Genomic DNA, 72,089 nt, shown 5'->3' with positions numbered 1-72,089 from the left:
ATATAGATTTAGAGGAAGATGACATACCCGAAGAGATTGTTAAAGAAGTTGAGAATTTTGAGAACACACCTAAGTCCAACCTGGATGAGACTGAGATTGTTAGCCTTGGAGATGCAGAAAACGTCAAAGAAACACGAATCATCGTTCATTTGTCACCGTCAGAAAAGGAAAAGTACACAGAATTTCTAAGGGAATATGAGGACATATTCACCTAGTCATATGATGACATGACTGGTTTGAGTACATCTATTGTGGCACACAAATTTCTAACTGATCCGACATGTCCACCGGTAAAGCAAAAACTCAGAAACTTCAAGCCTGATATGAGTTTGAAAATCAAAGAAGAAGTCACTAAGCAGGTCAAAGCCAAGGTTCTCAGGGTAGTAGAATATCCGACGTGTTTAGCCAACATTGTGCCGGTACCAAAGAAGGACGGGAAGGTCAGAGTTTGTGTCGACTACCGGGATCTCAACCGGGCCAGTCCAAAAGACGACTTCCCCTTGCCGAACATACGCATCCTGATCGACAATTGCGCCAAGCATGAGTTATAGTCATTTGTAGATTATTTTTTGGGTTATCATCAGATCTAGATGGATGAAGAAGATGTTGAGAAAACGGCTTTCATTACGCCGTGGGGGATGTACTGTTACAAGATGATGCTGTTAGGATTAAAGAATGTTGGGGCCACCTACATGAGGGTCATGACCACCATTTTCCACGATATGATACACAAGGAGATTGAAGTATATGTAGACGATGTTATCATCACAATGAAGATTTGAGGAAGTTCTTCAATAGACTGAGAAGGTACAAACTAAAATTGAATCCCGTGAAGTGCGCATTTGGGGTTATTGCCAAAAAACTACTTGGGTTCATTGTAAGTCATCGAGGAATAGAATTGGATCTATCAAAGGTCAAAGCTATTCAAGAGTTGCCACCGCCAAAGAACAAGAAGGACGTGATGAGTTTCTTGGCGAGACTTAACTATATCAGTCGGTTCATAGCACGATCTACAGTTATCTATGAGCCAATCTTTAAGATGTTGAAGAAGGATTCCGCTACCAAATGGACCGATGACTGCCAAAAGGCCTTCGATAGAATCAAGGAATACCTGTCAAAACCACCAGTTTTGGTCCCGCCCGAGCAAGGTAGACCTCTATTACTCTACCTCGCAGTATTGAATGGAGAATTCGGTTGTGTTCTGGGGCAACATGATGAAATGGGGAGGAAGGAGCAGACCATCTATTACCTCAGTAAGAAGTTCACCCCGTACAAGGCTAGGTATTCTCTGTTAGAGCGCACATGTTGTGCTTTAACTTGGGTAGCTCAGAAGTTGAGGCACTACTTTTGTTCCTACACTACATATCTCATATCAAGGATGGATCCTTTGAAGTATATCTTTCATAAGCTCATGCCTACAGGCAAGCTAGCCAAGTGTCAAATCCTGTTGAGTGAATTTGACATTGTCTACGTAACTCAGAAAGCGATCAAAGGACAGGCACCTTGCCGAGAATCCCATGGACGGAGAATACGAACCCCTACAAACGTATTTCTTGACAAAGAGGTATCATTCATAGGAGAAGATATTGCAGAATCCAATGAAGGTTGGAGAATATTTTTCGATGGAGCAGCAAATTTCAAAGGAGTCGGCATAGGAGCAGTCCTAGTATCAGAAACCGGCCAGCATTATCCGGTGTCTGCCAAACTCAGGTTTTCTTGCACCAATAACATGGCCGAGTACGAAGCATGCATCTCAGGGCTCAAGATGGTCATTGACATAAACATTCAAGAGTTACTAGTAATTGGGGATTCAGACTTGCTTATACATCAGGTTTGAGAAGAATGGGCAACCAAGAATCCAAGATACTCTCTTAACTGCATCATGTACAGGAGTTGAGAAAGAGGTTCACAAAGACAGAGTTCCAGCATGTTGCCAGAGTCCAGAATGAGTTTGTCGATGCATTGGATACCCTATCATCCATGATACAGCATCCAGACAAGAACTTCATTGATCCAATTTCGGTAAAGATATATGATCAACCAGTTTACTGTGCTCATGTCGAAGAAGAAGCAGATGGAAAGCCTTGGTTTCATGATATCAAAGAATATTTGGCAAAAGGAGAATACCCAGAACTTGCGAACACTACTCAGAAGCGCACACTTCAAAGGTTGTCTAACAATTTCTTTCACAGTGGAGGAATCCTGTATAGGAGGACTCCGAGTTTGGGATTACTAAGGTGTGTTGATGCGAAGGAAGCATCTAAACTACTAGAAGAAATCCATGCTGGGACATGTGGTCCATATATGAACGATTTTGTTTTAGCCAAGAAAATAATCTGGGCTGGTTACTTTTGGATGACTATGGAGACAGACTGCATCCAGTATGTCTGAAAATGCCACCGCTGCCAGATACATGCAGACATGATCAAGGTACCCCCAAATGAGCTTACTGCAACAAGCTCACTATGGTCGTTCGCTGCCTAGGGAATGGATGTTATTGGATCAATTGAGCCTGCTGCCTCCAATGGCCACAGGTTTATCCTAGTAGCAATTGACTATTTCACCAAATGGGTCGAGGCAGCATCATACGGAGCAGTGACTAAGAAAGTCGTGGCAGACTTCTTCCATGACCGTATCGTTTGTCGGTTCGGGATTCCGGAGTCAATCATCACTGATAATGGTTCCAATCTCAACAGTGACCTGATGAAAGCCATGTGTGAAACCTTCAAGATCAAACACAAGAATTCTACAGCCTATAGACCTCAGATGAACGGAGCCGTAGAAGCTGCCAATAAGAATATCAAGAAGATACTAAGGAAAATGATAGAGAAGCATACGCAGTGGCAGGAGAAGCTATTACTTGCTTTATTGGTATATCGTACCACAGTTCGTACATCAACCGGGGCAACCCCCTATATGCTAGTTTACGGTACAGAGGTCGTCATTCCTGCTGAGGTAGAAATTCCCTCTCTAAGTATTATACAGGAAGCTGGGCTCGACAATGCAGAGTGGGTGAAGAGTTGTTACAAGAAGCTGACTCTTATTGATGGAAAGAGAATGAATTCAGTTTGCCATGGTCAACTTTATCAGAACAGAATGTCTAGAGCCGTCAACAAAAGAGTCAAGCCGAGATAGTTCACACCGGGGCAGCTAGTGTTAAAGAAAATTTTTTCGCATCAAGATGAAGCCAAGGGGAAATTCTCTCCCAACTGGCAGGGTCCATATATGGTTCACCAGGTTCTGACAAGAGGAGCCCTCATACTTGCAGAAATGGATGGAGATGTCTGCCGAAGCCAATCAATTCAGATGTAGTCAAGCGTTAATATGTGTAATCTTTATGCTTTCCTCATATGATGTAATTTGAACTTTGCCTAACTTGATTCCCGTTTAAGAGGGGATACGTAGGCAGCCCTATGGTTTCGGTCACAATTCAATAAAAATTTCATTTCCCCCCGCAATTGGAAATTGGAAATTGGGGCAGAATTTTGAGGGTTAGTCATCGCAAGCAGCCGGCAGAAGCATCAACCCGGTAAACTGGGGCAGAATTTTGAGGAGGACCCTCAAAATTCCGTAACAAGAAAGGTCACAATGTCTTGAACCACGTCGCAGTCGTCGAATCATCTAAAGAAAACTATTCTCGATTATGTATTTATGTTATATTTTTTACTAAATCATGCCTGTTTGTTACCAAAATTGCTCTATTTAGAAATGCTACACCAATGATACGTACAATATCACCATATTAGAGTCGAGAAGGTCAAGCAAAGCCAACAGGGATACGAACTAACCTCCCCTATACAAAACTCACAATTTTTCTTTGGATGCAGACATTTGGATTGCGAAAGCATCCGACATTCTGTACATTCACGAGATAAACGGTGTTCAAGAATACAACTCTCAGAATTGTTCACGTTTACCAGCATTTGCTATCCACGCACGCCGGCGATATTCCCTATATTGCAAAGTCCCCAACAGTCACAATATCGCAACATGCTATCAGCTAAGAAACTCTATTACTATTTGCCCTTTTATTGTTATTTCTGCATTGCATAATGCTACCATTATGCCTTCCGAGACTAAGCACTGTCTCCATCTGCATTTCCTACATTGCATAAGGCTACCATTCTGCCTTCCGATATTAATCACTGTCTCTATCCACATTTACTGCATTGCATAAGGCTACCATTCTGCCTTCCAAGACTAAGCACTATCTCCATTTGAATTTCCTACATTTCATAAGGGTACCATTCTGCCTTCTGAGGTTAAGCTCTACCTTCATCTGCACTTGCATGGCTGAAATATCGCCGCTTTATTTTACACTTGCATGGCTGAAAGATCGCCGCTTTATTTTACACTTGCATGCTTGAAAGATCGCCGCTTTATTTTACACTGGCATGGCGGAAAGATCGCCACTTTTTACATTGCATGGGCTGAAAGATCACAAAATACTGCATCTCATGGGATAAAAGACTCGCCAAATTATCCAAAGGCGTCATTGTTTGCAGGCACCATTTTCATAGCCCGAGAACGCCATGTCATGGCCTGAGGATCTCCTTTAATCTTTTGCATATCATTATTCAAAGGTGTCATAGTTCGGAGGCATCATTCTCATAGCCCGAGAGCATCATTTAATGGCCTGCGAATCCTTTAATATATGCTTCATGGCCCATGACATCATGGTCTGAGGACGTCATCCTAACCGCCCAAAGGCAACATTCATGGTCCGACGGGAACTTGCATCATATTTAAATTTACGCACAATATATGCTTGTATTGCTTATTTGCAGGTAAACCGGCGAGCAATGTCTATCTCAGCAGGAGCAATGTCGCTCCAGTTCCCGCAGCCCTATTAGACCTTAACCATTCATCCCTACCTGAATATTACGCCCGTTCTTGAAAAAGTCTCCATCGGCATACTCCGCCGACGGATCCTGAACTACATGTGGCCTGATTCCTATAATACCATAGATATGTAGGCAGCTCAGGATCCAGAGCACGGCCAAGCTCTTCAAATCATTTCGTTTGGTCAAAAATTGGTCATCATATCTTTACCTGACAACTCTTTCATCCTACTCGGGGAAAGAGGGGCAGCTGTTGATACCCAATTTTTTCCTGTATATTTTATATGCAAAACACCTTTCAAAATAGCATGTATATGCATATATAAGTATATCCCAAGGTTACATTATTTTTTCTTAATTTTTCAAAGATTTTAAAATCAATTTACTGCCTTATTTTATCAAGAAAAACCCAATAATTATCACCAAAATGATTATTGGATTCTCATGTTTATATTAAAATATAGCTAAGATATTTTTCACACATTTTTTTACAAATTTATTTGTTTTTTAAGGATAAAATTGCATAATTGTAATATTAGCCATTTTTATGTTTAAATCTGTCTCATGTTTATAAAATAGAATTCTGTATTTTTAAATTGATAATTATACGTTATAAGTCATTTTAGTGCTTTTAATTTGTTTTCACAAATTTGTTTATTATTCTTTTTTATAAATTAAATGGGGGAAAAGGGGTTATTTAACTTATAGCCACATTTGGCCTGATTAAACCCAATACCCAACCCAAATTAAACCAACCCAAGACCCAAGCCCAATCATAAATCTACCCGACCCAACCTGGACTAAATCCTAACCGTTGATCATTTTTTATCAAAGGTCCAGATCTGCCCTTACCAAATTAAACCAAACGACCCCCAAGACCCCTCTCATTCTTCACTCAACCGACTCTCTCTCTATCTATCTATCTATGGTTCTCTCTAGAACCTTCCCCCTTCCCCTCCTCTCCGATGAGTTCCATCCATCTTTCACGGTCACCTCCTGGCCTAAATCAATGGTGATTTCACCACCCACTAGCCTTCTATGGCTCCTCATGCTTGGTTACTAAAGTTTCATGACTTGATCACGAAGAGCTGGGTCCAGACCCTTGTTGATTTAAGATTCACGGCCATCTCCGGCCTTACTCTGGCAAGCCATGTCTATTTTGAGCCTGGCCTTGACTCCTCCTACTTAGATCCAAGCCTTTCTCACCGTTTAGGTTTCTCTGAAACCCTAGCTTTTGAGGTTTTTCTGATATATGTAGATCTATTCCAGATCCATGTTTTCCCTAAGCTTTTAAATGATTTTCTTATATTTCTTTCAAAAGCTATGCTTTCAAAGCCTTTATTTTCCGATCTAGGGTTTTTAGATGTTTCTCTGATTTTTCTTTTTCTTTTGTGTGCTTCTTCTACTGTGTTCCTTGTGTTTCTTCTACTATGTTTCTTCTACTGTGTTATCGTTAAGTTTCTGCTACCATGTTCTTATCAATTTCCTCTACTTTTTTTTAAGTTTCTGCTACTGTGTTCTTAATCAGTTTCTTCTACTATGTTTGTCATTAGCTTCTTCTACTATGTTTCTTTTACTGTGTCTCGCATGTTGTTCTTTTATTATGCTTCTCATGAGTTTCTACTACTTAAAGATCATGCTAAGGGTCTCAGTTCCTTTCTGAGACCTCTGAACCTGTTTCGATTAGTATCTTTTCCTTGATTGTTTTTCCTCTCACCTCTGCACTCGATTGATGGTAAAAACCCTAGAATTTGGGGGTTCATCTGAGCTTTGAGACCATTAGCTATGTGATTTGTTTGTGCTTCATCTCTGAACTTGCCTGATTTCAAAAACCCTAATCTTTTGGACCTATTTGAGTTCCTGGAGTTGTTTCATCTACTGCTCCATTAAGTTTCAAAATCATTGTTTCAATTTTGTTTCTTCATATGATTCTGACTTTTGCTAAACTCTGTAAGACCTTTTACTTGACCCCTTTTCGCATGCTTGATACTTGTGTGCTCTTTATATGTGTTGAACTTCCCTTTAAAAGGGCTTTCAATTTTTGATTAATTTCAGACTTCCTTTGTACAAGTTTGATTGATTTCTTTCCTTGTTTGCTGATTGTCCTGTTACTCGACTTAAGTTAAAAAACTTTTCTCAGCTTTTCTAGCTTGGTTCATTCATGGACCATTGATTACAAAATCTTTGATCCTTGATTTACTGGTTACTAATTGATTTCTCTTACCTTATTTATGTAACTGTATATTTCAAAACTCTGCCTCTAAAATAAACTTCTATGTATTTACCCCTAATTGCCTACTTTGCACAAGATGTTTATTTGATTTCTTTCCTTAAATAGTTTTACCTTTTGAGTCCAAATTCCTTAATTAAAGGAAGTCTTGTGTTGATTGATTCTTAATTGACATCCAGTTCCTTAATTGTTTTCTTACCTTATTTCTGCTTTTTTTTACACTATAAATACACGACTCTTTCATTAGCACACCCATCACTCATAGTCTTTCTGAACTTACACTTACACGCAATAGTATTCTCCCTTATTGTCTGCACTGTGCCTGTTTACAAGACCTACTGCATTCTCTATTTGTTTTTTTGAAACTGGTATGTCCTGATTTAAGCTTTAGCACCACAACAAAGTGTTTATTTACTGCTTTTGTATCTATGTCTACTCACTATTTCTGTACAGTTCAACACTTACTTTAGCATGCTGATTTCTTTCTGCCTGTTCTATTCTGAATCCCAAACCTCTGCCCCCTATGTATTTGAGCTATGGTTTAAGGCATGGCAATATGCAAATTATTATCCATGAATTAAATTTGATCCTTTGGGATTCGATCCTCTAAATAGCGTGTTCTAACAGGCTTATGGGTATGCTGGCATTCTCCATTGCTGGGCATACCCATAGCCTGCCTTTGCCTCTTTCAATTTCCCTATTCCCCCTGAACCCCTTATGTGTACTTATTTGTAGCCCTTTCCTTCTCCTTTCCCCTTTTTAGAATTCTGTTTGTGCACTTGCACACTCTCTTAGTCTTTAAGTTTTGCCCCTCTCTTGTGAGCCTTGCCTTGGGACCCTTTGAGCTCCCTCTGAACTTGGACACTTGAGGGCTGGCCCTACCACACTGCACTTATCCTAATCTGATAATACATTTGGGTGTGAGTATTGCCTGGAGTCCTTTTTGAGGCTCTTAGGGAACTTTGACACACTTGAATGAGAGAAAGGCTTTAGATCTTGATCTTATGGAGTTGGTTTATCTCATATTTCTGACAAGAAGTCTGAATCGGGCTCTCCTTTGGTTGTACTTTTATTTGCATTTTTTTGATGTATTTTACTTTATTCTGGGATGTAATAATTTGTAATAAACTCTTGGGGATGGCAAGTGAAAAGGGTGGGTAACTATGTATGCAAAGGGTAGATACCATGCCTATAGGTCATTCTAAATTCTGCAACTCTCATATAGAAATCATGCTTATAAGTCATTTTGAAATCTATATGCATATAGGAATCATTCTTATAGGAATTATGTCCATAAGTATGGAAATCTGAATTCTGCATATACATATAGAAAATATGCCTATAGGTTCTTCTGAATCTTGTATATCCATTTGCATCTAGAAATCATGTACATAGGTCTTAAACAATCAACTACATATAGATATCATGTTCATGTCTTAAAACAAATTCTGCCAGTTAAATACCATATTTAGAGGTTAAACCCGTCTTCAGCACCTAGATATATGCCTGTAAGGTTTCTGCACTTTTACCATGTCTATACGGCTTCTAACCAACTACGCGTAGAAAGCATGTCTATAGGAATTATTAATCAAATCTGAATCGCTTCATTCACGTCTAGAGCTAAACCAGTAATAACAAGGATCATCATTTGTAGAACTCATGACCTTCGTAAAAAAACTTGCTTTCTTTAATAATCTGACAACCTTTTTAACCAGTACGTATTCAGTTTATTAGTATTGCTTTCTGAATTCAGTAGATACCATGCATATAGGATCCTTGTGCAACACTTAGGGAAGCCTTATGGCGAAGTTATAAACTGAATCTATGCTATTAACTACAACCAGCAGGCAGGCCTGATTCGGGCTTCTTATCTGAATTAAGTAATAAATCAGTCTTCCTCAACTGTTAAGTTCTTAATCAGACCATAAACAGTATGTGAAAGTCATGCTAATTATGTGCTTTCTTTGTTCAAGGAGGTATATCTGAGCCTTTTACTTGTTATGTGCTTTTCCCCAACTTGGTATACATGTTTTTTGTATGTCGCCTTAGAATTTTGCCTTTGAAACTACAAATAAGCCTAATATCCCTCCCCCTTAGGATTAGTAGTCCTAAATGCCTCCGGAACTGATAGGATTGGGATGGGTAATAGCATGCAATAATTAAACGAGACCATTCCGCGCTTTAATACCTTAAATGGGTGGGAAACGGTAGATATGGATATGATGACCATGCGATAACGTCTCGTGTAGCCCCTCACTGAGGAGTGATTACCGTATGTTGTGTGGGGTGATCCATATTATTAATAAACCTAGGACCCCCCCCCCCCCCTTTTTCCCTTTGTTTCTTTGTTTCTTCTAAAGATTTCAAACTATTTCTTTTAAGAAATTCAGCTTCCTTTTAATTCTTTCCAATTTTGTTTGTAACCATTATGTGAAAATCCCCTCTTATTTGAAGTTTTATTTGCCTACATGTTATTTGAACCTAAATTCACAATAATAGTCTGGTCGGGAACCACACTACTGGATCTTGAGGGTTCCTAACACCTTCCCCTTGGGATAATTTCAAGCCCTTACCCAATCTCTGTTACTCAAATCAAACCTTCTTGGTGTCCTAATGCACCTTAATCATTAGGTGGCTACTCTTCAATTCAAACCCAAATTCCCAAAAAGGGAACGAGTTATCCTCCCAAATGTCATAAACCCGATTTTGCGAGAAAAAGGGGGCTCAACAAGGAGGTGTATAAGTGATCATTTATTTTTCCTCAGTATGTTATATTTTTATTGGACTTGATAAGTTGGCTTACCTAGCGGGATGGGTTAGGTGCCATCATGACTAGTTGGATTTCGGGTCGTGACAGATTGGTATCAAAGCTCTAGATTCATAGGTTCTACAAGTCATGAGCAAGTGTTTAGTAGAGTCTTGCGGATCGGTATGATGACGTCCATACCTATCTTCGAGAGGCTACAGGGCATATGTGTGTGTGTGCATGTGAGCGCTCGGTATTAGTTGTGCATTGAAGGCTTGTAATTCCATGAACAAGATTCGAGATATGTAATTTGTGTTTCAGTAATGGGCCAGTCTGGATGACTTGAGGCCAGGTGTAGACCGCAGCATACTCTCGGTAGTTTCAGTTGTAACAACATGTGTATTGAGCTTATATGTCTGGTAGTGTCCTTATGAGTTGAAATATGTGGTTCGATGAGCGGTTGAATGGTGATATGATGAGTACGAGATGACTGCGGGATGTGTTCAGATGGTTTAAAAGTGAAAAAAGGACTTTTGAGTATATGACTCATGTCTCAATTTTGACGTAGAGTCTCGAGTTATGAACAAGATTGAAGGATATTTCATGTTGTGAAACTGTGGGATAAATTAAATTTTCATATCTTGTTGATGAGTCCAAACTCAGAAAGATTAATTGATGGCCTAATAGTTATGGATGTGAAAGGTCATAGAGAGATACCAGTTTGAAGCTAAACCTATGGGTTATCACCTGCGAGGTAAACTACTGATGTGTGATCCTTACAATATTGTGTGGAGAATTTTTTCATTACTACTGGTAGGGTAGTGGTATTGGGATTTGAATTTGAATTAGTCAAGAAAGTTGACCTAACTGTCACGAGAATAAAGGTGAGCTTTGGGGACGATTTGAGAAACCATATCGGTTGTGTTGCATGAGCTTGTGAAGAATTTAGTCAAATCTCACTAAGTGTTATGGCAGTAACTGGATATGTGTATTGTAAATTATTGAATGTTTTGATCTAAGGCTTTGAGCCAAGTGGGGGAGTCCGCTATCGGCAATTTGATTTCATAGTTATATGTTAAATTTAGGTTTTGGTTTGAAACATACTCGTGGGTTAGTTATGACCTGTAGAGGTTGAGATCGGGGAAGACTAGAATAATGAAATTCCTTAATACGGGTCATATTGCGCTTTATGAGTATATTAAAATCATGGGATGATTAAGTTATTAATTGTGAAGAATGTAATGCGCATGGAACATGAATGCGACTAGTGGTGTTAAGGCAGGGTTACTTCTTTGAGTGTTATTGTGCTAATGGGACATGCATCATTTGGCCTATTTGGGTGGTGCAATTTAGATTTAAGAAGAGTAGATGACTCTTGATAGAGTTCTAATGGATTCAAAAATGTATATGTAGCAATTGAAAACTTTTCGGATTCGTATACCACTGGAATTAATTATTTGCATTGGATGGTATTGAAACTTGTGGTAATTCTGTGTGACTCCAAGTTCTATATTCCAGTGTAAGGGAGGTAAGAGAATGATTTTAAATTCACATAAGGTACTTTCAAAGTGGGCGTTTCAGTTGCGATACTTACGGGGGTGTTTAAGAAGAATACAATGGCTTATGGGCATTAGGTCCGTGTGGTTTTATGCTGGGAACTCTAGTAGTGAGCCTTGGGTAACGTTCATGGTGTACGTCAAGTAAGAGTGTCAACTTGAGGGTAATTCGGAAAGGAATCAAAAAAATAGAAGCTTCGTAGTAAGTTGGATCAACACGATAATGAATATGATCAGTTCTTTTCTATAATAATGATGTGGTGATGCTTTACAGATGTTTTGGTGGCAATATTCTTGGGTTTGGTAACCTCTGTTGCTTGGTCGAGTTAGAGGAATTCATTTTTGATATCTTGATTATGTGCAAACAGATTTCAAAATGTTTGAGCCGGATATTTTCTACCAGTGTGAGGAACACATGGTGTATTGTGATTTTCTTTTGGAAGGGAGCAGATGAATATTTCTAACTAATCAGGTAGGTATTCTACTAGTGACTCAGAGTTGATATGAAATGCTCGTACTTTTCGTACGATGGTCTAATAGAGGTGGTGTGTCTTGTGGGATTGAGAATTTCATGTATAAGGTGCCAGTTTAGTTTTGAAGAAAACACACAAATTTTGGACAGCATGGCCAATTTAAGATATTTAGATCAATGTTATTACAACCTGGTATTTCCCGAGAAAAGGTGTACATTTCAGAAGGGACATTGTGTTTTGACTTACAAAAGTCTCATTGGTATTTTAGTACTCACTTGGTTGATAGACTATTGATATACAAATTATTGCTATGTGGCACGGGAGAGTTTTGAAAATATTTATCATGGGATGATCGTGCTTGATGGATGTGTTAGTCATTTCAGTGTTGATGTTGTGATTAGTTATTGTGATTTATGTGATTTATGAATTTGGGGACTAGGAGTTCTCAAAAAGTATACTATATCGAGATTGTGGCATGTTTCAGGTGAGTATTTCATTTAAACTCAGTGGAGGCACTAGTTGCACTAATTGATTGTGATAACTATGCACTATGAGTGCGCATATATGCGAGGCTTGAACCTATGAGCGAAGACCAGGGCAATTATTCATGCTCGAGAATGTGCTTAGGCTATGGTATGCCTAGAGTTGACTTTTAAGCGTGAATTTATAATGGTTCTCATAATTTGTACCTTTGTTGAGAATTATCTGGGCTATACTTGGGGTTACAATGAGGCTAATTTATTGAATAAACTTGGTAGTTACTAATTTTGCATTAACTTGCCGATTTTGAGCTGTGATAATGCAATTGGCTTACGCCTACAGTGCAGCATGTTATTTATGCTAGTTTAGGAGCATGAGAATCTTATTTAATTTGACATATACGTGTGTACTTGTTGGATTACTCATGTATGATATGCTTGGATTGGAGGCCTGTGACTATGCTAGGTGGATTGTGTTATTGGCAACTGGGTTGCTCGTACGGTTGATGTTAATATGAGCTCTAGGAGAGTTGGTTATCGTTATTAGATTCGTGTGTCTTGGTTCTATTATTAATGATAAGCTCATAGCGTTTCGGTTGTGGTGGTGTTTGTTGAACTTGTAAAACAGTTCCCTTCTTCGAGATATTTTCCCTTTTTGGGGGTGCCCGGATGGTGCAATATTGAGTTCTATTGGGGTGGCATGTATGTGGAATAGTCGTGTTTGATAATATAAGGTTATTAGACCTAGAATGTGTACGATCGGATTTGATTATGGTATATTTGGCAGGATAATATCGAATGTCGGCCTAGAAGGTGATTATGGTTTTGATCGAAATGAAAAAGCTCCATGAATTGTTGATCTGATTTAGGTAATTCCGTACATTTCTTTCATTTTTGGCGGTGTATGAAGGTTTTAGAATGAGGTCTTGTTTGATATAAGGTTTATCGTCAGCATCGGATTAATTTGAGCAACTACTATAATCAGAAAGCATTGCTACGAGCATTGAGATATGTGGTATTTGAGTTGGAGTATTTGAGTTATAGTTACGACTTGGTACAACTTGTTCAGAATCATACAGTGTATAGATGTGAGGTTCAGATCTTATAGGAATGTTCGGAGGTTGGGAATTTGGATTCTAAGGCTTATATGGTTGGTTGAATTAAGAAATTTCAGTTATGTGGAGTTATCAGACCTAGATAGGATAGGGTGACGTGGGATCACCCCTGAGTATGTACAATGTAAGGCTACACGTCGGTTTGATGGCATTGGGAACAACTCTTGGCATGTTCGAGGACGAACGTGTGTTTAAGTGGGGGAGGATGTAATTACCCGACCTGTCATTTTTAGTATTTCCATCCCGTTTAGCTATTTGAAGTCTTGAGTAGCGTTGTTTTGTGTATTATGACTTGCGAGAGTGGTCAAGTTTTATTTTCAGATGATTCAAAATTTAATTGAAAGAATAATTCATGTTTTGGAAGCTTAAGTTGAATAAATGGATCGGATGGTAAAATATGAGTAAATGATCCCCGAAATGGATTTTTGATGATTCCAATATCTCTGTATGGTGATTTTGGACTTAGGAGCATTTCAGGAATTCTTTTTGGAAGTCTATAGTTAAATTAGGCTTGAAATGGCGAAAATAGGAAATTTGAGTTTGGAAGTTTGACCTGGGAGTTGACTTTTCGATATAGGGATAGAAATACGATTCTAAAAATTAGAAAAGCTCCATTATATCATTTCTGACTTGTGTGCAAAATTTGAGGTCAATCGGAATTGATTTGATAGGTTTCGGCATCGAATGTAGAAATTGGAATTTGTTAGTTTTGAATAGGCTTGAATTGTGGTGTGATTCATGTTTTATTATTGGTCAATGTAATTTGAGATATCGACTAAGTTTGTGTCATATTATGTTACTTGTTAGTATATTTGGTTGGGGGCCTATGGGGCTCGGATGAGTTTTGGAAGAGTTTTTGGAAGAAATTGGTATTTTGAGCATAAACATGTAATGATCCAAAAGTCCATTTTTAGTCCTAGAGATCGAAATTTGATTTCGAGACTTCCAGAATTTTTATAATGAATTATAGGAGCGATTTGGAAAGTTTGGTCTAATTTCGGCAAGTCACGATTGGGTTTTAAACGTGAAACATGAGTTAATTGTTTAACGAGCGAAATGGGCATCGCACTAAGCAAATGAACTCCAAATTGAGTTTCGATTGAAGGACTAGGTCCGTATTATTATTTGGGACTCATAGGAACAAGAATCGTCGAATTCCGAGTTCGTATGATGGAGTTAGAGCATTTTTAGTGAAATTAAAGACTACTGGTGCAGCAGGATCTGGTGTGCACCTTTAGCAACCACATTTGACACTTTTAGCAACAGGAATTGGGCCTTTAGCGACCAGAATCGTGTTTTTAATGATGTTCTAGTTTTTTAGCCCATTTTGACATTTTGGGCGAAAGAACACGGCCTGAGGCAATTTTTGAGCAAGAAATCATGGGAAATCTTGAGGTAAGCCACTTGTGATCATTTCTACTCCATAATATTGAATTATCATCGTATAATCCGACTAGATTACATGTTTTTGAGGTGTAAATTGAGTGTTTGGACCTAGGTATTTGAAAATAAGATTTGAAGATTTGGAGTTCGAGTTGTTATCAGAATTTTGTAATTTTGGTATGGTTGGACTCATGGTTGAATGGGTTGTCGGATTTTATGAGTTTCGTTGGATTCCGAGATGTGGGCACCACGGGCGATTTTTAGTTAAATTTTAGATTTTTGTGAAAAATTAATATTTTTACATGGAATTAATTTATATAAATCGTATTGACTGAATCACTTTAATTGTGGATAGATTCAAGGCGTTTGGATGCCGATTTACGAGGAAAGGGCATAGTGGAGTAAAGAACTTCACGGTTTGAGATACGTAACTCTTTTAAACTTAGTGCTGAGGGTATAGATGTGACAACCCGGCCAGTCGTCTCATGAGTTACCGCTCTGTTTGCCCCATTTCGACTTCTTTATGCTTCGTAATCCATATTTTGTGGTATCGGGTTGGTCGGATCGAGTTTGGAATGATTTTGGTATGGTTTGAGACACTTAGTCTCTTTTAAGGAAGTTTAAGTTGGAAAAGTCAACCGGATGTTGACTTATGTGTTAGAGGGCTTGGATGTGAGTTCTGATGGATTGGTTAGCTTCGAGAGGTGATTTGAGACTTAGGAGCGTGATCGGAATGTGTTTTGGAGGTCCGGAAAAGATTTAGCTTGAATTGGCGAAGTTTATATTTTGGCGATTTCCGGTTGGTAGGCGAGATTTTGATATAGGGGTCGGAATGCGTTTCCGAGAGTTGAAATAGTTTCGTTGTGTCATTTGGGATGTGTATGCAAAATTTCAAGTCATTCGGATGTGGTTTGGTTGGGTTTTTTATCAAAAGCGGAATTTGGAAGATTTTAGAAACTTAGGCTTGAATCCGATGTGTTTTGGGCGATTTGATGTTGTTTGAGGTGTTTTAATGATTGGAACAAGTTTGAATAAGGTTTTAGGATATGTTGGTGCCTTTTGTTGAGGTCCCGGGGGCCTCGAGTGAGTTTCGGGTAGTCAACCGGATCATTTTGACGTTTGAAAAATTGCAGATTTTGAGTTCCAGCAGTTGCAGACATTTTGGTCTTCCCATTCGCGAGAGGACCCTCGCATTCGCGAAGAGTTTGCTGAGGGAGGTGGAAGTTTAGCCTTCACATTTGCGAGGCAGTAACGCATTCGCGGAGGGCTGCAAGGTTGTGCATCGCGTTCGTGGGCATGTAGTCGCATTCGCATAAAAGGAATTGAAAGGCCAAACTTCAGTGCAAATTAACCCATCGCATTCGCGATGGAAGGACCGCGTTCGCGAAGGTTCATCTGAGAAAAGCATCACATTCACGTGGGTTGTATCGCGTTCGCGTAAGAGGATTATGGTCAACGTTATTTTTGTGCTTCGCGAACGCGAGGCTTTGACCGCGTTCGCGAAGAAGGAAATTAAGGCCTTGGCAGAATGTTTTTAACTCGTCTTGTCCGCGATTTTGGGGCTCATTTCCTCCATAGTTGTCGTTTTTGGAGATTTTTGAAAGAGATTGAAGAGGGGTTCGAGGGGAATCACTTGGAGGTAAGATTCTTGGACTAAAAACTTGATTATTATGTGAATTTCACCTAGGAAATCATGGAATCTAAGCCTAAAATTGAAGAACTAGGGCTTGAAATTGGAGACCAAACATTTAGGATTTGAAGTGTCATTTGTGGATGGATTTTGATGTTCTTGGTATGTATGAACTCGTGGGAAGATAAGGAATCTATTGGTCTAAAAAAATTTGAATTTCGAGAAGTGCGGCCCGGGGGTCGGGTTTTGGTAATTTCGGGATTTTTGTCCTTTATTGATTGTTTCCGCTTGGGCTTCGTTCCCTTAGCATATTTTGACGTCCTCATTCTGATTTTGGATAGATTCAACGTGAGTGGAGGCCGATTCGAGGGGCAAAGATGTCGCGAGCTAGAGATTTAGCCAGCTAGAGGTGAGTAATGATTGTAAATGATGTTCTGAGGGTTTGAAACCCCGGATTGCACATCATAGTGCTATATTGAGGTGAGGCACATGCTTGATGACGAGCGTGGGGTCGTGCACTATTGGGGATTGTGACTTGGTCCTTCCCGATTGATGATTTTACCGCGTATTTGATTGAAAACTATTTGCTATCATCATTATTTGGGCGGAATGCCATATTTGGGCCTAGTGCCAACTATTTGAACCCTTCAGGTATTTTTATTGATATTTCCTCACTGTTTTGACTTTATACTTGAACTTAGTCATGTTATTTTCCCACTGTTTTACTACTCAGCCATGTTTACTCAGTTTTCATCCTTAAAAGACATTTTAAATGATGTTTAGGCTGAGAGACACTATTTTACTATTGCCTGAAGGGCTTGTGAGGATTTTTGACTGAGTAAGGTCGAGGGCCTATGTTGTGAGGAAACACTGATACGGATTTGAGGCCGAAGGCCTGAGATATGTATGCCACGAGGTGGCTTGATTGATATGAGGCCGGGGGCCTAGTTTTATGCCACGAGATGGTTTGTTATTGCACTTGGGCTGTAAGGGGCCGCTCTAGGAGTCTGCAGACCCCCAGTGAGCGTGGGTACCCATTGTGATATGAAATTGAGCCCGAGGGGCTAGTATTGTTCTGAGAAGTTGCCAGAGGGGCGGATTTGTTGATACTGTGCCCGAAGGGCAAACGTCTAATTGTTTACTTTGCCTTAACTGCCTGTCAATTACCTGTTTACTTGTTGAAAAAGGATTGTTACTTACTTTTCACTGGTTTATTGATTTTAAATTGTTTTACTACTTCATTATAGAATGTCTTGTTCCTTACGTGTTTTCGTACTTTTAGTCGTTATTTACATTTGTTACTCATTGAGTTGGAGTACTCACTTTACTCCATGCACCCTGTGTGCAGATTCAGGCATAGCTGGTTCCGCTCCTGAGTGTTGATTCCTCCAGCTTCAGGCGGGCTTTCAGAGATTACGAGGTAGTTGTTGATGTCCGCAGCCCCGTGTCTCTACTCCTTTATCGCTTTTATTTCCTTACAGATAGTTGTACTATTTATGGATTTAGCAGAATTATATTATGACTTATAGATGCTCATGACTAGTGACACCTTGGTTAGGGCTGTGTATGAGTGTTCTTTCGCGTACTTATGTTATTATTGTCATTTTGGAGTTATTTTATCATGTTTAGATTGTTCTTAAATGCTTAACTGCTAATAAATGGAAAATAGGAAGTGTCGGCTGGCCTTGTCTTCGCGAGAGGCGCCATCATGACCGGGTTCGGGTTTTGGGTTGTGACAAGTTGGTATTAGAGCCTAGGTTACATAGGTCTCATGAGTCATAAGCAGGTTTATTAGAGTCTCGGGGATTGGTACGGAGACGTCTGTATTTATCCTCGAGAGGCTGCAGAACCTTTAGGAAAAATTTCACATTCTTAAATTCTTATCGTGCGTCCTTGATTCAGCTTGAAAAGTAACTCTTTGAATCCCTTCCATGTGTTAGTATGCGCGCATGAGCGTCGTTATCGGATATGCATTGATGGCTTATGATTCCCTGATCGAGGGGCAAGATGTGATCTCTGTGCGTTGATGTTGCACAAGTCTAGAGGACTCGAGGTTGGATTTTTGCCTATAGTTTGAGCCCTGAGCTATTGATTTTGTGAGCGCGTGTTTCTAGATCCATATGTTCTGTTGTGTCCCTATTAAGGGAGGTGATGACTGGATAGTTACGTGATGAGTGTGATGTGACTGCGAGATGTATTCATGTGATTTGGAAGTGACGAGAAGGGTCTGCTGGAGGATAGGAGGACTATTAGGTGCTCGATTTTTCATCTTGATTTGAGGTATAGCCCCGAGTTATGGGTGTGTGAAGAATCTTCCCATGTTTCCTAATTGGAAGTGGAGTAAATTTCATGTTGCGGTCTGAGTTCAGACTCAGGAAGTTTAAGTGACTGTGTAATGTTATGACAGCGGAAGGTATACAGAAATGTTAGTTTGAGGCAAAGCATGTGGGGTTATCTCCTGCGGATTGTTCTGAAGGTTGCGTAATCCCTTGTGTCATTTATTGGAAGATCTCTATTACTAGGGAAAAATATGTTTTACAAATTGAATTTGGGTTGCTCAAGAGAGTAGGCTTGACTACTACGAGAGTGAATGCGAGATTTGCAGAAGATATAAAGTACCAGATGGTCTGTGTTTCATGAGCTTATGATGGATTGAGTTTAATCTCATTTTGGTATTATGGAAGCAATAAAGTATATGTGTTATGAGTTACGGTGTATCTTTTGGTCTATGGCTTCGAGCCAAGTGGGGGAGTCCACTATTAATTAGCTGATTGTACGATTATGTGCTATGTTGGTTCCAGTTTGAGGCGTGCGGGTGAATCAGTCATCGGCTCCAGCGTCAGTTAATTCACCACCACCCGCCCAGTCGGCTAGGCGTCACCCCAAAGGGGGAGGTCGATCAGGTGGCGGTCAGGCCCGTTTCTATGCACTCCCAGGCAGACTCGATGCTATTGCTTCAGACGCTGTTATTACAGGTATTGTTTTAGTCTGCCACAGAGATGCCTCTGTATTATTTGATCATGGTTCCACCTTTTCTTATGTGTCATCATACTTTGTTGGTTATTTGGGTACGCCCCGTGAGTTCCTTGCTTCACTTGTTTACGTATCTACCCTGGTGGGCGATACTGTTGTTGTAGACCGTGTGTACCGGTCATGTGTGGTGACTATTGGGGGTCTGAAGACCCGTGTGGATCTTTTATTATTGTGTATGGTGGATTTCGATGTCATTTTGGGCATGGATTGGCTATCTCCTCATGCTATTCTAGACTGTCATGCTAAGATAATCACATTGGCTATACCAGGTGTGCCACATAATGAGTGGTGAGGTGTGACTGATTATATTCCCAGTAGAGTGATTTCATTCTTAAAAGACTAGTGTATGGTTGGGAAGGGTTGTCTTTTGTATCTAGCTTTTGTGAGGGACGTCGGAGTTGAGACTCCCAGTATTGATTCTGTCCCAGTTGTGAGGGAATTTCTTGATGTGTTTCCTGCAGTCCTGCCGGGTATGCCACCGGATAGGGATATTGATTTTGCTATTGACCTGGTGTCGGGCACTCAGCCCATTTCTATTCTGTCGTATCGTATGGCACCAACAAAGTTGAAGGAATTAGAAGAACAGCTTTACGAACTCCTTGATAAAGGGTTCATTCGGCCTAGTATATCACCTTAGGGTGCATCGGTTCTGTTTGTGAATAAGAAGGATGGCACAATGAGAATGTGCATTGATTATAGGCAATTGAACAAGGTAACAATTAAGAACAAGTATCATTTGCCTCGCATTGATGATATATTCGACCAGTATCAGGGAGCGAGGGTGTTCTCCAAGATTGATCTCTGTTCAGGTTATCACCAGTTGAAGATCAAGGACTCGAATATTCTTAAGAGGGCTTTCAGGACCCGATATGGTCATTATGAGTTCTTGGTGATGTCTTTTGGGCTGAACAATGCCCCAGCAGCGTTCATGCATTTGATGAATAACGGGTTCTGACCTTATCTCGATTCGGTTGTCAAGTCTTCATTGACAATATTCTGGTGTATTCGTGTAGTCAGGAGGAGCACGCAGAGCATTTGAGAGTTGTGTTACAGAGTTTGAGAGAGGAGAAGCTTTATGCAATGTTCTCCAAGTGTGAGTTTTGGCTAAGTTCAGTGGCTTTCTTAGGGAACTTGGTGTCCAGCAAGGGTATTTAGGTTGATCCGAAGAAGATAGAGGCAGTTCAGAGTTGGCCCAGACCTTCCTCAGCCACAGAGATTCGCAGCTTTCTTGGTTTGGTAGTTATTATTGTCGGTTTGTTCAAGGATTCTCATCTATCGCATCGCCCTTGACCAAGTTGACTCAGAAGGGTTCTTCATTTGTATGGTCGGACGAGTATAGGGAGAGCTTTCAGAAGCTCAAGACAGCCTTGACCACAGCTCCAGTGTTGGTTTTACCATCAGCTTCAGGTTCACATATCATGTATTGTGATGCTTCGAGAGTTGGGATTGGTTGTGTATTGATGTAGGAGGGTAGATTTATTGCTTATGCTTCTTATCAGTTGAAGCCCCTTGAGAAGAACTACCCTGTTCATGATCTGGAGTTGGCTGCCATAGTTCACGCATTGAAAATTTGGAGGCATTACTTTTATGGCGTGTCTTGTGAGGTGTTCACTAATCATCGCAGTCTTCAGCATTTGTTCAAGCAAAAGGATCTTAATTTGAGGCAGCAGAGATGGTTGGAGTTGCTTAAGAATTATGATATCATTATAATGTACCATCCGGGAAAGGCCAATGTGGTGGCCGATGCTTTGAGCCGGAAGGCAGTGAGTATGGGGAGTTTGGCATATATCCCAGTTAGGGAGAGACCTCTTACAGTTGATGTTCAGGCCTTAGCCAATCGTTTCGTGAGGTTAGATATTTTGGAGCCCAGTCAGGTATTGGCTTGTGTGGTTTCTCGGTCTTTCTTATATGATCGCATCAAGGAGCACCAGTATGATGATCTGCATTTTCTAGTCCTTAGGGACAGAGTTCAGCATGATAATGCTAGATATATGACCATTGGTGATGATGCGGTGTTGAGGATGCAGGGCCGGATTTGTGTGCCTAATATGAATGGGCTTCAAGAGTTGATTCTGGAGGAGGCCCATAGCTCACGGTATTCCATTTATCCGGGTGTCGCGAAGATGTATCAGGATTTTAGGCAGCATTATTGGTGGAGAAGAATGAAGAAAGACATTGTGGGATTTGTAGCTCGGTGTCTCAATTGTCAGCAGGTGAAATATGAGCATCAGAGACCGGGTGGCTTGCTTCAGCGGGTGGATATTCCTGAGTGGAAGTGGGAGAGGATCACTATGGACTTTGTTGTTGGATTTCCACGAACTTTGAGAAAGTTCGATGCTATTTGGGTGATTGTGGATCGGCTGACCAAGTCCATGCACTTCATTCTTGTGTGTACTACTTATTCTTCAGAGCGGTTGGCAGAGATCTATATCCGGGAGATTTTTCGTTTGCATGGTGTCCCATTTTCCATCATTTTAGATAGCGGCACTCAATTTACATTGTAGTTTTGGAGGTCTGTGCAACGAGAGTTAGGTACTCTGGTTGAGTTGAGCATAGCTTTCCACCCTCAAATGGACGGGCAGTCCGAGTGCACTATTCAGATATTGGAGGACATGTTGCGTTCTTGTGTCATTGATTTCGGAGGGTCATGGGATCGGTTTTTATCGCTTGCAGAGTTTGCTTATAACAACAGCTACCAGTCGAGTATTCAAATAGCTCCATATGAGGCTTTGTATGGGAGGTGGTGTAGATCTCCTATTGGTTGGTTTAATCCCGGTGAGGCTAGGCTATTGGGGGTAGACTTGGTGCAGGATGCCTTAGAAAAGGTGAAGGTGATTCAGGAGAGGCTTCGTACAGCGCAGTCGAGGCAAAAGAGTTATGCTGACAGAAAGGTTCGAGATGTGTCCTACATGGTTGGTCAAAAGGTTTTATTGAATATTTCACCCATAAAAGGTGTTATGAGATTAGGAAAGAAAGGGAAATTGAGTCCGCAGTGCATTGGGCCTTTTGAGGTGCTTCGGAGGATTGGGGAGGTGGCTTATGAGCTTGCTTTGCCACCCAGCTTGTCGAGTGTGCATCCGGTATTTCATGTTTCTATGCTTCGGAAGTATATTGTGAACCCGTCTCATGTTCTGAATTTCAGCACGGTTCAGTTGGATGATGATTTGACCTATGATGTGGAGCCAGTAGCTATTTTGGGTCATCAGGTTTGAAAGTTGAGGTCAAATGATATAGCTTTAGTGAAAGTGCAGTGGAGAGGTTGGCCCATTGAGGAGGCTACCTGGGAGATTGAGCGGGAGATGCGGAGCAGATATCCTCACCTATTTGAGGCTTCAGGTATGTTTCTTGATTCGTTCGCGGACGAACGTTTGTTTAAGTTAGGGACGATGTGACGACCCGGCCAGTCGTCTTATGAGTTAACGCTTCGATTTCCCCCATTTTTGCTTCTTTATGCTTCGTAATCCGTGTTTTGTGGTATCGGGTTGGTCGGATCATGTCCGAAATGATTTTGGTAAGGTTTGAGACACTTAGTCACTTTTAAGGAAGTTTAAGTTGGAAAAGTCAATAGGATGTTGACTTATGTGTTATAGGGCTCAGATATGAGTTCCGCTGGTTCGTTTAGATTTGGGAGGTGATTTGGGACATAGGAGTGTGATAGGAATGAGTTTTGGAGGTCCGGAGAAGATTTAGGTTTGAATTGGCGAAGTTGATATTTTGGCGATTTCCGGTTGGAAGGCGAGATTTTGATATAGGGGTCTGAATGGAATTCCAAGAGTTGCAGTAGTTCCATTGTGTAATTTGGGATGTGTGTACAAAATTTTAGCTTATTCGAACATGGTTTGGTTGGATTTTTGATCAAAAGCGAAATTTGGAAGATTTTAGAAACTTAGGTTTGAATCCGATGTGCTTTGGGTGATTTGATGTTGTTTGAGGTGTTTTGATGATTGGATCAAGTTTGAATAAGCTTTTAGGATATGTTGGTGCCTTTGGTTGAGGTCCCGGGGGCCTCGGGTGTGTTTGGGTGGCCAACTAGATCATTTTGAAGTTTGAAAAATTGCAGAATTTGAGTTCCAGCAGTTGCAGACATTTTGGTCTTCGCGTTCGCGAGAGGACCCTCACGTTCGCGAAGAGTCTGCTGAGGGAGGTGGAAAAGCCTATGCATTCGCGAGGCAGGTGACACATTCGCTAAGGGCTACGAGGTTGTGCATCGCGTTCGTGGGCGTGTAGTCGCGTTCGCATCGAAGGAATTGAAAGATCAAGCTTCAGTGGAAATTAACCCATCGCATTCACGATGGAAGGACCGCATTCACGAAGGTTCATCTGGGAAAAGCATCACGTTTGCGTGGGTTGTATCGCGTTCGCGTAAGAGGATTATGGTCAACGTTATTTTTGTGCTTCACGAACGCGAGGCTTTGACCACGTTCGCGAAGAAGGAAATTAAGGCTTGGGCAGAATGTTTTTAACTCGTCTTGTCCGTGATTTTGGGGCTCATTTCCTCGATAGTTGGTCATTTTTGGAGATTTTTGAAGGGGATTGAAGAGGTGTTCAAGGGGAATCAGTTCGAGGTAAGATTCTTGGACTAAAAACTCGATTATTATGTGAATTTCACCTAGGAAATTATGGAATCTCAGCCTAAAGTTGAAGAACTAGGGCTTGAAATTGGAGACCAAACATTTGGGATTTGAAGGGTCATGTGTGGATGGATTTTGATGTTCTTGGTATGTATGAACTCGTGGGAAGATAAGTAATCTATTGGTGTAAACAATTTTGAATTTCGAGACGTGGGCCCGGGGGTCGGGTTTTGTTAATTTCGGGATTTGCGCCCTTTATTATTTGTTTTCGCTTGGGCTTCATACCCTTAGCATATTTTGACATCCTCGTTCTGATTTTGGATAGATTAGACGCGAGTGGAGGCCGATTCAAGGGGAAAAGGCATCGCAAGCTAGAGATTTAGCCGGTTCGAGGTGAGTAATGATTGTAAATGATGTTCTGAGGGTTTCAAACCCTGGATTGCACATCGTAGTGCTATATTAAGGTGAGACACATGCTTGATGACGAGCGTGGGGTCGTGCACTATTCGGGATTGTGACTTGGTTCGTCGCGATTGATGATTTTACCGCGTATTTGATTGAAAATTATTTGCTATCATCATTATTTGGGATGAATTTCATATTTGGGCCTAGTGCCAACTATTTGAACCCTTCGGGGATTTGTATTGATATTTCCTCACTGTTTGACTATATAATTGAACTCAGTCATGTTATTTTTCCACTGTTTTACAACTCAGCCATGTTTACTCAGTTTTCATCCTTAAATGACATTTTAAATGATGTTTGGGCTGAGAGACACTGTTTTACTATTGCCTGAGGGGCTTGTGAGGATTTTTGACTGAGTAAGGACGAGGGCCTATGTTGCGAGGAAACACTGATACTGATTTGAGGCCGAGGCCCTGAGATATATACGCCACGAGTTGGCTTGATTGATATGAGGCCGAGGGCCTAGTTTGATGCCACGAGATGGCTTGTTATTGTGCTTGGGTCGTAAGGGGCCCCTCCAGGAGTCTGCACACCCCCAGTGAGCGCGGGTACCCATTGTGATGTGAGATTGAGCTCGAGGGGCTGGTATTGTTTTGCGATTTGCCCGAGGGGCGAACTTCTAATTGTTTACTTTGCCTTAACTGCCTGTCAATTAACTGTTTACTTGTTGAAAAAGGATTGTTACTTACTTTTCACTGGTTTACTGCTTTTAAATGGTTTTACTGCCTCATTATAGAATTCCATGTGCCTTACATGTTTTCTTACTTTCAGTCATTATTTACATTTGTTACTCACTGAGTTGGAGTACTCACTTTACTCCCTGCACCCTGTGTGCAGATTCAGGCGTAGCTGGTTCCGCTCTCGAGTGTTGATTCCTCCAGCTTCAAGCGGGCTTTCGGAGATTATGAGGTAGCTGTTGACATCCGCAGCCCCGTGTCTCTACTCTTTTATCGCTTCTATTTCCTTTCAGATAGTTGTACTATTTATGGATTTAGCAGAATTGTATTATGACTTATAGATGCTCATGACTAGTGACACCCCGGTTAGGGTTCTGTATGGGTGTTCTTCCGCGTACTTATGTTATTATTGTCATTTCGGAGTTATTTTATCATGTTTAGACTGTTCTTAAATGCCTAACTGCTAATAAATGGAAAATAGGAAGTGTCGGTTGGCCTTGTCTTCACGAGAGGCGCCATCATGACTGGATCCGAGTTTTGGGTCATGACAATAAACCCTGAATTATGTGATATGTGATTGATGTTGAGGTGACGCACATGCTAGGTGACGGGCATGTGAGCGTGCACCATGTGAATGATGACTCTGTTGTTTCCAGGACACTATGTAGCGGTCCTACTTTGTTGATATCTGTGTTTTCACCATGTGATAAGTAAATTAAGTTGTACATTATGCTAGATATCATGTCTAGGCTTTATGCCAATATTGTTGAGACCCATAGTGGTCATTTCTTGCTGTCATCTCACTGATTTTATTGATATTTCGTACTCAGTCATATTCATGTATTTATATAATATCTCAGTCTCAGTTATTATTATTGATACATTATATCATTATTTTTGGGCTGATTTTCATGACATTGTGAGCCCGTGAGCGAGACTGGAGAGATTGATGACTGAGTGAGGCCGAGGGCCAGATTGTGAGATATTGATATTATAGCACATGAGTTGTCCATGCAGCATGTGAGTTGTCCGTGCATCACGTGAGTTGTCCGTGCAGATACTGATATTGATACTATAGCACGTGAGTTGTCCGTGCAGCACGTGAGTTATCCGTGTAGATACTGATATGGATACTATAGCACATGAGTTGTTCGTACAGATACTGATATTGATACTATAGCACGTGAGCTGTCCGTGCAGATTTTAGCGCTTGGGCTGTAGGAGCCCCTCCGGAGTCTGCATACCCCAGTGAGCGCAGTCGACTATAAATAAATGGATCGGGTTGCATGCCGCAATGAGCCTTATGGCTATATGTATATGGATCGGGTTACACGCCGCAACGAGCCTTCGGCCTATATATATATAGATCGGGTTGCATGCCGCAACGAGTATAGTACAATGCTGAGTGATTGAGAGTGCTGAGTATTGAGCATGGTAAAAGATAATGCGAGGCAGTGAGATTGAGTACTCTGAGAGTGTGAGTACACGGGTTCATTACTGAGAGGTATTGCATTTGGTATGTGTACTTAAGATATATGCATAGAGCTGCATTTCTTTCTGCTGCCTAGTTTTGGTGACATTCATGATTTTACATGTATCTGACATGTAGGCATAGAGATGTACTTTCCTCATGCCATTTGAAAAATGAAATCTCCTATTTTGAAAGAAAGTTTTATGGAAAAATCACAGTTTTCATACTTACTCATATTTTGGTGATTTTAGTGGAAAGAATTGAGTTTTACTGTTATACTTGAAAAGAAAATGCTTATTTTTTATGAACTGTGAATGAGCTGAGCATTTTATTATTAATTTATTCTTTGTGCTGCTTATGAATATTGTTGTGAAATATTACTGGATGTGGGTATGGACCCTAACCTTGGTACAAGCTCGTCACTGCTTTCAACCTGAGTTTAGGTTTGTTACTTATTGAGTACATGGGGTCGGTTGTACTCAAACTACACTTCCTGCACATTGCATGCAGACTTCGGATGTCGATACCGCTGTGTTCGATGAGAGCTGACTTGGAAGATGTTCCGGCATCCTTGTTGTAGTTGCCTCTTGTTCATGGTAGCCTTAGAATCATTAAACTATGTTTATGTACTTTTCAAACAGAAGATGTATTTGTTTCATATCAGTTTTGTAAATTCTACTCATAGAAGCTCATGATTTGTACTACCAGTCCTTGGGAGGTGTATAAGAGATCATTTATTTTTCCTCAGTATGTTATATTTTTATTGGACTTGATGAGTTGGCTTACCTAGCGGGATGGGTTAGGTGCCATCACGACTAGTTAGATTTTGGGTCGTGACAAGAATTATGTGAAAAGAGTTGCTTAAAAGATTTAAAATGGAAGATTCCAAAGAAATTGATACTTCTATAGCAACAACCACAAAATTGGATATAGATGAACTCTCTTTATAGTTATATTGAACGTCTAAATATATATAAAATTTAGTAGCCGATATATAATTTCTTTCATTACGGTCATACGTATCGGCCACTAATTATTCGTAGCAACTATATAATTCAATTGCCACGGAACTCGGGAGTGCCTAACACCTTCTCCCAGGTTAACAGAGTTTCTTACCCGGATTTCTGGTTTGCGGACTGTTAAACAGAGTCAATCTTTTCTTCGATTCGGGATTGGAACCGGTGACTTGGGACACCATAAATCTCTCAAGTGGCGACTCTGAATCTTTTAATAATAAATTCCGTTTCGATTGTCACTTAAATTGGAAAAACTCTATTATATACCCCTTTACGGGGGTGTAGTGAAAAAAGAGGTGTGACAATGACCTACGATAATTATATCGTTGCGATTCACAGTTATATAATAGCCGTTTATGTTAATTTCATTCATTAAGTTCATACGTATCGGCCAATGGCAACCATAAACGTCCAATGTCTAGTATTAAGCTAATTTTATCGAATGCAGTAAGTAGTCTAGTAACAAACACACAGCAAATGATGAATGATTCACAGCACGAAACATAAGAAAATTAAAACACGGCATGCAACAGAATTGTCAAAACACTGCATAACAGGATTGTCAAAACACGACATGTTACAAAATTGTCGAAACATGGCATGTACCAGAATTGTCAAAAACATACGGCATATACTAGTAGTTTAATATAACTTTTGTGTCAGGTGATGCACACCTAAATTCTGAACGCTCAATTATTGATTTGAGAATTTCATAATCTTCATACGTCAATGCCTCGATTATGATTCTCATAAGAGCCGGAGACTTTTCCAAAAGAAGCTTCAACTACTGCATGTGAGGATTTGTCCCTCGAATGCTCTTAATCACAATTATACTGAGGTTGTTCAATGTTGTATCTCCAAAACTTCCTTTCAAATCAATATTATCCAGTGCCATAGGTACACCACTATCATCCACCTAAGAAAGAATTAAAAAAACACCAAATTTAAATGACGATCGGAGGTATAAAGAAGCCACTACGTAATGAGATCTTAAGAAGATAACCAAATGATTAAGTAAGAACCTTAATTTCTATATATTGTAAATATGGGAAGCTTCTGATCAAACACAAAGCACAGGCGACGGAATACAATTCACTCAGATAAAGATCAAAGAGATAAAGATTTTTCACACAGTCAACACGAAAGGGAAGACTAGTTGGTACTTCTCCTACACCTGCAGCCAATAACTAGAAAGAACATCCCAAATTAAAAGGATGGCTCATATCCCACAATATATTCAATCTATGAAAATGCACTACAGTGAAGTTTTGAAGCACATTTACCTTGACACTATGGTTATCCAAATGGAGATGTTCCAGTGCACAAAAAGACTCAAATAACCTAGTATAGTGAGATTTTGCGTCCAGGATATAGCCTCCCCTAAGAGCAAGTGATAATTGTGTCAGAAGAGGAACAATTTTTAAACTAATAAACCATACACTACCTTTGTAGTCAAGGGACTTCAATCTGGGGGCATTAATTTCAATGACACCGCTGTAAGTATCTGGGAGATGAAGCACATATTGCTCTAGAAACGAGCAATGAGAGATTAGTCTTCCAAGCAATGTGTACAAGATTGTAACATTGTATAGCTTCAGGCTAATTAGCCTTTCAAAACCTCTGATCAAGGCTGGTGGATGAGATATTAAACAGTCTTCAAGAGATAGATGCCTCAAATGCACATAATTGAAAATTGAAGCAGGCAATTTGTATGGTTTCCTCCTTATCGGAAATTTAAGAATAAGATGTTCAATACCATTTTCAGAGTGGAACCCTATCAACTGTCTAATATAAGTAAAGTCTTCCAAATACGGAATTAAGAGGGTAAACTATTTAACTGGTCCTCCATGATGGGTCAAAATGTGGCGGATAATATTTTCAAAGTAAGAATTTTGGTGTATTTTCCAAAGGGGTCGATCAACAGTAAGTTGTGGAATTCTACACCATTTATTTCTCTATTTCCTTGATAAGATGCTTGTTCTAATAGCATCTGGTAAAGGCATACTTATAAGAATATCATCAAGAACATCATCAGGAAGGTTGCTTAGCATATCAAAAGGTAAAGTTCCAATGCAATTTTTTTTCGACTGGAGGCATCATATTAGGCTTAGGATTATAGGCAAAATGACGAAGATTGGGATAAATGAAAGTTAAGATTAAGATTATGGAAAAAGAAGAAGAGGAAGAAGCAAGAAACCTATTGAAATTTTGAAGATGGAGCGTCAAGGGACCATGGGCGGATCAACTGCAAAACCGAAATTTGGGGTATCGATTAACTTCCCAAGAAAGATATGTATACTTATACAGCCCTAATTTAGGATTCCTATGTATATAAATGAAAGTACCAAAGGCATAAAAGTTCTAATCGGTGCATTGGTTGAGTAAGGGAATTTATTGCATTTATTGAGTGAGGCGTCTGGAGATCGAATCTCACCTTTAACAGGGTGGATTTTAATTTTTTCCTATCAACCCAAACAGTTTTTTTTTTAAAAGAAAAATTTAAACCAATAATTCCCTGTAACAATAGCCGTTTATAACCTATGCTAATTATATCGTTGTGATTCATAGTAATATCGACCGTTTATATAATAACCGTTTATATTAAGGTCATATGTATCGGCTCATAGCAAAAATATAAGTCTATTCACTAATATGGTTGTAGTCATACAACCTAAGCTAATTATATCTTTGTGATTCATAGTAATATCGACCGTTTATATAATAGCCGTCTATATTAAGGTCATACGTATCGGCTCATAGCAAACATATAAGTACATTCACTAATATGGTTGTAGTCATACAACCTAAACTAATTATATCATTGTGATTCATAGTAATATCGACCGTTTATATAATAGCCGTCTATATTAAGGTCATATGTATGGGCTCATAGCAAACATATAAGTCCATTCACTAATATGGTTATAGTCATATAACCTAACTAATTATATCGTTGTGATTCATAGTAATATCGACCGTTTATATAATAGCCGTTTATATTAAGGTCATACGTATTGGCTCATAGCAAACATATAAGTCCATTAACTAATATGGTTGTAGTCATATAACCTAAGCTAATTATATCGTTGTGATTCATAGTAACATCGACCATTTATATAATAGTCATTTATATTAAGGTCATACGTATTGGCTCATAGGAAACATATAAGTCCATTCACTAATATGGTTGTAGTCATATAACCTAAGCTAATTATATCGTTGTGATTCATAGTAATATTGACCGCTTGTATATATATGTATGTATATATATATATATATATATATATATATATATATATATGTGTGTGTGTGTGTGTGTGTATGTATATATAATTTAGTAGCCGATACGTATGATCATAACATTACGATCATACGTATCGGCCACTAATTCTTCGTAGCAACTATACAATTCAATTGTTTCAAGGTTAATTTCATTATATATATATATATATATATATATATATATATATATATATATATATATATATATTTAATTTAGTAGCCGATACGTATTTCATTCATTACGGTCATACGTATCGGCCACTAATTCTTCGTAGCAACTATATAATTCAATTGCTTTAAGGTTAATTTCATTTTGTTGCTCTATATATAAAAAAAAAATTTAGTAGCCGATACGTAATTTCATTTATTACGATCATATGTATTGGCCACTAATTCTTCATAGCAACTACATTTTCACGACCCGGATTTTCCACCCTCGGGAGTCGTGATGGCGCCTACTCATAGAAGCTAGGCAAGCCACTAAACATAGAAAATTTCTAACTCTTTCATTTTTAACCCTTTTTAACAATCTGAATTAACAGGTATCCAACATTTAGATATTAACGATAAATGAAATCAAGCGGAAGACTTAATCTAATATAATAATCAAGACCAGTACAATAATAACAACCTACATCTCTACCCGGAATCCTATATCACAATATCATGGACGGACTAAGATTTCTACAATAAATGTCTGAAAGAAATACAATCTGTCTCGAAATCCAATGAAAACAGAGTACATAATAATGTAGAAAAAAACGTCGGGCCTGCGGACGCCTGCAGGACTACCTTAGGATCTTTGGCTAGATTGAAGGCAGGCTCCTCAAGTGCTACTGTCCATAAGCTGCTCCGGAATGTGCACATAGTGCAGAGTGTAGCATTAGCACAACCGACCCCATGTGCTGGTGAGTGCCTAGCCTAACCCCGGCGAGGTAGTGACGAGGCTAGCACCAGACTACAGATAAACCTGTACAGTTATATAATATACAGCGGAAAATAAATAGGAATAAACAATTAACTATGATGACCCAAAATGTCATCTTTAATTTAAATAATTATCTCGGTAATTTAAGACCTTGAAAAGGCTAGCAATAATTCATCGACTTGCGTGCGCAGACCGTATAATTGTTTGGAAGGTTTTTAAGTAAAAATGGATTAAATTGTGAACTAGATCTTCAAAAATTCAACTGAGTTGACTTCGGTCAACATTTTGAGCAAACAAACCCGGATAAAAGTTTTGACCATTCTAGTAGTTCCGTATCGTGATTTGGTACTTGGTCATATGTCCAAAATCGAATTTGGAGGTCCCTAGATCAAATTATCATCATTTAAGGGAATCTAGAAATCTAAGGCTAAAGATTTCTTGAGTTTGACCGAAGATTTGACTTTTGAGAAAAAGACCTCGGAATGGAATTTTGATGATTCCAATAGTTTCGTATGGTGATTTTGGACTTAGGAGCATTTTCGGATTTGGATTTGGAAGTCCATAGGACAATTCAGCGCATTTGGAAAAAGTTGGAAAATAGAAGATTTTTGGAAAAGTTTGACCGAGAGTTGACTTTTTGATATCGGGGTCAGAATACAGTTCTAAAAATTTTCATAGCTTCGTTATGTCATTTATGACTTGTGTGTAAAATATCAAGTCAATCAGACTTGATTTGATAGGTTTTTGCATCGAATATAGAAGTTGGACGTTCTTAGTTTCATTAGGCTTGAATTGGGGTGTGATTCACGGTTTTAGCATTATATGATGAGATTTGAGGTTTCGACTAAGTCCGTATCATGTTTTAGGACTTGTTGGTGTATTTTGTTGAAGTCCCGAGGGCCTCGGGTGGATTTTGGAAGGTTAACGAATATAAAAAGGCTGCTGAATTTTCTCTTTGGACAGCTACTGATTTTTTTTACAGTACCCGTGAACAGTCCGTGAACAGTACCCAAAATATTTTGGACAGAATGTTAAGTTCTAAAATTGGGACTTCGTCCCATTTTCCATTTTTACCAAATTGGAGCTCGGGGAGAGGCGATTTTCGGGATATTTTCAGAGAAAATAATGGGGTAAGTGTTCTTAACTTAATTTTGGTTAGATTACCCGAATATATTACTAGTTTTGGCATTAAATTTGTGAATTTAGTTGGAAGAGTTTGGAAACCCTCTCGGATAGATTTGAGATTGAGGGTCGAAATATTATCGAAATTTAGTAATTTTGGTATGGTTAGACTCAGGGTTGGATGAGGTTTCATATTTCGCAACTTTCGTCGAATTCCGAGATGTGGGCCCCACGGGCTAATTTTTAGTGCAATTTTGGATTTTTAATGAAAAATGTAGAATTTCATATGGAATTAATTCCTATAATTTTTATTGACTGAATCAAATTGTTTATGACTAGATTTGAGAATTTTGGGCACGAATTCGCGAGGCAAAGGCTTGTTGGAATTTTGAATTGGTTGCAAAGCGAGGTAAGTGTTTGGTCTAACCTTAGCTTGAGGGATTAGGAGTCGAGTCCTATTTTCTATATGATATTTGTGGAGTACAACGTATAGGCATGGTGACGAGTATCTATATGTTGGTGTCAAGCATGACCATGAGTCTTAAAGTGAAATTGTTGTGTTCTAAATAAAAGCTACGAATGCCTAAGTTCTTGATTCGTTGTGTTGAGCAAGGATTATGATAATTCTCATGGAGATTACTTATGATTGAGTGTTGGTACTAGTTGAGGTAGTTAGATGTTGGAACAAGTTTGGTTATGGTTGATTTTCCGTTGCCGGGACGTATTTACTTTTACTATCGATTCCCTTGCCGGGATAGTGTTGTTCCTTTATAGAAATATTATTGTTCCCTTGTTGGGATGTTGTTATATTACTCTTGTTCCCTTGCCGGCATTCTTTGTGATTTTTGTTGATTTGTAACTGGGAGCGGGTGGCACGCCTACCACAAGATAAATAAAATGGGAGCGGGTGGCACGCCTGCCACGAGATACATGAAATGGGAACGGGTGGCACGCCTGCCACAAGATAAATGAAATGGGAGCGGGTGACACGCCAGCCACAAGATACATGAAATGGGAACGGGTGGCACGCCTGCTAAATGAAATGGGAGCGGGTGGCACGTTTGCCACGAGATACATAAAATAGGAATGGGTGGCACGCCTGCCACAAGATAAATGAAATGGGAGCGGGTGGCACGCTTGCCACGAGATACATGAAATAGGAACGGGTGGCATGCCTGCCACAAGATAAATGAAATGGGAGCGGGTGGCACGCCTGCCACAAGATACATAAAATGGGAGCGGGTTGCACGCCTGCAACAAGATGTGAAATGAAAGTGAATTCTGCCTTTGTTTTCCTTATCTTTGTACATTGTTGGATTTTGGTTCATTTGTAATCCTCTTGATATTCTGTTGTTACCTGTTATTCCCGAAGCATGTTTCCCCCTCCCATCTTTACTTGTATATTTATGTTTTACTTTCCGTTGTATATTATATAACTGCACAAGTTTATTTGTTAGTCTGGTCGTAGCCTCGTCACTGCTTTGTCGAGGTTAGGCTAGGCACTTACCAGCACATGGGGTCGGTTGTGCTGATACTACACTCTACACTGTGTGCAGATACTGATACCGTAGTGCTTGGACTGCAGTGAGGGTGATGTCTTTAGCCAACACAGGCGACACGAGGTAATCCTACAGACGTCTGCAAGCCTTGGCGTCACCTCCTATCTTTTACTTTACTCATTTGAGAAACAGTGTATATTATATCTTTCAGACTTTGTATGTAGTATTCTTAGACCGTCTGTGAAGCTGTGACACCAAATTCTGGGTAGAGTTGTATTTAGACTTCCGCAGTTTTGTATTAAGATAAATTGTCAGATTTTGTCTTCTGCTTAATTATTTTCGTTATTTGCATGATATCTACTCATCACTGATAATGGTTTAAAATTGGAAAAAGTTAAGTAATTAGAATAATTTGGCTTGCCTAGCTTTCACCAGTAGGCGCCATCACGGCTCTCGAGGGTAGAAAATCTGGGTCGTGACATTAACGTGGGAGGGGTACATGCTACGGGGGAAATATCGAATCTAGCAGAAACTTAAGAGAAATATGAGAGAACAATTCAAGATTTACAACGAAACCATAATAACACTGTTGCGGCGCGCAACCCGATCCCTATCATTTAACACTATTGCGGCGTGCAACCCGATCCATTTATATCACTGTTGCGGTGTGCAACCCGATCCAATATAACATTGTTGCGGCATGCAACCTGATCCAACATAACATTGTTGCGACGTGCAACCCGTTCCATATATAGTATTGTTGCGGCGTGCAACTCGATCCAACATAACGTCGTTGCGGCGTGCAACCCGTTCCATATATAGTATTGTTGCGGCGTGCAACCCGATCTAACATAATATTTATATACCTTTAGCAACAACCATACCAAGAGTCCCGGTAAGGGATCAACAATAAGCTACACTTCCCGGCAATGGATTCGACAGTAAAAGTAAATACGTCCCAGCAAGGGAGAAATAGCTATAACCAATCTTAACCCAACTTTTACTCATCTCAGCTAACACCAATACTCAGTCATAAGTAATTTCTACGAAAACAAACTTAATCCTTGCTCAATATCGAGAATCATGCTTGACACCAACGTATAGATACTCGTCACCATGCCTATACATTTACTCAACAAGAAGCAAAGAGCAAATAGGACACAACTCCTAATCCCTCAAGCTAAGGTTAGATCGAACACTTTGTCACGACCCGGATTTCCCACCCTCGGGAGTCATGATGGCGCCTACTAATGTGAGATAGGAAATCCAAACCTTTAATATAATTACTTCATTAACCAATTATTTCTTTTTAACAAATATAAGACGATAACGTGGTAACAGCGGAAGACAACAATAAGATTTATGAAAAATGCATCTATTACAAATACTTAAGCCTTAACCACCCAAAACCTGGTGTCACAGTATCACAGACTGTCTAAGAGATTACTACATACAAAGTCTAAAGAAAATGACACTACATTGTATCTGAATAAAAGGAAAATGAAACAGAAAATAGGGATAGAGGGAGATGCCAGGGCCTACGGACGCCTACAGGTCTACCTCGGATCTCCGTGTGGACTGAAGGTAGCCTCCACACTACGGTCCAAAATCTGCTCCGGATCTGCACATAGTGCAGAGTGTAGTATCAGCACAACCGACCCCATGTGCTGGTAAGTGTCTAGCCTAATCCCCGGCAAGGTACTGACGAGGCTAGGACCAGACTACCAAGTAAACATGTGCAGTTCAAATATATATACAGCGGAAAAGAAATACATAAATAAACAAATAAAGATATGAGGGAGAAACATGCTTCGGGGAATAACAGGTAAAACAGAATATCAAGAGAATTATAAAGGAATAAAAATCATCCACTAACAAGAATAAGGAAAAAAAATCATCCACTTACTCCCATTTCTTTATATCTTGTGGTAGGCGTACCACCCGCTCCCATTTCATTATATCTTGTGGTAGGCGTACCACTCGCTCCCATTTTATTATATCTTGTGGTAGGTGTACCACCCGCTACCATTTCATTATATCTTGTGGTAGGCGTACCACCCGCTCCCATTTCATTATATCTTGTGGTAGGCATACCACCCGCTCCCATTTTATTATATCTTGTGGTAGGCGTACCACCCGCTCTAATTTCATTATATCTTGTGGTAGGCATACCACCCGCTCCCATTTCATCATATCTTGGGGTAGGCGTATCACCCGCTCCCATTTACAAGCCAACAATAATCACAAGGAATCCCCGCAAGGGAACAAGAGTAATATAACAACTTCCCGGCAAAGGAACAATGATATTTCAATAACATTTCGGCAAGGGAACAATACTATTAAAACAAATATCCCGGGAAGGGATCATTAATATAAAACAAACATCCCGGCAAGGGAATAATGGTGATAATAACATGTGAAGCGCAATAAACCACAACGGGGTCATAATAATTATAATACAAGACTCACGGTCATGCTTGACACCAACATATAGATACTTGTCACCATGTCTATACGTCGTACTCCACAATTAACATGTAGCAAATAAGACACAACTCCTAATCCCTCAAGCTAAGGTTAGACCAAACACTTACCTCGATGCCACGAACACAATTTACGATTCAACTATAGCTTTACCCCTTCATTCCACCACCAATTCGCTCGTATCTAGTCACAAGTTACTTAATTACATCAATAAATGTTAAATGAATCAATTTGAATGCATGAAAATAAATTTTCCAAAGTTTTACACAAAAAAGACAAAAACCGCCCCGGGGCCCACATGGTCAAAACCCGAGGTTCGAACCAAAACCCGTTTACCCATTCCCCCACAAACTCAAATGTATAATTTGTTTTGAAATCGGACCTCAAATCAAGGTCCAAATCCCCAATTTTTGAAAAACCTAGGTTCTACACAAAACACCCAATTCCCCCCATGAAAATCATTGACTTTGAGTTGAAATCATGTTAAAAGATGTTAAGGAGTGAAGAAAATGAGTTAGAAATCACTTACTAATGTTTTGGAGAAGAAAGGTTGTTTGAAAAATCGCCTCTTATGTTTTTGGGGTTTTGAAAAATGAAAAATAACTGAAAATCTCGTCTAAATATACCCCTCTCAGACCCCCTGTGCGAACCACACAAATTGACTGCGGGCGCACAGCCCTTCCTATGGACTGCAGTGACATGCTTTAGTATTTTTGGCCATAACTTTCCCGTGCGATCACATCATCATCAAAATAACATGTACAATCATGAATTAAACCTCAAAACTCAACATTTTCATCAAGAACTCTCAAAGTTCATAACTCTTCAACCGGAAGTCCAACTCACATCAAATAAACTCTGTTTTTCACCAAATTTCACATTTATCTTTTAAATACTATAACAAGTTTGTACCGGGATCCGGAACTAAAATACGGGCCTGATAACAATGGTTTCAAACATTAATTCTTTTCTTTATTTCTTAGATAATTCAGTAAAACAATTTCTTTCAAAAATTGATTTCTAAGGCTTGGGACCTCGGAATTCATTTCCGGGCATACGCCCAAGTCCCATATTTTAGTGCGGACCTCCCGGGATCGTCGAAACACGGATCCGGGTCCATTTGATCAAAATGTTACCAAAGAAAACCATAATAAAAATTTTAACTCTAGAAATTTCTATTTCTCATATTTTCACATAGAAGGCTTTCCGGATATAGGTCCAGACCACGCACGTAAATCAAGATGAGGTAAAAGAGAGGTTTTTAGTCCTCAGAACACTGAATTCACTTGCAACTCAAGTGATGACCTCTTGGGTCATCACACACTTACCTCGAACTTCCACGACCAACTCAAGCCTCTAATACCGCCTTTCCTTTTGAATTTGACTCCAAATCAATTGTATCTAGACATAATCGACTTAGTAACATCAATAAACGCTAAACAATCTAATTCCAATGCTTAATTATAGTTTTTCCATCATTCTTCCCAAAAAGTCAAAAATTGACCCCGGGCCCGCTTGGTCAAAACACGAGGTTCGGGCCAAAATCTAATCACCCATTCACCCTCGAGCCCGAATACATATATTTTGTTTTGAAATCCGACCCCAAAACGAGGTCAAATTCCCAAATAATCAAAAAGCCCTAACTCTACCCAAATCCCTAATTTTCTACCCTTAATCACATGTTTTAGGCCTAGAAATCTAGTGCGTGTTGATAAAAATGGAAGAAAACGAGCTTAGGATTACATACCTATGAAGCTATGGTGAAGTTCCTCTTCAAAAATCGCTCAAGAGGTGTGGAAAAGATGAAGTTTATTAAAAATGGTGGAATTCCCGTAATAAATTCTATTTTTGGAACTTAAAATAACTAGGTGAATTTGCTCTATGCGTTCGCGACAGGCTCATCGCATTCGCGATAAGTTAGGCCTGAGAGACCTTCGCGTTCACGGAAATGGGCTCGCGTTCGCGGAGAACTAACTCCTCGAGCCTTCTCGTTCGCGTCTAGGTGGTCGCGTACTAGTAGGTATAATACCCCCCCCCCCCAAGCTCATAAGCCATCGTGTTCGCGTATGCTGGGTCGCATTTGCGAAGTGTATCCCCCTTAGCCTCGCTTCGCAAAGAAGAAATTTGGCATCTGGGAGATTTGCCTTACGCGTTCGCGAGTGTGCCCACGCGAACACGAAGAGAAAAATCCCTGGGCACTGAACATCAAAAACCTGCAACATTTATGAGTTCAAAAAACCTTCTGAAACACATCCGAGCCCTCGGGGCTCCAACCCAAACATACGTACTAACTCAAAAACATCATATGAACTTATCCGTACGATCAAATCGCCAAATTAACCCCTTAAACAACGAATTAAACCTCAAAATCAATGAAATACTTCAAAACTTCTTAAAACATCAAATTTTGTATTTAAGGTCCAAATCACGTCAAACGGATTCCGTTTCTTACCAAACTTCACAGAATTATCTTAAATCACATATAAGACTTATACCGGGCGTCGGAACCAAAATACGGGCCCGAAATCAACATGTTCTAATCAAAATTCATTTTCAAATCCTTTAAACAATTTCAGAAAATAATTTTCCTTAAAAATTCATTTCTCGGGCTTGGGATCTCGGAATTCGATTCCGTGTACACGCCCAAGTCCCATATTTTCTTACGGACCCTCTGGGACCGTCAAATCACGGGTCTGGGTCCGTTTACCCAAAACATTGACCGAAGTCAAATTAATTCATTTTATAGTCAAAATTTATCATTTTTCACAGATTTTTACATATAAGCTTTCCAGCTACGCGCCCGAATTGCGCATGCAAATCGAGGTGATGCTAAAAGAGGTTTTTAAGGCCTCAGAATGCAGAATTCAATTTAAAAACAAGATCACATTCTCCACCTCTAAAACAACCATTCGTCCACAAACGGATAGAAGAAGGAAGTACCTGAGTCGGGGAAAAGATGGGGATATTGGCTCCACATATCGGACTCGGACTCCTAGGTTGATGCCTCAGCAGGCTGACCTCTCCATTAAACACGCACAGAAGGAAAACTCTTCGATCTCAACTAATGAACCTGCCAGTCTAGAATAGCTGTCGGCTTCTCCTCATATGACAAGTCCTTGTCCAACTGGACAGTGCTAAAATCTAACACGTGGGATGGATCGCCGTGATATTTCGGAAGCATGAACACATGAAACACTGGATGCACGGCTGATAAGCTCGGCGGCAATGCAAGTCTATAAGCCACCTCTCCCACTCGATCAAGGATCTCAAACGGGCCAATGAACCTAGGGCTAAGCTTGCCCTTCTTCCCAAATCTCATCACACCCTTCATAGGCGACACTCAAAGCAAAACTCGCTCACCGACCATAAATGCTAAATCATGAACCTTGCGGTCGGCATAACTCTTTTGCCTGGACTGAGCTGTACAAGCCTATCCTGAATGATCCTGACCTTGTCCAGGGTATCCTGAACTAGATCCGCACCAATCAACCGAGCCTCTCCCAGCTCAAACCATCCAACCGGAGACCGACATCGCCTACCATATAAAGCCTCATAAGGAGCTGTCTAGATACTCGACTAGTAGCTGTTGTTGTAGGAAAACTCTGCTAAAGGCAAAAACTGATCCCACGAAGCTCCAAAGTTAATGACACAAGCTCGGAGCATATCCTCCAAAATCTGAATAGTCCGCTCGGACTACCCGTCTGTCTGAAGATGAAATGTTGTGCTCAACTCAACCCGCATGCCTAACTCTCGCTGAACTACTCTCCAGAAGCATGAGGTAAATTGCGTACCTCGGTCTGAAATGATAGACACGGGCACACCATGAAGGCGAACAATCTCCCGGATATAGATATCAGCCAACCTCTCAGAAGAATAGGAGACTGCCAAAGGAATGAAATGCGCAGACTAGGTCAGCCTATAAACAATGACCCACACTACGTCAAACTTCCTCCGAGTCTGCAGGAGTCCAACAATGAAATCCATAGTGATCCGCTCCCAGTTCCACTCAAGAAGCTCAATCCTCTAAAATGAACCATCGGGCCTCTGATGCTCGTACTTAACCTGCTAACAATTCAATCACCGAGTCACATATGCAATGATATCCTTCTTTATTCTCTGCCACCAATAATGCTGCCGCAAATCCTGATACATCTTCGCGGCGCCCAGATGAATAGAGTATCGGGAGCGATGGGCCTCCTCTAAAATCAACTCCCGGACTCCATTCATATTAGGCACACAAACTCGACCCTACAATCTCAAAACTCCATCATCACCTAAGGTAACCTACTTGGCACATCCGTGCTGCACCGTATCTCTAAGGACACACAAATGGGAATCATCATACTTCCGATCACGGATACACTACAATAATGAAAAATGAGCGACTATGCAAGCTAATACACGGTTGGGCTCAGAAACATCCAACCTCACAAAAGTATTGGCAAAAGTCTGAATATCCAAAGCAAGATGTCTCTCACTGACCGAAATATAAGCAAGACTGCCCATACTGGCTGACTTCCTACTCAAAGTATCGGTCACCATATTGGCCTTTCCCGGATGATATAAGATGGTGATATCATAGTCTTCCAAAAACTCCAACCACCTCCTCTGCCTCAAATTCAACTCCTTTTGCTTGAACAAATACTGAAGGCTCTTGTGATCCGTGAACACCTCACATGCCACGCCAAACAGATAATGCCTCCAAATCTTCAATGCATGAACAATGGCTGCCAACTCCAAGTCATGAACTGGATAGTTCTTCTCATGAATCTTCAAATACCGCGAAGCATAGGCAGTGACCTTATCATCCTGCATCAATAACGCACCAAGCCCAATACGAGATGCATCACAATAAACTGTATATGGCCATGAACCTATGGGCAAAACCAACATCGGTGTCGTAGTCAGAGCTGTCTTGAGCTTCTGAAAGCTTGTCTCACACTCATCCGACCATCTAAACTGGGCACCCTTCTGGGTCAACCTAGTCATCGGGGCTGATATGGATGAAAACCCCTCCACGAACCAACGATAGTAGCCTGCCACTCCCAAGAAACTCCGAATCTCTGTAGCTGATGCTGGTATAGGCCAGTTCTTGACTGCCTCAATCTTCTTCGGATCAACTTGAATACCCTCCGCTGATACAACATGACCTAGGAATGCAACTGAACTCAACTAGAACTCACACTTCGAGAACATAGCATATAACTGACTATCCCTCAAGGTCTGAAGAACCACTCTAAGATGTTGCTCATGCTCCTCCCGGCTGCGGGAATATATCAAAATATCATCAATGAAGACTATCATGAACGAATCCAAATAAGGCCTGAACACTCAGTTTATCAAATCCATAAAAGCTGCTGGGGCATTTGTCAACCCGAATGACATAATCAAGAACTCATAATGCCCGTACCGAGTGCAGAAAGCAGACTTATGGACATCGGATGCCCTAATCATCAACTGATGGTAGCTAGATCTCAAGTCAATCTTCGAAAATACCTTGGCACCCTGAAGCTGATCAAACAAATCGTCAATCCTTGGCAATGGATACTTAATCTTGATTGTAACCTTGTTCAATTGCCGGTAATCAATACACATTCTCATCGATTCGTCCTTCTTCTTAACAACAACACTGGTGCACCCCAAGGCGAGACACTCGGCCTAATGAAACCCTTCTCAAGCAAGTCTTTCAACTGCTCCTTCAACTCTTTCAACTTAGGCGGGCCATACGATATAGCGGGATAGAAATGGGCTGAGTGCCCGGAGCCAAATCAATGCAAAAATCAATATCCCTATCGGGCGGCATACTCGGCAGGTCTGAAGGGAATACCTCAGGAAACTCACGAACAACGAGCATAGAATCAATAGAAGGAACCTCAGCACTAGAATCACGAACATATGCCAAATAGTCCAAACACCCTTCTCGACCATACGCCAAGCCTTCACATACGAAATAACACTGCAGGTGGAATGACCAGGAGTCCCTCTCTACTCTAAACGAGGCAAACCTGGTGAAGCTAAGGTCACAGTCTTGGCATGACAGTCCAAGATAGCATGGTAAGGTGCTAACCAGTCCATCCCTATATGACATCAAAATCGACCATGTCCAAAAGAAGCAAATCTACACGAGTCTCAAGAACTTCAATCACAACTATACCTGCACGATGGACTCGATCTACCATAATAGAATCACCCACCGGTGTAGACACATATATAGGACCACTCAAAGAATCACTAGGCATGACCAGATACGGTGCAAAATAAGAGGACACATACGAGTACGTAGACCTTGGATCAAATAACACTGAAGCATCTCTATCACAAACTTGAACCGTACCTGTAATAACTGCATCAGAAGCCTCAACCTCTGGCCTGGCTAAAAGAGCATAACATCGAGGTTGGGCCCCACCCCCCTAAACTACATTTCTAGAATGGCCTAATGCTGGATGGCCTCCACCTCTAGCCATCTGAGCCCCACCTCTAGCGCCTCTACCTCCACCTCTACCACCTCTAGCTGGCTAGGCGGGCTGTGAAACACCTGGTGCCTGTACCATGGCACGAGAACCCTGATGCTGAGAGCTACTCAAGACTCGAGGGCAAAACCAAGCAATGTGGCCCATATCACCATAAGTGTAGCAAGCCCTCGGCTGTTGAGACTGCTGGCCCTGACGACCTGAATGACCACCTCGAAAACTCTAAAGCGGCGGTGCACTGATAGGAGCTGGTGGTGAACTATAGGACTGTTGATCAGAATACTACATCTGAGGACCACGGCCACCCGAAGCACCGAGAAACCTGAAGTGCTGACTGAAAAGGCCTAGGAGGATGGCCTCTACCATATGAATCCCTACCTCCAAACGAGGTACCATTGAATCGGCCTGAATGATGGGGCCTCTTGTCTGACTCATGACCACCTCCCTGTGACAGAACCATCTCCACTTTATGGGCCACATTGGCCACCTCCTGAAAAGTAATCTCACTCCCAGCCTCCCTAGCCAGCTGAAGATGAATCAACTGAATAAGATCGTCAATAAACCTCCTCACCCTCTCTCTCTCGGTCGGAAGTATGATAAGAGCATGATGATCCAAGTCGATGAATCTGGTCTCATACTGGGTAACAGTCATAGAACCCTGCTGGAGATGCTCAAACTGCCTCCGATAGGCCTCTCTCTAAATGATGGGGAGAAACTTCTCCAGAAACAGCTGAGTAAACTGCTCCCAAGTCAAAGCTGGCGATCCGGCTGGTCTAGCCAAACAGATATCCCTCTACCAAGTCTTGGCGGATCGGACAAGCAGAAAGTAGCAAAATTGACCCTATTGGTATCAACTATCCCCATTTTTTTGAGAACCTCATGACAACTGTCTGGATAATCCTAGGGATCCTCAGTAGATGCACTGCTGAAAGTAGTAGTGAAGAGCTTGGTGAACCTATCCAACCTCCACAAAGCATCAGCAAACATAGCCGCTCCATCACCAGTCTGAGCTACCACACCCGGCTGAACTACTTCAACTAGCTGAACCGCTGGAGTCTGAATTTGGGGAGCTACCTACTCCGTAGTGCGAGTAGAAGGAGTCTGGGCTCCTTCTCCAGCCTGAGAGACAGATGGTGCTACAGGAAGCAAACCTGCCCAGGTGACACTCTTCATAAGGCCCACTAGTCGGTCCAGAGCATTCTGAAGAATTGGGGTAGCAATAAACCCCTTTGGGACCTGAGCTGAGCCTACCGGAACTACTGGGGCCGGTACCTCATCATCAAAATCAACCTGAGGCTCCGCCGCTGGTGTTGTTGCTTGGGTCTGAGCTCTACCCCTACCTCGGCCTTTAGCATGGCCTCGGCCTTGCCCTCTGCCCCTCATGGAAGCTGCTGCTGGGGGCTCGAGCTGCTGGTCAGTGGATGAGGAAGTGCGTGTTCTCACCATCTGCGAAAAAATAGAGTTGAAATTCACTTAGCATTGAGGAACCAAACCGTACAATAGGAAAGAATAAATGTGAAGTTCTTCCTAACTCTGTAGCCTCTAGGGGATAAATACAAACGTCTTTGTACCGATCCCTCAGACTCTACTAAGTTTTTCTGTGAACTATGAGACCCATGTAACCTAGAGCTTTGATACCAACTTGTCACGACCCGGATTTCCCACCCTCGGGAGTCATGATGGCGCCTACTAATGTGATCTAGGAAAGCCAAACCTTTAATCTAATTACTTCATTAACCAATTATTTCTTTTTAACAAAAATAAGACGATAACGTGGTAATAGCGGAAATTCAAATTTAAGCGGAAAACAACAATAAGATTTATGAAAAATGCATCTATTACAAATACTTAAGCCTTAACCACCCAAAATGTGGTGTCACAGTGTCACAGACTGTCTAAGAGATTACTACATACAAAGTTCGAAGATAATGACAATACATTGTTTCTGAATAAAAGGAAAATGAAACAGGAAATAGGGAAAGAGGGAGATGCCAGGGACTGCGGACGCCTGCAGGTCTACCTTGGATCTCCGCATGGACTGAAGGTAGCCTCCACACTACGGTCCAAAAGCTGCTCCGGGATCTGCACATAGTGCAGAGTGTAGTATCAGCACAACCAACCCCATGTGCTGATAAGTGTCTAGCCTATCCCTAGCGAGGTAGTGACGAGGCTAGGACTAGACTACCAAGTAAACCTGTGCAGTTCAAACATATATACAGCGAAAACGAAATACAGAAATAAACAAATAAATATAGGAGGGAGAAACATGCTTCGGGGAATAACAGGTAAAACAGAATATCAAAAGAATTATAAAGGAATAAAAATCATCCACTAACAAGAATAGGGAAAACAAATCATCCACCCGCTCCCATTTCATTATATCTTGTAGTAGGCGTACCACCCGCTCCCATTTCATTATATCTTGTGGTAGGCGTACCACCCGCTCCTATTTCATTATATCCTATGGTAGGCGTACCACCCGCTCCCATTTCATTATATCTTGTGGTAGGCATACCACCCGCTCCCATTTTATTATATCTTGTGGTAGGCATACCACCCGCTCCCATTTCATTATATCTTGTCGTAGGCGTACCACCCGCGATCATTTCATCATATCTTGTGGTAGGCGTACCACCCGCTCCCATTTACAAGCCAACAATAATCACAAGGAAACCCGGCAAGGGAACAAGAGTAATATAACAACTTTCCGGCAAGGGAACAATGATATTTCAACAACATTCCGACAAGGGAACAATACTATTAAAACAAATATCCCGGGAAGGGATCATTAATATAAAACAAACATCCCGGCAAGGGAACGATGGTGATAATAACATAAAAGCTTAATAAACCACAATGGAGTCATAATAATTATAATACAAGACTCACGGGCATGCTTCACACCAACGTATAGATACTCATCACCATGTCTATACGTCGTACTCCACAATTAACATGTAGCAAATAAGACACAACTCCTAATCCCTCAAGCTAAGGTTAGACCAAACACTTACCTCGATGCCACGAACACAATTCATGATTCAACTATAGCTTTACCCCTTCATTCCACCACCAATTCGCTCGTATCTAGTCACAAGTTACTTAATTACATCAATAAACGTTAAATGAATCAATTTGATTGCATGAAAATAAATTTTCCAAAGTTTTACACAAAAAGACAAAAACCGCCCCGGGCCCACATGGTCAAAACCCGAGGTTCGAACCAAAACCCGTTTACTCATTCCCCCACAAACTCAAATGTATAATTTGTTTTGAAATCGGACCTCAAATCGAGGTCCAAATCCCCAATTTTTGAAAAACCTAGGTTCTACACAAAACACCCAATTTTCCCCATGAAAATCATTGATTTTGAGTTGAAATCGTGTTAAAAGATGTTAAGGAGTGAAGAAAATGAGTTAGAAATCACTTACCAATGTTTTGGAGAAGAAAGGTTGTTTGAAAAATCGTCTCTTATGTTTTTAGGGTTTTGAAAAATGAAAAATAATTGAAAATCCCGTCTAAATATACCCCTCTCAGACCCCTTGTGTGAACCACACAAATTGACTGCGGGCGCACAGCCCTTCCTATGGACTGCAGTGACATGCTTTAGTATTTTGGCCATAACTTTCTCGTGCGATCACATCATCATCAAAATAACATGTACAATCATGAATTAAACCTCAAAACTCAACATTTTCATCAAGAACTCTCAAAGTTCATAACTCTTCAACCGGAAGTCCAACTCACATCAAATAAACTCCATTTTTCGCCAAATTTCACAGTTATCTTTTAAATACTATAACAAATTTGTACCGGGCTCCGGAACTAAAATACGCGCCCGATAACAATGGTTTCAAACATTAATTCTTTTCTTTATTTCTTAGATAATTCAGTAAAACAATGTCTTTCAAAAATTGATTTCTAAGGCTTGGGACTTCGGAATTCATTTCCGGGCATACGCCCAAGTCCCATATTTTAGTGCGGACCTCCCGAGATCGTCGAAACACGGATCCGGGTCCGTTTGCTCAAAATGTTACCAAAGTCAACCATAATCAAATTTTTAACTCTAGAAATTTCTATTTCTCATATTTTCACATAGAAGGCTTTTCGGATATAGGTCCAGACCACGCACATAAATCAAGGTGAGGTAAAAGGGAGGTTTTTAGTCCTTGGAACACTGAATTCACTTGCAACTCAAGTGATGACTTCTTGGGTCATCACACACTTACCTCGAACTTCCACGACCAACTCAAGCCTCTAATACCGCCTTTCCTTTTGAATTTGACTCCAAATCAATTGTATCTAGACATAATCGACTTAGTAACATCAATAAATGCTAAACAATCTAATTCCAATGCTTTATTATAGTTTTTCCATCATTCTTCCCAAAAAGTCAAAAATTGACCCCGAGCGCGCTTGGTCAAAACACGAGGTTTTGGGCCAAAATCTGATCACCCATTCACCCTCGAGCCCGAATATATATATTTTTTTTTTGAAATCCAACCCCAAAACGAGGTCAAATTCCCAAATAATCAAAAAGCCCTAACTCTACCCAAATCCCTAATTGTCTACCCTTAATCACATGTTTTAGGTCTAGAAATCTAGTGCATGTTGATAAAAATGGAAGAAAACGAGCTTAGGATTACATACCTATGAAGCTATGGTGAAATTCCTCTTCAAAAATCGCTCAAGAGGTGTGGAGAAGATGAAGTTTATTAAAAATGGTGGAATTCCCGTAATAAATTCTGTTTTTGGAACTTAAAATAACTAGGTGAATTTGTTCTATGCGTTTGCGACAGGCTCATCGCATTCGCGATAAGCTAGGCCTGAGAGACCTTCGCGTTCACGGAAATGGGCTCGCGTTTGCGGAGAACTAACTCCTCGAGCTTTCGCGTTCACGTCCAGGTGGTCGCGTTCGCGTATCTTATAATATCCCCCCCCCCCCCGCCCAAGCTCATAATCCATCGCGTTCACGTATGTTAGATCGCGTTCGCGAAGGGTATCCCCCTTAGCCTCGCTTCGTAAAGAAGAAATTTGGCACCTGGGAGATATGCCTTACATGTTCGCGAGTGTGCCCATGCGAACACGAAGAGAAAAATCCCTGGGCACTGAACATCAAAAACCTGCAACTTTTATGAGTTCAAAAAACCTTCTGAAACACATCCGAGCCCTCGGAGCTCCAAACCAAACATACTTACTAACTCAAAAACAATATATGAACTTATCCGTACGATCAAATCGCCAAATTAACCCCTTAAACAACGAATTAAACCTCAAAATCAATGAAATATTTCAAAACTTCTTAAAACATCAAATTTTGCTTTTAAGGTCCGAATCACGTCAAACGGATTCTGTTTCGTACCAAACTTCACAGAATTATCTTAAATCACATATAAGACCTATACCGGGCGTCGGAACCAAAATATAGGCCCGATACCAACATGTTCTAATCAAAATTCATTTCCAAATCCTTTAAACAATTTCAGAAAATAATTTTCTTTAAAAATTCATTTCTCGGGCTTGGGATCTCGGAATTCGATTACGGGCATACGCCCAAGTCCCATATTTTCTTACGGACCCTCTAGGACCGTCAAATCATGGGTCTGGGTTCGTTTACCCAAAACGTTGACCGAAGTCAAATTAATTCATTTTATAGTCAAAATTTATCATTTTTCATAGATTTTCACATATAAGTTTTCCATCTACATGCCCGAATTGTGCACGCAAATCGAGGTGATGCTAAAAGAGGTTTTTAAGGCCTTAGAATGCAGAATTCAGTTTAAAAACATGATCACATTCTCCACCTCTAAAACAACCGTTCGTCCCCAAACGGACAGAAGAAGGAAGTACCTGAGTCGAGGAAAATATGGGGATAATGGCTCCGCATATCGGACTCGGACTCCCAGGTTGTTGCCTCAGCAGGCTGACCTCTCCATTAAACACGAACAGAAGGAAAAATCTTCGATCTCAACTAACGAACCTGTCAGTCTAGAATAGCTGTCAGCTCCTCCTCATATGACAAGTCCTTGTCCAACTGGACAGTGCTAAAATCTAACACGTGAGATGGATTGCTGTGATATTTCGGAAGCATGGACACATGAAACACTGCATGCACGGCTGATAAGCTCGGTGGCAATGCAAGTCTATAAGTCACCTCTCTCACTCGATCAAGGATCTCAAACGGGCCAATGAACCTAGGGCTAAGCTTGCCCTTCTTCCCAAATATCATCACACCCTTCATAGGCGACACTCAAAGCAAAACTCGCTCATCGACCATAAATGCTAAATCATGAACCTTGCGGTCGGCATAACTCTTTTGCCTGGACTGAGCTGTACAAGCCTATCCTGAATGATCCTGACCTTGTCCAAGGCATCCTGAACTAGATCCTCACCTAACAACCGAGCATCTCCCAGCTCAAACCATCCAACCGGAGACCGACATCGCCTACCATATAAAGCCTTATAAGGAGCTGTCTGGATACTCGACTGGTAGCTGTTGTTGTAAACAAACTGTGCTAAAGGCAAAAACTGATCCCACGAGCCTCCAAAGTTAATGACACAAGCTCGGAGCATATCCTCCAAAATCTGAATAGTCCGCTCGGACTACCCGTCCGTCTGAGGATGAAACTTTGTGCTCAACTCAACTCGCGTGCCCAACTCTCGCTGAACTGCTCTCTAGAAGCGTGAGGTAAACTGCGTACCTCGGTCTGAAATGATAGACACGGGCACACCATGAAGGCGAACAATCTCCCGGATACCGATCTCAGCCAACCTCTCAAAAGAATAGGAGACTGCCATAGGAATGAAATGCGCAGACCCACACTACGTCGAACTTCCTCCGAGTCTGCGGGAGTCCAACAATGAAATCCATAGTGATCCGCTCCCACTTCCACTCGAGAAGCTCAATCCTCTAAAATGAACCATCGGGCCTCTGATGTTCTTATTTAACCTGCTAACAATTCAATCACCGAGTCACATATGCAATGATATCCTTCTTTATTCTTTGCCACCAATAATGCTGCCACAAATCCTGATACATCTTCGTGGCGCCCAGATGAATAGAGTGTCAGGAGCGATGGGCCTCCTCTAAAATCAACTCCCGGAGTCCATTCATATTAGGCACACAAACTCGACCCTACAATCTCAAAACTCCATCATCACCTAAGGTAACCTGCTTGGCACCTCCGTGCTGCACCGTATCTCTAAGGACACACAAATGGGGATCATCATACTTCCAATCACAGATATGCTCAAATAATGAAAAACGAGCGACTGTGCAAGCTAATACACGGCTGGGCTCAGAAACATCCAACCTCACGAACTGATTGGCAAAAGTCTGAATATCCAAAGCAAGCGGTCTCTCACTGACCGAAATATAAGCAAGACTGCCCATACTGGTTGACTTTCTACTCAAAGCATCGGCCACCACATTGGCCTTTTCCGGATGATATAAGATGGTGATATCATAGTCTTCAAAAACTCCAACCACCTCCTCTGCCTCAAATTCAACTCCTTTTGCTTGAACAAATACTGAAGACTCTTGTGATCCGTGAGCACCTCACATGCCACGCCATACAGATAATGCCTCCAAATCTTTAATGCGTGAACAATGGCTGCCAACTCCAAATCATGAATCGGGTAGTTCTTCTCATGAATCTTCAACTGCCGCGAAGCATAGGCAATGACCTTGCCATCCTGCATCAACACTACATCAAGTCCAATACAAGATGTATCACAATAAACTGTATAAGGCCCTGAACCTATGGGCAAAACCAACACTGGTGCCGTAGTCAGAGCTGTCTTGAGCTTCTGAAAGCTCGCCTCACACTCGTTCGACCATCTGAACTGGGCACCCTTCTAGGTCAACCTGGTCATCGGGGCTGCGATAGATGAGAACCCCTCTACGTACCAACGATAGTAGCCTGCCAATCCCAAGAAACTCGGAATCTCTGTAGCTGATGCTGGTCTAGGCCAGTTCTTGACTGACTCAGTCTTCTTTGGATCAAGCTGAATACCCTCTACTGATACAACATGACCCAGGAATGCAATTGAACTCAACCAGAACTCACACTTCGAGAACTTAGCATATAACTAACTATCCCTTAAGGTCTGAAGAACCACTCTAAGATGTTGCTCGTGATCCTCCCGGCTCCGAGAATATATCAAAATATCATCAATGAAGACTATCACAAACGAATCTAAGTAAGTCCTCAACACTCGGTTCATCAAATCCATAAATGTTGCTAGGGCATTCGTCAACCCTAATGACATCACCAAGAACTCATAGTGCCCGTACCGAGTGCGAAAAGCTATCTTAGGGACATCAGATGCCCTAATCCTCAACTGATGGCAGCCAAATCTCAAGTCAATCTTCGAAAATACCTTGTCACCCTGAAGTTGATCAAACAAATCATCAATCCTCGTCAATGGATACTTATTCTTGATCGTAACCTTCTACAACTGCTGGTAATCAATACACATTCTCATTGATCTATCCTTCTTCTTAATAAACAACACTGGCGCACCCCAAGGCGAAACGCTCGGCCTAATGAAACCCTTCTTAAGCAAGTCTTGCAACTGCTCCTTCAACTCTTTCAACTTAGGTGGGGCCATACGATACGACTAGATAGAAATGGGCAGAGTGCCCAGAGCCAAATCAATGCAAAATTCAATATCCCTGTGGGTGGCATACCCGGCAGGTCCGAAGGTAAAACCTCAGGAAACCAAAATACAGGCCCGATACCAACATGTTCTAATCAAAATTCATTTCCAAATCCTTTAAACAATTTCAGAAAACAATTTTTTTAAAAAATTCAATTCTCGGGCTTGGGACCTCGGAATTCGATTCCGGGCATACGCCCAAGTCCCATATTTTCCTACGGACCCTCCGGTACCGTCAAATCATAGTTCCGGGTCCGTTTACCCAAAACATTGACCGAAGTCAAATTAATTCATTTTATAGTCAAAATTTATCTTTTTCACAGATTTTCACATATAAGCTTTCCGGCTACGTGCCCGAACTGTGCACGCAAATCGAGGTGATGCTAAAAATGGTTTTTAATGCCTCGAAACATAGAATTCAATTTAAAAATAAGTGATGACCATTTGGGTCATCATATATATAATGAAATTATGTATCGGCTATTAAATTAAATATATATATATATATAATGAAATTAACCTTAAAGCAAGTGAATTATATAGTTGCTATGAAGAATTAGTGGCCGATACGTATATAAATAATACATGTATATATATGAATTATATATATATATATATATATATATATATATATATATATATATATAATTTAGTAGCCGATACATAATTTCATAACATTACGGTCAACTATATAGTTATATTGAACGTCTATATATACGTAGTAGCAGAGTTATAATTTCATTTTTTGCTCTTAATTATTGGTTCATCATATTATACTAAAATCATATGGGTTTACAAATCATATTACATGACATTTTTTACACCTCATGTAAACAATGTCCTCCTTATGTTTTTTGAACCAATTCCATGTACATGAATTGATTTAATGGGAATTCAACCACTGAATTAATGCGGTAAGTAAGGAGAATTTCAGGAGTTGCATAACAATTCAATGCAAGTACTCGATCAGTCCTCTCATTCATCTTTACATCCTACTTCATTTAATCTTCTATGTTCATTAAAGGCCAAAATTTCAAGAGCCAGAAATGGAAGGGTCCATATGAAACTAATCGTTTGAACTGGTCCATATGAAACTAATCGTTTGAAATTTAGTTTGTGAGTGACTAAAATTTTTTATAAAATATTTGAAGGGAAACAAAGGGACTCTTAAAGTAACGATTGGAGGGAGGGGAAACATTTTTTGACTCTCTCTCTCTCTCTCTCTCTCTCTATATATATATATATATATATATCTAAACATAAGTTAACCTATATTTGCTATGGAAGAAACGTTTCATATGAATACTAACGGGTGAATTGAAGAAGAAGAAGAATTCTATCTATGGTTTAGGATGAAATTGCACAGATCGTACATCAAGCGCGATTATATGGTAAATTTATTTTTTTATTTTTTTAGTTAACATTATATGATTTTTACCCTATTTTTCCATTACGTTTGTGCAGTACCTTTCAAAGAAAATCTGTCAATATCTTCCTCCTAGTATGGCTAAGACATTACTACGATGTAACGGGAAGAAGTGGAATGTGATTCTAACAGGTGTTGTTCGAAGAATACTCGTTAACGTGTGGAAACAATTTGTTGTAGACAATAAGTTAAAGAAATGGAGTGTTCTTTTTTTGAACTTATAGAGGCTACATCAAGTGCAGTGATATTCGTTGTTGAAGTGCAAGAATAGGAACATCTAATGCTTAGGTTTTTCATGTACGCTTGTGTTCAACCCTTGTCATTAAAATATTTATGGATTAATATGATTTTCTTATACTTTTATCTGTTTTTTTTCCTTGTATTATTGTTATACTTATTAAAGGATAGTGGAATTATCGTCTGTGATTTTTGCTTGTTATAGTTTTTTCATGTTTATGAAAATTATTTTATATATTTTCCTAAACGACTAAAACTTAAATGACTAAAACCTCCTCAAAATACGACTAAAACCTAAACTACTGGGAAGAGGACTGGAAATTACACCTCCTCATCTTCTTTCAGATGTAATAGAACCCAGAAAAAAATTTAAAAAAAACTCTTGACAATCTTAATACAATTTGGTCATAGAGAATTGGAAAAGTCATCACGAATAACGAAAAATTGTATTAATTAGTGAATCAAAGTATTGGAGACCAAAATATTAAATACAATTCAACCACCTCTAGACTCTTCGGACTAAAACAAAAGGGAAAGAACAATGTTAAAGCGGGGATTCAAACCTGCGTGTGCGAGTATGAACGGGAAAGAAATTGGAGATTTGATCAACCAGCGGGTCTATGGGCATTTCTAGTTGGATTCAATATTAGCTATGAAGATAGCTACGCTTTGTCCTTATTGTATTCTCTAGTCATCTATATGAAGACAATTATATTAAGCTAAATTATCCACAACTCCAGTATTAGCATTTAATATTACAAATACCTGTCTTTGTTAGAATACAACGTAACTAATCCAAAATCGTGTAGTAGCTAATATGCCATTACAAACACTATAAGAAAAAAATTTGATATGTTTAAGTTTCATAAATAATTAAACACCAAAGTTTATACAAAACAAGCAAAATTTCTTCAAAATCAAAAAGTTCTACACCAAAACAAAAACTACAATGCAATTAGGCCAATTGAGAACTCCATGTATCAGCAATATTCTTTATTATATTTCCATGTCTGGTTCGGCATTGAGATCAAACAAGCTTGATTGTGATTGTGTAGCGTCAATTTGCTGCAATTAAAATCAAACAAACACTATAAGAAAACATGATATGTTTAAGTAATAAATCAAATGTAGTCGCAAAATTATACCTCATTCACGCCTAGGGAACCATCATAATCAACGTTTGTACCTCTGCCTTGCCCATTACCCCTACCTCTATGTCCACCACCTCTACCACCATGATAGACACCAACCCTGCCACCACCCCTACCACCCCCTCCACCCCCTCTAACACCAATTCTTGCACCATTACTAGCTCCAAATACACCACGCGGCTGTGAACTTGTAAAGTAGTATTCAATTCTTCCTCTATATTGATTCAAACGCGGTCTGCCACGTGAATTAGTGTACTGGGGATCTCGTAGAGTTATGCCTTCAGTTTCATCTGAGTCATCCTGGTCTTGGTTTGGCACGATCATTTCGGTGTCCCAGTTTTGAAGATCATGCACCATCTTTTTCAAATTATGCTTAACATATTGAATCTTCACGCTAGTGCCCAGTGTTATATCACAAGCCATGTCAAAATACTTCAACATGCTCCTATATGTTTTATACTCATGCGTCATGGTTGGGTAACCAACTTGATGGATCCGATTCAAGTGTGGCTTAATAACATCGCTTCTCCACCTTGTCAGTATATACCTTTCATCAATTTTATCAATCTTCTTGTGCGACAAGATCTTGAGTATATGGCAACAAAGTATCCCTCTAGACTCGAACCATTTGCAGCTGCAACTAAAATATTCGCCGATAGGTATATATTCAACAGTGTACTCAACTGGATTTCCATCATTTTTTGTTATAACTGAATAATCACTAACAATGAATTTCTCAATATCGGGGACAACTTGATGATCGTCGGGGCTACTGACTTCACAATGATACAATTTCCTTAGCTGTGTCTTGAAAAATTCATGCATTGTACGCGTATAACACTGAATTGCTTGTTGCTCCCACTTGAACATTGACTCGCACACAATTTGAAAGCCATTTGACCTGTATTATGCTTCCAACTCTTTCTCATGATTAGCGCTTATAGCTAACTCATACTGGTGAACAAACATCCAAGAGTGCTTTGATGGGTAATATATCCATCAAAGAACGCATGCATCCCCTCACTTCTTTGCGTAGATAGCATACCACCCCAAAAATACACATCAAGGTACACAGGAACCTATTTTTCCTTCTCAAAGTAAAGCTTGATGAACCAATTCCTTGTATGCAAATTATACCTTGCAATATATTCTATGCATTTTCTCTCAAAAACTTCAACAGTAATGCTGTCAAGGACCATGGATTTAAATTCTACATCTGCAATTTTAGAAGGACGAACACCACTTAAGTAAACAGGCAACTTTGAGAATATATGCCAAATACAATACCTATGTATTGTATTTGGCATCACTTCAGCAATGGCTACCTTAATGCTCTGACACTGATTAGTTATGATCGCATCTGGATGAACATTTCCCATGGCATCAAGACAAGTCCTAAAAACTAATTTGTAACTATCAAAATCTTCATGAGACATGAGAGCATATCCTAGTAAGATGGACTGTCTATGGTGATTGATGCCAACAAATGAAGCATATGGCATATTATATCGATTCACAAGGTACGTTGTATCAAAGCTTATCGCATCATGGAATTGCTTATACGATGCCTTACAGTGTGAATGCACCCATACCACATTTCACAGCCTACCAATATTATCAACGTCGATTGAATAGAAAAACTCTCTATCCTTTACCTGGATTTCATGAAAAAAGTGAGCAGCGACTGTGCATCCCCTTCTTGCATTTCAAAATTCCTACTCTTCAAAATATAATTTCTACAATCCTTTGGAGTGCAACCCAAATTTTGTGGTCCACCACGTTGAACCTTAGCAAATCTAATATTCTTGGAGGGTCTAATGCCAGATCGATCGTGAGCTACAAGATCCCTCTTCAAAGAATCACAAACAGGCCTATGTCCAGCCATCAGGCGCGATACGGATGGGAGAAAATCATGATTGTGATCGTGAACGACCTTAGAGACGCGCCAACAACCAGAATCATCCAAAATAGCAGCTAGCCTAGCTTTACAATTGTTACTCTTAGTGGTAAACTTAATTTTGCGAATCCTAGTCCTATCACAACAGTAGGTTATATACCCGACAGTGTCACCACGCTTCTTGTTGGAATTTCTTTTGATGACGGAGAACCCTCTCAGTCGTGCATGTTCTTTGTAGAATGCAAACAAAGTATCTTTATCTCTAAATCGCATTCTAGAGATTGGACCTAACCACATCCTCTTTAGTGAATTCATTCTCCATTTCCCGATCAACATCACATAACTCTAACTCATTTCCTAAAACCTGCTCCTTATCATCGTTAGCTTCTCCGTGATATTCTCCATTGGCTTAATCATCATCATCTAAGTGCACAGCAGCATCGGCTTCATCATCATCATCATCTAAGTGCACAACATTGTTGAAACTGCCGTGAGAATCAACATCGACCCATTCGTATTCATTCAACAAACTATCGTCCGATGTCATCCCTAAAGATCTGTACAACTCGTCCCTAACTCGATCAAACCTATTATCTTGGTTGATATTCATGGTTGTTGTATTTGTGTTATGTTTATTTGGATTCATATTTTGTTGCACCACCAAATTTTCTTGGTTTGAATCCATTTTTAGAGAAGGAGAAAGTCTTCGCTGGTTTATGGATAGGCAAGGAGGAAAGTGTCAGCTGGTTTAGGGTTTGGTAAGGAGGAAGTATACAAAATCGTATACCGTATTTGATTTTAAGAAAATACAATAATTTGTTAAAAATTAAAAAATGTATAATTGTATAAAATACACATAAATACAAAGAAAATACACAAGACTCTTTATCTCCCAACATTTAATTTTTGCATACTTCAAGACTTAAAATTTAATTTTGGGTCTTGGAGAAAAAAATGTAGGCTAATTGGATCATTTATGTATTTTCACTAATGTGGCCAAAGTTGGACACGCCAGTGTGGTCGTTTATATATATGGAACGTTTTTAAATTTTTCACACAGAAAGAAACCTTGGGAAAGCAATCAACTTTTGGTGCTAATTAATCCCATTGGTCCCTATATTCGTCGGTCTCTTCCTCATTTATTCATTACTTCTTTCTATTCTACTTCTTTGGCATCAGACACTTAAAGTGTGTCTTTCACGTGAGCGGAGCCAAAATTTAAAATTTATGGGTTTAGAATTTTTGACCGTTTAAATTAGTGGGTTCTATATTAGTTATTTATACATATTCAATAAATTTCTTAAGACAAATATAGAATTTAAATAAAAATTACTGGGTTCGGCCAAACCCGTAGCTCGTGCTCTAGCTCCGCCCCTGATCTTTCATGATGTCTTATTGTTCATAGCAGATCTGAAACAAATTATATTTTAAAAAAATGTACCTTGTAGATTGTTTGGAACAGAAATCCAAAACAAAAGCAAACAAAAAGTCAAAAAACACATCTGGTAGAATATAATTGCAGAAGCAACAAGTTTGCTAGAGAAGTGTCAAATCTACAAGCCCTTTGAATACCCAGAAGAAGAAAAAGAAAAAGAAAAAAGAAGGAGAAGAGGCGTAGGAGGAGCAGCTTTGTCTGGAGTGAACACATATTGGGTATCATTTAAACTTTTAATAAAAATTAAGTATAAATTAAATGGGGGTGACCAATTAGGATAACTAGTAAAAAATTTACCTTTTTTGAGGGAAGAAGTGAGGATCCTTCCCTAAAGTAAGTAAAGCAATTGCTTTGGGTCCCACATTTATGGGTGCCCATTTTTTGTTATACCTAATAGGCAATATATAAGTTAAAAAGAAAAATTATGTGAAGTGAAAATATTTGATTTCATTCTTTAACAAATATAGAGAAGAAAGATTTGCAATAGCTATGATTTTTGTCAAGAAAATTGCATTTAAATGAATATCGAACCCGAATTTTCTAAGAAACATGCGATATATAGGAAGAAACAATTTGATGAGAATGTTGATAATGAATTCTCAAAATCTCTCGAAGAGTCTTTTAGAGTTAATTAATATTTATACATAGTAGACAAAACGATTTTTTCTCTTCAAAATAGATTTGAACAATTCGAGGCATATGAAATATTTTTTATTTTCTATTTAGCGGTAAAAAACTAAGATCACTAGATAATGAAAATTCGAAAAAATAGTGCCTTAATCTTCAATGCTCCTTAAAGCATAATAATCAATATGATATTGATGGTTTCGATTTATTTTCTGAATTAAAAGTATTAAGAAAAATAGTACAATTAGAAGATAATAATTTAATTGCTATACTTAATTAAATGAAAAGATTTGATTCTTTTCCAGATGCCTATAGTGCTTATAAAATAATGTTAATAACTCTTGCTACCGTTGTTTCAATATAAAGAAGTATTTTAAAATCAAGATTGATAAAATCTTACCTAAGATAAAAAGTATCTCAAGAGAGATTAAATGGATTAGCTAATTTGTCAATTAAAAAAGACTTATTAAAATAAATTGATTATAAGAAAATTATTAATAACTTTGCATTTCAAAAAAATTAAAATAGGTGTGGGAGGAAGGCTTGAGGTAGAGAGAAATATATCTGAATGGTTGGTAAGAATATAATCTTGAATCGTTGTGTTAGATTGTGTTGTCTTTATTTCTTCAGTCTTTGACATAATTTATGTTCCTTTACACCTTGAAAACAAAGTTAAAGTGGTAATAAATGTGGACTACTAACTAGCCAACAAGCTGGATAGCTCAATGACAGTGATGGAAGCAATTCCACATGAAGTGTATTCTGACTGTGTCCTCTCCTTATCATCCACCCAACCCCACCCCTCTCACTCTCTTAAGAAAAGGGTGGAGACCTGAATTATACACATGTAAGTCTACTATAATACTATTCTTTTTTTTCAATTTATAATAATGGTATTCGAAGCAATTTGCATGGTATTCGATTATTTATATATATTTATCACCAACAATTAAATGTAAGTTTACTAAATGGTTTTCGGATTATTTTGCTCGCATCTTTATCATTTCATCAAGTGCATACCATTTGTGTAACCATGTAAGTATAGGTAGTTCCATATTTGTATCTTGTACTTGGACCAAACTTGAAGTCTTACTCTTCATCTCGACATCACTACCCTATAAGCAAATCTGTATATCACACCAAACAAAACAAATTAAATCTGACCTCTAAACTAAAAGCAACATATACTTTAATTTGTGTGAAAGAGATCTTGTGTGGTATGACTCAAACTACCCACCAATACCCAAACATCCTTTCCTTTCAAGTCTTCCAACCATAGTGTTCTAAATTCAGTCAATCACTTTCTTTTGATATTTCTGCCAAATGCCAACTATACTAAATTTTTAGGGTATTCCATAATTTAACAATTTTAAGTATCCCTTTGATTTAAAAAATAAAAATAAAAAATCTTAGGGTATCAACTTTGCTTTCAAGAAATATTCTAAAATTACTAGGATTCTTAACAAGGCATGAGGAGTGCCTCCTAGTGGTGGCGCTTTAATTAAAGAAGTCCATCATTATCAGAAGCAGCAGAAATGTATTTCTCAAAAATTCCATTTGGTTTTTCCTAAAGATATACTATATAACTGCTAAAGCAGAATGAGACTCTTCAGTTGTCTTCTCTTGTGAAAGTCAAAAGCAGACCAAAAAACAGCCTCCTCTAAAAACCAAATCCCAGCATATATCCATGGCTTTTGTTCTTTACAACAGACCAAAAATGGCTTTGCTTTTCTTGATTTTAGGTTCTTTTGTGCAGCTCTCCTTTGGGTTTACTTACAAGGTTGGAGATTCCGCTGGTTGGACAACTATTGGTAATGTTGATTACAAGCTATGGGCTGCTAATAAAACCTTTCAAGTTGGTGATACAATTGGTATGCCCTTTCCTCTTCCCTTTTTTCTTTGACGTTCATATACATACATAGAAAGATCTCTTTGATTTCATAATTCCTGGTATTATCAAACTCTTGCTTAATTTTTCCAAAAATTTGTGATCCTTTGTAAAATCTTACATTCTTGGAGGTTCTAAAAGACTCCATTTCAAGTTCCAATGTTTTCACATGGGCTTCATGTGTATAATATTTTTTGCAAAATAATGGAGGATGATTCATAAAGCTCCATTTTCTAGGTTTATTTTCTTGTTTTACTTCAACAGAAAGGAGATGTAAAATTCTTGGAAGAAAATTGAAACAGTTGTTTGTTCTAACTTTAGGGAACTCCAATAACTGGTATCAGTCCCCTCTGTTTGCCACTATCCACATTAAATTATATAAAAATATGTATTCTTTGGGCACACTTGCACTGCACAAGAATAGCCTTTTACTCTGTTTTAGCCTGAAAGTTTTTAACTTTTAGACAAACATGCAATGCACAAAAATAGCCCTTTTCTTTATAGTTGCAGGAAAATATTTAGTTTATTGTTCACACTATGTCCTTGACCACCCCCACCCCCCAATAAACTTATATCTACCTATTTTTCTGGTGTGTTCATTTTTCAATCCTGAATTTTCCTTCAATTAGTTAGTCCCTCCTTTTCATATTAAATGAGTTACTTTTCTTTTTAGTATGTTCCAAAACAAATGACACATTTCTAAATTTGTAAATAATTCAACTTTAAACTCTTTCATTTTACTCATTCAAGCTTTTATAGTCACACAAATGTCATGACCCCACAAATTTTTTACACAAACTTTTAAGACCACAAATTTCAAAAATCTTTTTCTTTTTTCTTAAACTCCGTACCAAATCAAATTACTTCCTATAAAATGAAAGGGAGGGAGTATTTACAGATTAGTTTTGTCAGACAAATAGTCAATTTAGCTTTGAATAAGAGTAAATTGAAGGTCCACACCTATACGTCCTCTATCTTTCTCCTGGCCAAGCCTTTCAAGAAGATGGACTTGTGGTACCAAATTTGGTGAAATTACTGGTGCAATACTTATTTTCTTCAACTATTTAAATTTCCTGTCTGCCCATAATTTAGAGAACTACTAGTACTATATCAAGTGTCCAAGGACTAAAATTACTAGTGGCCACGTTTAATAACTTTTCTACTTAATTTGGGTTGATATTGAATTGATTTGTGTGATCCAGTGCCATGCTTTCATTATTGAAATTTGAATGCCCCCACTAACTGACCAAGTCCCAACCACTAACTTCTAACATGTATCATCAAGCTACTTAAAAACTAATTTAAGGCAAAACTATCTATTTATAGCATGAAAAAGAAAAGGTAACCGGGTACAATAGACCTTTATGGTCCGGGGAAGCGGCATACAATAGACCTTTATGGTCTGGCCCTTCCGGACCTTATGCCTAGTAGAAACTTAGTGTACCGGCTGGTCTTTAATACATATATTCTAACATCTTGATCTGTTGGAGTAACTTAAGTTGGAAATTGTGGAAGTCTAACACCTATAAAATGAACTCATATAACTTGAATAGACTAGTCATTAATTAACATAGACAAATTCAGAGCTGTGATTGGTTTTGAGATTCTGCGTAATTTTCTCTATTAAAGAATCATGAAGCACACTTGCTCCGTTCCTTGTCACAAATATATATAAAAGTTAAATCCTTTTATTTTTCCTGTATATAATTACTCCTCCTAACAAGGAAGAGTTTGTGACAGTATTCAAGTACAACCCACAATTCCACAATGTGATGCAAGTGACACATGCTGAGTACCAGTCCTGCAATGCATCTTCACCTATTGCAACACACACAACAGGGAATGACTCCATTGCCATTACAACTCATGGCCACCATTTTTTCCTCTGTGGTGTACCTGGTCATTGTCAAGCAGGCCAAAAAGTCGACATCAACGTTCTTCGGGCCTCATCATCGGCGTCTCCAAATCCATCTCCTACTTCCAGTCCCATCCCTGCTGTAACATCAGTGCCTGCTCCTTCTCCTAGCCATGCTTCTTATTGGCTTCCTAGTAAAATTGGTATTTTTATGTCTGTTTCCTTAGTTCTTCTTTTTAATTTTGCTTAAGGAAGAGGATAAGTCTTTGAATTTTGTAAGTCTTTTTAGGTGTCTACATGCATGGTTATGGCATTTGTCAATGACCCAAGTTGAAAACATTAGTATCTCTTGTTTCCAGAAATGTAATAATTGTGACACAGTTTATGCCAGTTTTGTCATGTGGTGATATAAAGTTTGTACAAGATTGTACTTTTCGTTTCATGTTATATCATAAATTTTTACATAATAGCTTGCTTGCTTGCTTGGATGGTTGTTATCTATTTGTATCGTATTGGTACTTTAAATATAATTTTTATTTTGATGTTACTTATATTTTATTGTATCGTTAAATTTGTCATAATGTAACGACGAAAAATGTTATTTTATGTAACGTCAAATAAATATATTTTATCCTTATATTTTATATATAATAATTCTATTCTGTATCCTATTTTTTCTTAATAATGTTACACGTTTATTTTTCATATTGTTGGCATCATGAAATAACGACAAATATTTATTCAAACATTGTATTCAACAACCAATACAATTCAATGCAATACAATGTAATACGATATATCATGCATTATGAAACAACACGTAACAATCATCCGAACAAGCCGTAAAGCTTGTTGGTTCTTTTGCTTGTTAAGGGGAAAATGTGAGTTATTAGGTGAATATTTTATGCTCAAATCAAATATTCAAATACTTGAATATTTGATTTGAGCATAAAATATTCTAAGTATTTAAAAAAATGTATTTAACCATCTCCTGACTATTGATGTAAAATGAACGTATTTGCGACTTCTGCACCAATATGTAAATTGTTGGGATTGTTGGGAGCTTGTTTCTGGTTTTCAAGTGTTTCCTGGGAGCTAGAAATCGGAACAGATTTTTGGCGCTTGTGATTGTTGGTTTGCCTCTGAGTTTTCACCTTCTGATTGCAGATTTTACTTTGATTTATCTAGCTGATTTTTCCTCCCATTTAGTGGTGCATCTGTTTCAATTGAAAAAAAAGCAATTGTTTTGCTCTGCTTCTTTGCTTACCAGTGGTAGCGGCGATAGCTCCTTCTGGTTTTTGGGTCGTGGTATTTTCTGTGTTTTCAGGAATTCTCGGAGTATTGGAGACAAGTTGGGCGCACGAGCACTGACAAAAGAGAGCAACCTGGGCGAGTGTCAGCAAGGGTGGTAGGAAGTGGGCGGGAGCATACAACTACATCGAGCACAGCAAATCAGCCACAGGTTTTGTTATCGGGAGTTGGTACCTCCTGTTTTACTGTTTTCCTTTTGGTGTTAGCTAAATTACTGTTACTTTACTTCGCAATAGTTAAACCTTTAAACTAGGATACTAGTTACCACGTGTTTCCTTCTAGTTTGATTTGTGTACGTTGTGCACTAGCGAGTCTTCTATAGATTGTTGTAGGTGTAGTGGCTACAGTCTGGGGTGATAGAATAAGGGCATGTCCTCGGGTGGGGCAGAGTGTGGGGTGGGGTTCAGGGGGTGGGTCGGGTAGCAGGGGAGGTAGAGGGGGCAAGGGAGCCTATAGGTTGAGAATCGGGTCATGGAACATAGGTTCACTAACGAGTAAATCCATAGAGTTGGCGAAAATCCTGCAGAAGAGGAAGATTAATATAGCGTGTGTCCAGGAGACTAGGTGGGTCGGATCGAGGGCGAAAAACGTGGATGGGTATAAGTTGTGGTACTCTGGTGTCCTGAGGGGTAAGAATGGAGTGGGTATCCTGGTAGATAGCCATCTTAGGGAGTCCGTGGTAGAGGTCAGGCGGGTGAATGATAGGCTAATGACTATAAAGTTGGTGGTGGGTGAGGGTACTTTAAATGTCGTTAGCGCGTACGCACCACAAGCAGGCTTGGATGAGGATATTAAAAGGCAATTTTGGGAGGGGTTGGATGAGATTGTTCGTAGTATACCGCCTTCTGAGAGGTTATTCATAGGAGGAGATTTCAATGGTCATATTGGGTTATCTGCAGGTGGGTACACTGAGGTGCATGGCGGATTTGGTTTCGGAGAGCGGAACGGAGGGGGCATTGCGCTGTTGGACTTTGCCAAGGCTTTCGATCTAGTCATTGCAAACTCGAGTTTTACGAAGCGGGATGAACATTTGGTTACTTACCAAAGTTCGGTGGCGAAGACTCAGATTGACTATCTCCTCCTCAGGAGATGCGACAGAAGGTTGTGCGAGGACTGCAAGGTTATCCCAGGTGAGACCCTCTCAACGCAGCATAGGCTTTTGGTGGTGGACATTTGTATTAGGATAAGGAGGAAGAAGAGGTCAGTACGAGGATGCCCCAGGATTAGGTGGGGCGCCTTAACTAAGGATAAAGCTAAAGAGTTAGAAGGAAGGTTATCGACAATGGGAGCTTGGAGAAGTAGTGGGGACGCAAGCACAATGCGGTCGACGACGGCGGACTGTATAAGAAAGGCGGCGAGAGAGGTGTTAGGGATATCTACGGGACACTACGGTGGACACAAAGGAGATTGGTGGTGGAATGCAGTTGTCCAAGGTAAGGTGGAAGCAAAGAAGGCGGCTTACCTAAGGTTAGTAGGGAGCACTGACGAGGAGGAGAAGAGAGAGAACAGTCAAAGGTATAAGGTAGCTAGGAAGGAGGCGAAGATGGCAGTGACGGAGGCTAAGACGACAGCTTTTGCTCGTCTGTATGAGGAACTAAGGAACAAAGGTGGGGAGAAGAAGTTATTCCGACTCGCTAAGGCGAGAGAGAGGACAACTCGGGATCTGGACCAAGTGAGGTGCATAAAAGATGATGACGGCAAAGTTTTGATGGGAGATGACCAGATTAAGAGGGGGTGGCAGACCTACTTTCATAAACTTCTACGTGGAGAAGGGGATCAGGATACTATACTTGGGGAATCGAGGAATACTGACAGTCACCATGAAGTAAGTAATTGTAGGGACATTGAGATCGATGAAGTCTTGGAGGCAATGCGTAAGATGAGAAGGGGCAGAGCTACCGGGCCAGACAAAATTCCGGTTGAACTGTGGAGGTGTGTGGGTAGAGCAGGCTTGGAATGACTTACTGCATTGTTTAGTGTTATATTCAAGACTAATAGAATGTCTGAAGAGTGGAGGTGGAGTACAATGGTCCCGCTGTATAAGAACAAAGGTGATGTCCAAAGCTGTAACAACAATAGGGGCATCAAATTATTAAGTCATACCATGAAAGTTTGGGAGAAAGTGGTAGAAATGAGAGTGCGAAGGACGGTGTCTATTTCAGACAACCAGTTCGGGTTCATGCCGGGACGATCTACCACAGAAGCTATCCACCTTATTAGGAGGATGGTGGAACAGTACAGAGATAAGAAGAAGGATCTCCACATGGTGTTTATTGATATGGAGAAAGCGTACGATAAGGTTCCTAGGAAGGTCTTATGGAGCTGCTTAGAGGATAAAGGGGTCCCGAGTAACTATATTAGGGTGATTAAAGACATGTATGATGGAGCTAAGACTCGGGTTAGGACAATAGGAGGCGACTCTGAACACTTTCCAGTTATTACGGGGTTGCACCAAGGGTCTGCGCTCAGCCCATTCATATTTGCCCTGGTGATGGATGCACTGACTCATCATATTCAAGGGGAGGTTCCATGGTGCATGCTATTTGCTGATGACATTATTCTAATTGACGAGACAAGAGGCGACGTCAACGAGAGGCTAGAGATTTGGAGACATGCTCTTGAGTCTAAAGGTTTCAAGTTGAGTAGGACGAAGACGGAATACCTCGAGTGCAAATTTGGAGTTGAGTCGACGGAAGCGGGAGTTGAAGTGAGGCTTGACTCTCAAGTCATTCCCAAGAGAGGTAGTTTCAAGTACCTTGGATCGGTTATTTAGGGGATCAGGGAGATTGACGAGGATGTCACACACCGTATAGGGGTGGGGTGGATGAAGTGGAGGTTAGCGTCGGGAGTCTTGTGTGACAAGAAAGTGCCACCGTTACTAAAAGGTAAGTTTTATAGAGCAGTGGTTAGGCCTGCCATGTTGTATGGAACTGAATGTTGGCCGGTAAAGAACTCACACATCCAGAAGATGAGAGTAGCAGAGATGAGGATGTTGAGGTGGATGTGCGGGCATACAAGGATGGATAAGATTAGGAATGAAGATATTCGAGAGAAGGTGGGTGTGGCCCCCATGGAGGACAAGATGCGGGAAGTAAGACTCAGATGGTTCGGGCACATTCAGAGGAGGAGCACTGATGCACCGGTGAGGAGGTGTGAGCGACTGGCTGTAGTGGGCACGCGGAGAGGTAGAGGAAGACCTAAGAAGTATTGGGGAGAGGTGATCAGACAGGACATGGCGCGACTTAGGATTACTGAGGACATGGCCCTTGATAGGGAATTATGGAGGTCGAGCATTAAAGTTGTAGGTTAGGGGATAGTGTGAATATTTCTACAACACAATAGAGGGAGACAATCCAGTTAGGAGTTAGACTAGGAATGTCATTGGTCGTCTATCGATGCGGGGCTTTACCTTCTAGTTGTACTATACAAGCCATCTATTTCGTGGTTCGTATTTCGTATCCTGTATTTCATATTTCATATCTCTTATATATTGTTGTTATTTTTATTACGCATTTTTATGGTACTAATATATCATCTCCTGTTGCTTTTTGAGCCGAGGGTCTCCTGGAAACAGCCTCTCTACCCTTCGGGGTAGGGGTAAGGTCTGCGTACATATTACCCTCCCCAGACCCCACTTGTGGGATTATACTGGGTCGTTGTTGTTGTTGTTGCACCAATATGTAAATTACACACAACACAGACATATACATGCAATCGTGTAAGAGTTAAAAGCATAACCCTTTACCAATATTCTAAGCATATAGAATAAAGATTATTAAAAATTTAAATAAGTATCCTACGTAGTCAAAGTATAACTCTTTACCACTGCTACCATAACTTTTACTCGAGAAAGAAATCAATTTTAATCCCTTTAAATTTCTTTATCTTTTGACTAAAGATACAAAAAGAACTAAGAGGATAATCCAGTATCAGAAATAAATAAAAGCCATCCAAATGCACAAGTGCAAGAAATGCTAGAGACCCACTGGAATCCAAGAATATGTGAAACAGTATCAGTTTACTTTGAACTATTGCTCTATGAAAGGGAGCACAACTTTTCGATTAATTGCAAGAAGTACAAAAAATTGATCTGTTGCTATAACCCCATGACTCAAGGGGAAATGAATACACTATACATTTCCTAGAAGAATCTAATACTAACAGATTTAAGATAGAATCAGATCTATCTACTGCAACCAAAATCTTGAGAGTGGAAGCTGGAAGCTCCACTCTACTGCAGAGATAGCAGCATAATCATTGGGAGCCATTCCATTTTAAAGAAGACCATCAAGAAGCGATTGTCCAGCATCTCCACTCCTCTTGATCCTTCTATTGTTAGTTTGCGTACATCTGATAACCAAAAAGAAGTCAATGTAAGTTGCTTCAGTTTAGAGGAGCACTCGAAACTACCATTAATCCATTGATTGAACAATAACTCTATCCAAAAAATTCTGGCGGATTTAGATTTTGCATAGGTTGATTGATACCTTATTCCCATTTGTTCCGTAATGATTTTTGAATAAAAGAGATCACGATAATATATTTTGTTAGATGCATTAAGGTTTAAGAATTGAGCACAAAAATTCACGGGCTATGCAACAGGCATGGTCTGTGCGGAGCAACTACGACAACTTCTTACAAGTATGAGATACGAGGCTTTACCACTTCAAATAACTTAACCTAGTCACTTTACCTCTAAACTATAGACCCATAATCTAGAGATAGACTAAGGGGTCATTTGGTAGGATGCATTAGATAATGCATGCATTAGCTTTGTGTATTAATAATACATTGTTTGGTAGACATTTTGAACCTATGCATTAGTTATGTAAGCATTAGTTATATATCCTATTTGGTATTATCCTATGCATAACTAATGCATAGAAAACAATGGCATTAGCCGTTTTAATGCATCCATTAGCTTAGTTAAAGACAAAATTGTCCTTCAACATTTATGCTTGATTAAAATATGCTAGTTATTATATTGATGGAAGTTTAAAATAATTCAAATAGTGAGAAATAAAATTATCGCCCTAGTAAATAAATAAATACTTAGCATATTTCCTTTTTTATAAATAAATATTTAGTTCTATTTACAATATAGGTAGACAAATTAAATAATTTTTTTAAAACTTTTTGCGTCAAAAATATTTCTCAACATATGTTTCATTTAGAAAGTTAAAGTGATGGGCTGGTTTTGAGGGCATTTTTGTAAACAAACAATTCTTTTAGAAATTGCACAATGCTTTAATGCATCAAATCAAACAATGAATAAGAAATATGTCAGCATAACTAATACCAGCATAACTAATGCAAGCATAACTAATACCAGTATTACTAATACACCATATTCAACATTATTCTTATGCACCCTACCAAACGATCCTCACTCTTCTCTTATGGAGATACGAGGCTTTACCGCTTCAAATAAATATATCTGTTGGTTAAATGGGACTCCTCCCTCTACTGGTGAACACACGAAACTTGTTTTGATTTTGATTTCCTAACTCTCTTGGGAGAGTAAAATTTAAGTTCAGGTATTCTACACTATCAGGAATCTGTATACTCTCACACATCATATATATTTTGTGTTGTGTTATGAACCACCAGCGATGCTTTACTGTATGGAAGACCTATTTGCATCCACTAGTATGTTTAGACATTTTAGGTACTTGTGTTGTAGCTGTCACAGGATAACTGACAAAAAATCAGGCGCACATCCATAATAATCAAAACAGAATAGATGTCCATCAGTATGAGTAAAGAAAGAGACCTTACACTAGTGGATTGGAGCTCTAAGGCCGCCGGATCATCATTATTCTGCAATATAAAGTCTGGACTATTAACATCAATTGAAAATACGGTAACCACTTTTTTTTCTTTTAAATTAACCGAGAAATCCCCAGTGAGCTGGTCCAACCCATGTTGGCCCACAGGTTTGAAGCTTGGGGTAGTATGGATCTGCCCCTCTATCCTCTCCCAGTTAATACCCCGCTTCGTTCAGATGAATGGTTTGAACCAAAAAATAACCACTTTAAGTATATATGAAGATAGGTCTAGCTAAAGTACCTCAAGTATCAGATCTTTTCGAGTGATCACGCCAATAACACGAGCAGGACGTGGAACAACAAGTAAGTGCCTCAGTCCTAGTTGACGAAAAAGATTATAAACCTGTACCATTAACAGAATGTCAAACATTTTGATCATTTGAAGTTCACCATGGCTAAACTTAGTCCCAGTCATGAGTGAAATAAACTCGTCTTGCACCTTTAGACTCAAAATAACTAAACCTAAGTCTCCAATTTCATGCGACCGTTAGCAAACTAATGCCTTGAAAATTAATAAAGAAAAAGCATTAGAAGAAGCAAAAATTAGAATAAGTGACTACATTACCTTGGTTAATGACATGTCTTCTGGGACCACGTAGGGAGACGGGTTTAAAAATGGGGCTAGATCAATGTACATCTCCAGATCATCTAGGGTGAAATGAATATCATGGAGAGATATCCCTTTACTAGAAACGGGTTTCACAAATTCACTAAGGTTGTGCCTGTGAAATACAGAATCTGTAAAATTTACATGTAGTGGACAAAGAAGCACCAATAAGCAATCCTTGGTAATAGTTCAACTGAGTTACCTGATTGGCAAGAGATCACCTCTTGAATCACAGGGTAAAGGGCTATGCTGAAAATCAACTTTTGATTGTAGAAGCACCAATAAATGACTGCAGTATCAATAAGATAGAATAAATATATTGCTCAAGTCTACTGATTATGATCTTCGCACAGAAATTTTTGTCACTTCAAATAATGCATTAATAATAGAAAAGATCATCGCTATCTCTCACCTTCTTAGTATAAGTCCAATAACAAGTGTCTCCCCACTTCTTGCGTGGTCAACAACCTAAAAATCAACGAGTAAGAAGAATGATTAAACAAGAAGATAGCTTCCATTAAACACTGCAGAGGGACAAAGCTTAACTTACAGGGAAACCATTGTGGTTATTGCTCCTCAATATAGAAACTACATCTGCCACCTTCACTACCCGCGGGAAGTATACAACCTAAAAGATGCAGGAATTAGGGGCGATTAGTGAGCCACAATTTGAACAGCCACTGCACAGGTGGGGGCCAGAAGAGTATTATGCATTCAGATTATTAGTCATGGTTAAATCAGATGGCCTTCCCAGCAGCATGAACGTAGAGGTCATTATTGAAGTATCATGGATACAGAGCTGCTTCTACACTTGCATTTAGCAGAAATAAAATAACAAGAAAGGAAGTAAGATTTCAGCCATCCAAATCAAACAAGAGTGCTAGCTCAATAACTTCAACTAGAAAAGGGTGAAGAAACCAACAACCGTTTTTGGTTCAATTCCGCAAAAAGATGACCTTCCACACAAACAAGGAAACAAGCATCTGCTAGTTGGACCGGACCATGACAAGGGCACTGAAGAAACTCTTACCTTTTGATTCCCACATGCCTCCTTTGCCGTCACATAACGCATTTGATACTTTGGTTTAGATTCAAGTAATGGGATTGCCCTTAATCTAGCCTGCTCTTCATATAATCCTTCATTAAAAGCATCACCAACAGCCTAAACATGGGTGACCCTTAGTCCTATGTCAATGAAAAGACAGCCGGAGAGTATTGTAAGCTGTCCAGCATCAAAACTCACCTTTGAGATAAGAAGAACCAGCATTATCAGAGGTAAAAGCTTTAAGTTATTTGTAATCTCGACCATAATGACACAGAGAGATACAGTCATGCGCATAGAACCTCCAAGAAAGGATGCAGCACTCAGAAGAGCATACCTAAAGTTTCAACAAAAAATGTTTAGGAGACTTTAGAGATGATTGAGAAGAAAAGAGATAGTCCAGTGAAAGATTATCATGTGAAAATATCTGATATCAAACCTAAAACCTCAAAGTAAAGAGTGGAATAGCTCAAAATTTTTAAACACCCTAGGCTTTTTTTTAAAACTTTTTTTGATAAGATAAGATTATATCTTTCAAACACCTTTATGTGTTCCTCCCTATTTTGGGGAAAAGGTAATAATTTATTTCAATCCATAATATTGTTTTAAAACAATTATGATAAAATGCAATCAATCATTTCAAGACTTGCAGA

At 39.6% G+C, this 72,089-nt stretch overlaps 3 protein-coding genes across 4 annotated transcripts; 1 reads left to right on the top strand and 2 right to left on the bottom strand.

The window, feature by feature from the left end:
- Positions 1-56,597: 56,597 nt before the first annotated feature.
- Positions 56,598-57,116, bottom strand: LOC107802480 (protein FAR1-RELATED SEQUENCE 5-like). The gene has a single exon (XM_016625992.2). It carries the CDS (start codon positions 57,114-57,116, stop codon positions 56,598-56,600), a length of 519 nt encoding a protein of 172 aa, XP_016481478.2.
- Positions 57,117-60,374: 3,258 nt separating this feature from the next.
- On the top strand, positions 60,375-63,115 carry LOC142182702 (mavicyanin-like). The gene is made up of 2 exons (XM_075257252.1): positions 60,375-60,776; positions 62,534-63,115. The coding sequence occupies exons 1-2, from the start codon at positions 60,593-60,595 to the stop codon at positions 62,896-62,898; spliced, it is 549 nt and encodes a 182-aa protein (XP_075113353.1). The 5' UTR covers positions 60,375-60,592; the 3' UTR covers positions 62,899-63,115.
- A 4,840-nt stretch (positions 63,116-67,955) lies between these two features.
- LOC107773206 (chloride channel protein CLC-d) lies at positions 67,956-71,792 on the bottom strand. Of its 2 annotated transcripts, none has more exons than XM_075257250.1 (9): positions 71,638-71,792; positions 71,425-71,556; positions 70,945-71,022; positions 70,807-70,862; positions 70,597-70,683; positions 70,353-70,509; positions 70,029-70,130; positions 69,733-69,779; positions 67,956-68,309 (listed from the first exon to the last, which is right to left on the bottom strand). In XM_075257250.1, the coding sequence occupies exons 1-9, from the start codon at positions 71,731-71,733 to the stop codon at positions 68,234-68,236; spliced, it is 831 nt and encodes a 276-aa protein (XP_075113351.1). In that variant the 5' UTR covers positions 71,734-71,792; the 3' UTR covers positions 67,956-68,233. The 2 variants fall into 2 exon arrangements, with proteins under 2 accessions (XP_075113351.1, XP_075113352.1); XM_075257251.1 differs by having other exon boundaries at positions 69,738-69,779.
- Positions 71,793-72,089: the final 297 nt, after the last annotated feature.

The sequence above is a fragment of the Nicotiana tabacum genome, chromosome 7 (genome assembly GCF_000715075.1).
Source record: "Nicotiana tabacum cultivar K326 chromosome 7, ASM71507v2, whole genome shotgun sequence".
Classification (NCBI taxonomy): Eukaryota; Viridiplantae; Streptophyta; class Magnoliopsida; order Solanales; family Solanaceae; genus Nicotiana; species Nicotiana tabacum.
Note: the sequence above shows the minus strand (reverse complement) of the source record. Positions and strands in the feature narration are given on the sequence as shown.

Excerpts from the sequence above, each read along its gene's own strand:
- LOC142182702 (XM_075257252.1), top strand. The coding sequence starts at position 60,593 with ATGGCTTTTGTTCTTTACAACAGACCAAAAATGGCTTTGCTTTTCTTG. Across the intron at positions 60,777-62,533 it reads TCAAGTTGGTGATACAATTG|TATTCAAGTACAACCCACAA; the intron begins GTATGCCCTTTC and ends AGTTTGTGACAG.
- LOC107773206 (XM_075257250.1), bottom strand. The coding sequence starts at position 71,733 with ATGCGCATGACTGTATCTCTCTGTGTCATTATGGTCGAGATTACAAAT. Across the intron at positions 70,684-70,806 it reads ATTGGACTTATACTAAGAAG|TCATTTATTGGTGCTTCTAC; the intron begins GTGAGAGATAGC and ends TTGATACTGCAG. Across the intron at positions 68,310-69,732 it reads CTCCAATCCACTAGTGTAAG|ATGTACGCAAACTAACAATA; the intron begins GTCTCTTTCTTT and ends TTTGGTTATCAG.
- LOC107802480 (XM_016625992.2), bottom strand. The coding sequence starts at position 57,116 with ATGCGATTTAGAGATAAAGATACTTTGTTTGCATTCTACAAAGAACAT.